Source organism: Anomaloglossus baeobatrachus, chromosome 12 (genome assembly GCF_048569485.1).
Source record: "Anomaloglossus baeobatrachus isolate aAnoBae1 chromosome 12, aAnoBae1.hap1, whole genome shotgun sequence".
NCBI lineage: Eukaryota > Metazoa > Chordata > Amphibia > Anura > Aromobatidae > Anomaloglossus > Anomaloglossus baeobatrachus.
The window spans coordinates 109,199,760-109,271,848 of NC_134364.1; the positions used below are offsets into that span (position 1 = coordinate 109,199,760).

Consider the following 72,089-nt stretch of genomic DNA (forward strand, 5'->3'; position numbering starts at 1 on the left):
AAGAACAACTTTTTACATACTTCTCTAGCAACTTTCTAGGCCACACATGGCTAACTAGCAATAGCTATAAATGTGTTTGCGTAATTTTCAGCAGGCAATTAAAATTGGAAGAACCACTTTTTAGATACTTCCCTAGCAAGTTTTTAAGCCACGCATGGCTAACTAGTAGAACCTATAACTGTGTTTGCAGAATTTTTGCAGGCAATTAAAATGGGCAAGAACCACTTTTTACATACTTTCCTAGCACTTTTTAGGCCAGCCACTGCTAACTACCAATACCAATAAATGTGTTTGCATACCTTTGAGCAGGCAGGAATATTTACATGCTTCACTGGAAACTCTTTAGAGGCACAACAAGTACCAATCCCTATTTTAATCATGAAATGTGCTGATTTGTGGCACACACACATCGTTCTCTACACTGCACGTCCCTATTCTAAACTATCGCTCTCCTATCTATATCAACTACCTAGCATTAAACCCCTAACTAAGCTCACTGTCTAGCAGCCCTAGCGGCAGCACTGTAGGCAGCACCTTCCTTAACGTTTCATATTCACAGAATGACACTGACTCAACATATCCACAATTTATATGCACACAGACATGTGACAGGTAGCCAATCACAGAAGTCCTTCTGTCTGTACCTAGTGGATGTTTGCTGCACTGTGATTGGCTGCAGTGTCATCCACAAATAAAGTTAGGAAAAAAAAAGGCTTCTCCTGGCTAAGAGTTCCCGCCTGCTCCACTGATTTTACACATCCCCACATCAGAGAGCACCACAATCGTGGTACGTCATGGATCATGTCACTATGATCGCCGCTGGCTGCCGTGGGCAGTCCGCAGTGATCCGCGCACATAGCTGATTTCAACAGCTGACATGTGTGCCTGTTAGTTGTGAGTGGAATCTCATTCCACCCGCGACTATTAACCCCTTACATCTCGCTGCCAAAATCTGTCAGCAAGATGTATATGCGCACAGCCATAACTTTGACTTACCCAGTCCCCAACGGAAGTCACGTGCGTGATCACACGGGATGTCCGGTGGTTGCCATGGTAGCACAGGTCATGTGCTGATGCCTGTAGCTAACATGAGTCACTTTCTCTCAGTGCCGACGTAATGCCAACATTGAAAGTAAAGCAGCATATCTGCAGATCTCAGCTCTGTAGTTGGGTTCTGAAGATATGGAAGAGCGATCAAATTGCTGATTATTATAGTCCCCTAAGGGACCTAGTAAAATAAAAAAAAAAAGTTAAAAAAAAGTTTTTAAAAATAAAAAAAAATAAAAAAAAGTTAAAGTTTAAATTACCTCCGTTTCGCCCAATTGAAAATTAAAGGCTAAAAAAATTTAAAATATACACATATTTGGCATCGCCGCGTTCAGAAACGCCCATTCTATCAAAATATAAAATCAATTAATCTGATCGGTAAACGACGTGGTGGCAAAAAAAATTCCAAACGTCAAAATTATGTTTTTTGGTCGCTGCAAAGTTTGCGCAAAATCCAATAACAGGCGATCAAAACATTGCATCTGCGCAAATATGGCCCCATTAAAAACGTCAGCTCGAGACGCAAAAAATAAGCCATCACTAAGCCATAGATCCCGAAAAATGAGTACGCTATGGGTTTCGGAAAATGGTGCAAAATAAGCGCCACTTTTTTGGACAACCTTGTGAATTTTTTTATCCCCTTAGATACAAGTAAACCTATTCATGTTTGGTGTCAATAAACTCACAACGACCTCATGCATCACAGCGACACATCAGTTTTACCATATATTGAACATGGTGAATAAAATATCCCAATAACTATTGTGCAATCACACTTTTTTTGCAGTTTTCCAGTACACTATATGATAAAACTTATGGTTTCATTTAAAACTACAACTCTTCCCACAAAAATCATGCCCTTATAGAAGAGGCTAATTATTTTGAGTGTAAAGGCCCCGTCACACTAAGCAACATCGCTAGCAACATCGCTGCTAACGAACAACTTTTGTGACGTAGCAGCGATGTTGCTAGTGATGTTGCTGTGTGTGACATCCAGCAACAACCTGGCCCCTGCTGTGAGGTCGTTGGTTGTTGCTGAATGTCCTGGGCCATTTTTTAGTTGTTGCTTTCCCGCTGTGCAGCACACATCGCTGTGTGTGACAGCGAGACAGCAACAACTAAATGTGCAGGCAGCAGGAGCCGGCTTCTGCGGAGGCTGGTAACCACGGTAAACATCGGGTAACCAAGAAGCCCTGTCCTTGGTTACCCGATATTTACCTTTATTACCAGCCTCCTCCGCTCTCACTGTCAGTGCCGGCTCCTGCTCTGTGCACATGTAGCTGCAGGACACATCGGGTAATTAACCCGATGTGTGCTGTAACTAGGAGAGCAGGGAGCCAGCGCTAAGCATTGTGCGCTGCTCCCTGCTCTGTGCACATTTAGCTGCAGCACACATCGGGTAATTAACCCGATGTGTGCTGTAACTAGGAGAGCAGGGAGCCAGCGCTAAGCATTGTGCGCTGCTCCCTGCTCTGTGCACATTTAGCTGCAGCACACATCGGGTAATTTACCCGATGTGTGCTGTAACTAGGAGAGCAGGGAGCCAGCGCTCAGTGTGCGCTGCTCCCTGCACGTGTAGCTGCGTGCACTGGTAACCAAGGTAAATATCGGGTTGGTTACCCGATATTTACCTTAGTTACCAAGCGCAGCATCTTCCACGCGGCGCTGGGGGCTGGTCAGTGGTTGCTGGTGAGCTCACCTGCAACTCGTGTAGCCACGCTCCAGCGATCCCTGCCAGGTCAGGTTGCTGGTGGGATCGCTGGAGCGTCGCAGTGTGACATCTCACCAGCAACCTCCTAGCAACTTACCAGCGATCCCTATCGTTGTTGGGATCGCTGGTAAGTTGCTTAGTGTGACTGGACCTTAAGGCTCGTATCTAATTTGAAATTGGCAAACCTTTAACAAAGAGGACACCTCATCTCAAGTTACATCTAGAGGTTCCATGATTCCCAGCTGTTAATCTCATTGAACATATTGTATGCCCAGCCCTTACATTTCCTGATTGATCTCAGTTGTTATTTCATACCAGTTTTTCAGTACTTAAAAATAAAAAAGTCATGTCATGGTACCTGTTTGAAGCTCACGTTATATCAGATGTTCAGTGACGTTTCATCCTGAGCCAACCTCCAAAACAAAAACCTGTACTTGCAAACCACTCTGATAGGGTTCTTGCCCCTCATAGCTGGAGAAAAGGTCTTGGATGGACAAAGAAGTAAAGTTTTTCCATGCCGTCTCCTACATGTCGAAGTCCCCGGCGACTCATCTCATTTTTAACCTGATGAGACATCAACATTGAAACGTGATGCTTGAATGATGTCAGGCCATGTCTACTAATCATAAGGATTATGGAGGGCAGGAGTTGGGTTTGCAAGGTTCCTGTACAGTTGCCCATTGACCTGGCCGTTGGACTAGGCTCCTGTGAATGAATTGTTTCATCTCTGGTGTAAACACTTTCATGTCCTCTCTAGCACACAAGGAGCCACTAATAATTTAAACGTGGTAGTGTCAGACCTCACGTCTGATTAGTGGAGGCTACAGCACATGGATCTCCACAACCAGTGGTGGGCAGATATAGATGGCCTGCAGTGTTTCTGATTAATTGAAGAATTTCCAGTGCCTTAAGACAGAGATGTAATTGAAAAAAGCTATAATGAAAAAAAACAGGTTGTACTCCATGCCTTACCCCTTAGCGTTTCTCGGTAATGTTGGATTTTATGTCATTTACCAGCTTAGCAACTGGACAAAGGCCATGTGTAAGGTGTGTATTTTATTCAGGGCCACAAAGGTGGCTTTATATAAATATAAAACACAGTGAAAACGAAAATAAGAAGAGCATTCATGGGAATGTAAGTTTATTATAGTGAAGATGCACTTCCATAAGTCGTATTGCTTGCTTCTTCACTCCACTTCAAGACCTTGAGTTCAGTAGTGCAGCTTACTTTAAGGCTCTCCTTCTTGTGTCTACAAGCCAAAAACAATAGAGTATTACAATTAGTACTAGATATGATGTTCTGAAATCACATTCTTTTTGTGGTTTTCAAGACTGTTTTCACACCCCTACTCTTCTCCATCTATGTCTTTGGCCTGACACAACTCAAAATTGTATGGTTTCCAGCACCATCTATACGCTGATGACACCTGTCTGGTGCAAAGGTCAATTCTCTGCTATCCAGAATCCTACAGTGTCTCTGAGCCATATCCTCAATCTTCTCTTGAGTCTTTCTAAAATGCATTATGGACAAAACCGAACTCATCATCTTCCATCCATCTCACTCAAACCTCTATGTAATGCTCCCAGGGAATGCGAGTGGAAGTGGACCCACTAGACCACAGGAGGGACCTAGTCTTTCCCTGACATGGAAGGGGCTTAACTAAGTGCCAATTGGGTATTCACCAGAGCCTCAGATTGTGAGGATGGGCTTTGCTGCCGGTAGACACCAGGTCCCACTCCCACAGCAGAGTTGGCTGACAACAAAACATGGATATGGTCATGGACAGGAAGAGCAATGATGCCATTAGGCTAGGACATGAAGGATAGGACATCGGACCAGGTGCAGAATTCAGGCTGTTACCAGGCAGGACGGGTCCAAAAAAAACCATGAACAGGTTACTCACAGGAATTAAGGCTGAACAGGACCAAGACATTAGGGAGGTTAGCTTCAAAACACATTCTGGTCACATCCAGTAGATGCATTCTGGGCCAGTACTGGAATACAAGGCTGGACACTTCCAGGAACATGGAAAGGACCAACTCAGGAAAACGAACATGACTGACACTGGATCACAGACTGGATGTGTTCAGGAACTTCAGCACACACAGTACTGGTCCCAGGCAGGACTGGGGCTGGATACTGGCAGCAGGGCCGCCATCAGGGCGTTACTAGTGAGACTGGTGTAGGGGGCCCGGTGAAGAGAGGGGGCCCGGCTGAGCCACGGACAATTACTTTGCTTTATTAGGCCCCGGGCCAGCCGAGCCCTCACCCCTCTTCACCGGGCCCCCTCTAGTCACAGCCGCAGCAGAGGAACCGGCAGTGTTCTTTTGCCACTATACACGTGGCTAATTTGCATCACATGCAAATTAGCCATGTGTGATGGAGATACCAGGTATGCCGCTGCATACCCGGAATCTAGGGGGAGGGGGTGCTGGCACTGTATCTACTCCGGGCGCAACTGTGAGGGGGGCGCTGTAGCGCTGCCTAATGCGTCAGTGTAAAGTCTCCCCGGGGGCTGTGTTTGCCACCCTGTAGTGGGAGCCGGTTATTCTCTGAGCACGGCTGCAGATTCTATGTGTGTGCGCTGACAGCCGCTTTCATAGAATCTGCAGCGAGCGGCTCCCACTGCTCAATTGTCCTTGTGTCTGTCAGTCAGACGCGAGGACAATTGATTAACACTGGCACTGACTTCTGGGTCAGAGTGATGGCTGTCATGTGACCAGGTTAGCTGATCACACTGCTGACCCGGATGTTAGGGCCACAGCGCGGAGGCGGCAGAGGATGCTGAAAAGTGCTCCAGTGGAGCTGAAGACACGGAAGAGAAACAGTATGGGGTGAGAAGGAGGTATCTATGGAAACAGGTCCCTCCCCCACCCTCTCTCCGCCATACTATCTGTAGATAGAGTATGGTCGGAAGAGAGGATGGGGAGGGAGAAATTTCTTTGGACACAGTATGGGGAGAGAGAGGATAAGAGGTCCTGCATGGTGAAAGAAGGTTAAGGGTGGTGCATGAGGGGGGAGAGGATGAGGGGTGATGCATGGAGGGACAGAGGATGAGGGGTGATGTATGGGGAGAGAGAGGATGTGGAGAGAACTGGAAATAAATTTTGAGGACACAGAATAAAGAGTGACATAGTATGAGGAGCAAGTGGGCAAGATGGGGAGTGAGGGGAAAAGTATATGGATACACAGAAGGTAGTGCGGAGACAGGAAGGGATGAGAAGAATGTGAGAGGCACAGAATAGAGACTGGGTAGTGAAGGGGGGTAATATGGAGAAGGGACAGAATAGAAGGACAGTGTGAGGTTATAGCAAGGAGGGGGAGTGTTATAAGGGCACAGTATAAAGACTGGACAGTATAAGGGGACACAGTGTAAAGGACAGTGTGAACAGTAGGCTCAGTATAGAAAGCAGTGTGGAGTTCATGTACCATAAGAGGGACAGTGTGGGGTCATATTTTGTGCAGAGAACACAATAAGAGAGGCCATTATTTATTCTCAGGCACAGTATTGGGCAGATATTTTTAAATAGGTGTATTATAATCATTCTGCTATTTTTAGGGGCATCGTGTCGGGATGTGCTGCAGAAGACCAGAGAAGATGGAAATCTGCAGAGACGAGACGTGAATGTGAAAAGTCATCATTGCATCAGGACAAGATTAAGAATAGAAAGAAATTACTAGAAACAACGTCATCTATAAGGTACCTGAATGTAAATGTGTATTTGTGATAATGACTGTGTGTCATCATTAGGCCTTGGTCCCACTTGTGCATTGCTTCTTATGAGAACGCATAGTAACTGATCAGCTGCTCTTTCTTCAGGTGCCAAGACAAATGATATGTGCACACACAGAATGTGGTGAGCCTTCCTCATAAAGATGGCTGCAGCCGAGGTGCAAGATGCTGATGTCACAGCCACTCAACCTCCACATTAGGGGGGAGGGGCGGCTGCTTAGCATAAGACATGCACACTAATAAGGCTTGCACTGGGAGCCCATCATATAATGAGTGAAATGCACAGTGTCTGAACTGTGACCTATAAATGACGCCAGATGTAGTTTTTTGTGGTTTTTCTAACTAATTCAGTGTAGGGACTCGCAAGTGTGAGAATCCTTGACGAACGAATTGCGAGCTTACATATTTTGGGCCAAAATATAAACTAATATCTCACTATTTGAGGTATGGCACATTTTATCCATTTTTGCAGGATGTGTGTGGACCTTTTGAATTCAGGTGGTTAAATGGTGAGCCTGTCATGTGTTATGTACTCATAGTGCTAACTGACCCGCCTGGACCTGGTGTTGTGCGTCATTTATAGGCCATTATTCAGACACTGTGCGTCTCGTGTATCCGTGCGAGATGCACTTATATAGTGCTGTTTTGCCCGCCTGACCTGGGTTTCTGGCGTCATTTATAGGTCACAGTTCAGACACTGTGCATTTCACTCATTATATGATGGGCTCCCAGTGCAAGCCTTATTAGTGTGCATGTCTTATGCTAAGCAGCCACCCCTCCCCCCTAATGTGGAGGTTGAGTGGCTGTGACATCAGCATCTTGCACCTCGGCTGCAGCCATCTTTATGAGGAAGGCTCACCACATTCTGTGTGTGCACATATCATTTGTCTTGGCTCCTTTTTGGTGTTTTTTTGATGTAGTTTTTTGTGGTTTTTCTTTCTTCAGGTGGCCAGAAATGCTTATTTCTGGATTTGCTCCGTCCTCTGATGGTGTTCGCGGCCGGGTACTGCACATCCGCCTCATTGATTTTAATAGTAGGCTGCTGCCACTATCAGAAGACGGAGCAGATCTGGAACTGAGCACTTCTGGCCACCACTGGCACGGCACTAAGAACAGGCAATTGGCTGGGGTGCCAGACCCTGACCAATCAGACATTGGTGATCTATCCTAAGGAGACAGATAATCGCTCTGTGAGCCGAAGACAGGAGCGGGACGATCGCCGGGGGTGGTGGAGGGGCGTTATGGAGCGGGGCGGTGTAGAAGGTGTTATGGAGCGGGGCGGTGTAGAGGGTGTATTATGAAGAGAGGCGGTGTAGAGTGTGTATTATTGAGCAGGGAGGTGTAGAGCGTGTATTATGGAAAGAGGCGGTGTAGGTGATGTGTTATGGTGTTATGGAGAGGGGCGATGTAGAAGGTGCATTATGGAGAGGGGCAGGCGATGTAGATGGTGTATTATTACTTTTCTGAGGGAAATACTTCATTTTCTTGAACAACTTCAAGGGTGCTAAGACTTTTGGCCATGACTGTGTGTGTGTGTAATATATATATATATATATATATATATATATAAATAATACATATATATGTGTTTTTCCAAGAGTGGTGGCGGACTGTGGAAGGTTTGCGAGGTGGAGGCAGAGCCGGGGTGGAGCCTGGGTGGAGTCTCAGGGGGGCCCCATAAATTTGCCAGTATGGGGCCCTGAAATTCCTAGTGGCAGCCCTGACTGGCAGACCAGAGCAATAGGATGGACAAACAAATGGGTAGTAAGAAACCTAATGAGCTTCTCAGGCCCCTCCAATCAGGGGAGGGAGCGTTAAATACCTGGTGCTTCCCAGCAATATCCTGGGGACACCTTTGCAAGGTACTTACGCTTCCCCTTAAAGAGGCAGCAATCTTGCACACTCTACCTGACTAATTTATCAATGTCTGTCAAGGAGACAGACTGAGACAGCCCAAGAGATTATGCAGATATCCCACATTGCCACAATTTTTCAAGAAATACGCTGAAATGGCATAGAAGGAGTTTATCCGCTCTGCCATGAAATGAAGAAGCAATGATTCCAGGATCCTAGGTCAGTGATTTAATGACAGCATGTTTCGGAGTTAATGGCACTCCTGCATCAGGACAATTCACAATAGACTATTTTCAGTTGTGATTTGTCCTGATGGAGTTCTATTAACTCTGAAATGTATTGATATTAAATCACTCATCCAGGATCTTGGTTTCTTTGTTTCTTCATTTCATAGCAGTGTGAATTAACCCCTTCTCCTCCATTTTAGTATTTTCTTCCACATGGGACTGCTGTAGCTGTTTTCATGCAATTACAGCGGTTGTGACTCAGGCAACTACGCAAGGGATGCACATTTACCTTGGTCTTAATGCCGGTCATCCGGATAAGACCAAATTTGCGCATTTATTGTCTCTCCAATTTGTCAAAGAAAAAGCCGGGGGTCACACAGTTATTTCACCTCAGCTACCAATTTTTCAAGGAAAGCACTCCACTGCCTTTAGTCGTCAGGACAGTATGCATTTGACTGACGATTAATGAAAGAGATGACGGCTGCTTTTGCCAGCAGGCTGATTATTGGTGAACTGACAGTGAGCGTATTGTATATATACCTGATTTCAATGCATGGAAATATATATATATATTATATATATATATATATATATATATATATATATATATATATATATATACAGTCAGGGCCAGAAATATTTGGACAGTGACACAAGTTTTGTTATTTTAGCTGTTTACAAAAACATGTTCAGAAATACAATTATATATATAATATGGGCTGAAAGTGCACACTCCCAGCTGCAATATGAGAGTTTTCACATCCAAATCGGAGAAAGGGTTTAGGAATCATAGCTCTGTAATGCATAGCCTCCTCTTTTTCAAGGGACCAAAAGTAATTGGACAAGGGACTCTAAGGGCTGCAATTAACTCTGAAGGCATCTCCCTCGTTAACCTGTAATCAATGAAGTAGTTAAAAGGTCTGGGGTTGATTACAGGTGTGTGGTTTTGCATTTGGAAGCTGTTGCTGTGACCAGACAACATGCGGTCTAAGGAACTCTCAATTGAGGTGAAGCAGAACATCCTGAGGCTGAAAAAAAAGAAAAAATCCATCAGAGAGATAGCAGACATGCTTGGAGTAGCAAAATCAACAGTCGGGTACATTCTGAGAAAAAAGGAATTGACTGGTGAGCTTGGGAACTCAAAAAGGCCTGGGCGTCCACGGATGACAACAGTGGTGGATGATCGCCGCATACTTTCTTTGGTGAAGAAGAACCCGTTCACAACATCAACTGAAGTCCAGAACACTCTCAGTGAAGTAGGTGTATCTGTCTCTAAGTCAACAGTAAAGAGAAGACTCCATGAAAGTAAATACAAAGGGTTCACATCTAGATGCAAACCATTCATCAATTCCAAAAATAGACAGGCCAGAGTTACATTTGCTGAAAAACACCTCATGAAGCCAGCTCAGTTCTGGAAAAGTATTCTATGGACAGATGGGACAAAGATCAACCTGTGCCAGAATGATGGGAAGAAAAAAGTTTGGAGAAGAAAGGGAACGGCACATGATCCAAGGCACACCACATCCTCTGTAAAACATGATGGAGGCAACGTGATGGCATGGGCATGCATGGCTTTCAATGGCACTGGGTCACTTGTGTTTATTGATGACATAACAGCAGACAAGAGTAGCCGGATGAATTCTGAAGTGTACCGGGATATACTTTCAGCCCAGATTCAGCCAAATGCCGCAAAGTTGATCGGACGGCGCTTCATAGTACAGATGGACAATGACCCCAAGCATACAGCCAAAGCTACCCAGGAGTTCATGAGTGCAAAAAAGTGGAACATTCTGCAATGGCCAAGTCAATCGCCAGATCTTAACCCAATTGAGCATGCATTTCACTTGCTCAAATCCAGACTTAAGACGGAAAGACGCACAAACAAGCAAGACCTGAAGGCTGCGGCTGTAAAGGCCTGGCAAAGCATTAAGAAGGAGGAACCCCAGCATTTGGTGATGTCCATGGGTTCCAGACTTAAGGCAGTGATTGCCTCCAAAGGATTCGCACCAAAATATTGAAAATAAAAATATTTTGTTTGGGTTTGGTTTATTTGTCCAATTACTTTTGACCTCCTAAAATGTGTAGTGTTTGTAAAGAAATGTGACAATTCCTACAATTTCTATCAGATATTTTTGTTCAAACCTTCAAATTAAACGTTACAATCTGCACTTGAATTCTGTTGTAGAGGTTTCATTTCAAATCCAATGTGGTGGCATGCAGAGCCCAACTCGTGAAAATTGTGTCACTGTCCAAATATTTCTGGACCTAACTGTATATATATATAAATAAAAACTTTGGTACAGTCACTACCAACTCCACAGTAGAGGTGAGTGAACCTAAGCAAGTCAAATTTAAAAATCAAGTTTCGGGTTTGGGAATCGGATACTTTACGTGGGAACAAAACTCGCATGAGCAAAGCTGTGCTCAGGTACACTTGGTGCTCAGCCCTTGCAGTCTTTGAACGGCTCCCACTGGGGGTAACATCAGCACGATTACATGTAGTGTGCAACACAAAAAATTGTTTGAAAATCAACACCCACCCTCCCTTGGAAGTATTGTGCTTATGGCTGGCTGTATGTGGGTGGGAATCAAATTGCCAATCAGTGACTTGATCCAGGGTTCAGATCAAGCTCGAGCCTGTGGAGACTCGGCTTGTTTGCTGCCAGCGAACCAAGCCTCCATGGAACTCTACAATAACCCAACAAAAAAATCGATTTCTATTGGCTGTCACCACCAATCACTTATGAAGTCCAATTGGGCCTCCATTACAGATAATGTATGGTTTTGGGGATGCAGTTTATAGAGCAAGAGGAATAAAGCTATTATTTTTTAATTATATAATTAATTTAACTTAATTTAATTATATAATAATTATAATCCAAAAATAGGCAGTGTTTATAAAAATATACAAAATATTTTACAAAACAATACAGTATACAATTGCAGAAAATAAAAAGTAATAAAGAAAGAAAATTACTAAACCTGATGTCACTTCAATAGCTTCAGAGTTTAGAGGAGGGAGATACTGGTTAGAAAAGACTGAGAGGACCCATAGCAAGGACTGATCAATTTGCCTTTATTAGAGCAAAGTTACGCCCACAAACCTCCACTTGATAAGCTTATGTGGGGGCTGTTTGTAGGATGTGTTTAACCCTTCAGAATTTTATGAGCTCCCCAACTTGCAGGATGTTTTTGAGCCTGGAGGTCAAAGATATTGTGATCATATTTATTATCATGATTTTACCTTTCTATAAATATGAAACATGTTATGTGTATTGTCATCCATCTGCTTGATATTATTTTGGCACTCATAGGCATGCCCCACAAATATGAAAATATATACATGTTCTTCCTCTCATGTTCATGATGCTAATAATATACCATATTTTTCGGACTATAAGACGCATCGGACCATAAGACGCACCCTGGTTTTAGAGGAGGAAAATAGGAAAATACATTTTTTTAAGCAAAAAATGTGGTCATGACACACTGTTATGGGGCGAGGATCTGCTGCTGATACTCTATGGGGGTAAGTTAAAAAAACAAACAAAAAAAAAATGGCATGCAGTTCCCCCAATTTTGATAACCAGCAAGATATAGTCTCACAGCTGGAGGCTGGTGTTCTCAGGCTGGGGAGACTCACGTTATTGAGAGCCCCCAAGCCTAAAAATATCAGCCAGCAGCTGCCCAGAATTGCCGCATCCATTAGATGTGACAGTCCTGGGGCTTTTCCCAGCTCATCCCGATTGCCCTGATGCAGTGGCAATCGGGGTAATAAGGAGTTAATAGCAGCAGCCCATAGCTGCCACTAAGTCCTAGCTTAGTGATGGCAGGCGTCTATGAGACACCCGCTCATCACTAAACTGTAAGTGAAAGTAAATAAACACAAACACATAAAAATCCTTTATTTGAAATAAAAGACAAAAAAACACCCTCTTTCACCACTTTATTAACCCTTAGAACACCCAGGTCCGATGTAATCCATACAATGTCTCACAACGCATCCAGCTCTGCTACATCTGACATTTAGAGAGAGCAGCCATAGAACACGATCGCTCTCTGTGAGGATCAGGCCGCAAGTGAAATGAGCCGCAGACATCAGCGGTAACTCCAGCTGTCACCGCACGTCACCTGACTGAAGTCACCACGGATCTCGCCATCACCAGCCGCGGCCGGATTTGCGGTAACAGCTGGAGGACTCCTGTGATGCCCTGGCCGGGCCAAGTAGTCACAGATAGGGCCCTGCACTACGCCAGTCCCCTAACAAGGTGACAGCAACCAAAGATTTAAACCCTAGTCACCCCCCTCAGTGCTTGATGGACACACCAAGGGGCGGAGCCAGGCGGTTGGACATGCCCACCGAGGAGTCAGGATGGCCTGGGGCGGGAAAAGTAGTCAGATGAGTTTAGGAGTTGAAGTAAAGTGGAGGTAGGCCTGTGTGTCAGGTCTGCAACTAACTGACAGGTGCCAGGGTTGGAGCCCGGGCACCTTTAACTAGGAGGCATACGGAGGCCTCTGTCTGCAGGAGCCAGGAAGACGGGTTGGTGGAACCATGGTGGACCGGGACAGGGTAGTGGCCCGCCGGTACCGTCCCGGGGAACCGACTCGGAAACCGGAGCACAAAGGGGGGTACTCAGATCCTGAAGCCAGGTCCAGAGCTACTGGGGGCTAGCTAATTAACTGATTGCGGCCAGGACTATAGGTTCTGTCCCACCCAAAGTCCCGACTGAAGACAACAGCCCAATGAGGGGGATAGAAAGCCACCGCCACGGCAGAGAGATCCCACGGGCCAGCGTCAGCGGGCAAAGGGCTCCTTAGGCGACCACAAGCCGGGGAGCGGACTCCTGACGCTGCAAGCGCAAGTAGTCCACCATCACACAAACGGTGCAGGAGAAAGGCAGAGACCACCAACCGGATGGGGGACCAGACTGCAGCCGGCTGCGGGCACCGACCACCTTCACCTTGGTTTACCAGAGACTTGTGTGTGTCACTAATCGTGAGTGCATCAGTGCCCTCTGGCTGCCCATCTCCCTGCACTGCCCAATTCTCCCCAACGCCATCTTTTGGTGTGAAGATTCCCGCCAGAGTCTTCTTCCCCGCGAAAAGAGCGCGAAAGCTGAAGCTCCGCCCCCTGAGAATACGGCCGTGCAGCAAAGCCGAAAGTCGCAAAACAAAACTTACCGGAGTGCCACAAAAAGACCAAGGGGGGGAGAAGCGGGTGAAAATCAGCGGCATGTAACTAACGCTGGGAAGTGCAGGGACGCCAGGACTCTGCAGAAACCCATTCCTGGATACCAACGCGGCAGGATGTGTCGGAGTACGCAGGCCCAAGCCCACTTCATGCTGGCGAAGTGGGCGTCGGAGATTAAGGGCCTGGCTTACCGGAGACTTGTGTGTGTTACTAATCATGAGTACATCAGTGCCCTCCGTCTGCCCATCTCCCTGCACCACCGAACTCTCCCCAATGGGTCACAGGGCCACTATCCCTACCCATGGAGGGGTTAACAACTTGCTGCGCAACAGCTCCCCCGGGTGCCCCGTAACTGCAGCGGTGGTGTCCACCTTAACCCGTGGGTAGCGTCACAAACTCAAACACGGCTCCGGACGTACACCTACGCCCCACCCCAAACTGCCAACCCCTTTTAAATCGGAGTGACCGTGGGCCCCCGGGTCCGGAGACCCTCGAGCCACCCACTGAAGGTCCGGACCCGAGCGGTTCGGCTGCCGCCGAGCACGGGGCGGCACACTCCCACTGCATACTCACCTCTCCTCACTCCACGCAGCATCACTCGCTTCCTGTCTGTGTGCCAGCTGACCTGTGTGGAGCCGTGTGTACAGCGATGACATCATCCCTGTGCTTATCGCTCTCCACACACTGTGGGCCGGTAGACAGGAGGACACCGCAATGTTGCAGGGGAACAATGAGTATACCGTACTTATTCACTGCCCCCCACGCTGAAGATGGTGCACGGGGGGCAATGAATACAGCTGCACATGATCCTTCAAGGCTGTAGTTGCCTGGGGTGATCACGCGGACCGGCTCTTTAGTATGCGCGCATCCCCCGCCCATGATGGTCAAGCATATCAAATGAGCGGGCCTACGTGGTCAGGGTAACACTGCTACAGCCTGCTCCTGCCTCTGATGACCCGCTTCACCACCACCGCACCCGCCTTCACCCGCTCCACCACCACCACACCGCAGCCATCGGACTATAAGACACCCCCCCCACTTTCACCCAAAATTTGGGGGGGAAAAAGTGCGCCTTATAGTACGAAAAATACAGTAGCTAAAAACCCCATTATTCATATCTAGACACCAGAGACAAAATGTCTTCCAAGATGGTTTGATAAGAGCACATTGATGCATTTGGAAAGGCAGTTCTCCTACTCTTGTTCTCTCCAGAAACCAGAGAGATGTCATAAATTTTACAATTTCTCTATGACAATTTCATCATGTTTCCCCCTTTATCACATGTCTGCTGTCTCGTAGTAACCTTTGACTTTAATTTATCTTTTAAAACCACATGCTCAAGCCCTTATCACTTCCTTCTGACTCCAACTGAAATATTGTTCCAGAATTTGGTTTTTCCTCAGCTCCAAATCAAGAAAATTTTAGTATTTGACCTCATTTTTTCCCTCCTCTACTATTGCAATATCCTCCTTTGTGGCTTCCCAACTAACACTCTTACATTCTTCCAATCCATCCTTAACTTCGCTGCCTGTTGAATCCTCCTCTCTCCTTGCTACTGTTTTGCCTCTCTCCACTGCCAAACAAATCTCTTCACTTGTTACACTCTACCAGACCAGTATATATGACTTACAAGGGCATCTCTGAACTAATTTTCCAATAGAGCCCTAAAAAAGTAATCTGAGGTCTTCACAAGATCTCATGCACTCCTCCACTCTTGTGAGTGCCTCACCCAACCATCGCCAAGACTTCTCCAGAACACCTCCCTTCCTCTAGAATTCAGCGCCTTTGCATGACGGATTGTAAATTTCATCACAGACTAAGTAAAATAAAAGCTTTTTATATGATATCCCTTTCATTAACAAACCCAAAAACAAAGAGTCCACTATTTGGGATTTTTTAAGACACCTGCCGGGTGTGACCAGCCAGAGAGGCGGGTCTATCTATGAGTCTCCCAACTTTTATCAGAAGACTTGATGGCTAAGGTGGGCTTTGCACACTACGACATCGCAGGTGCGATGTCGGTGGGGTCAAATTGAAAATGACGCACTTCCGGCATCGCATGCGACATCGTAGTGTGTAAAGGCTCGATGATACGATAAACGAGCGCAAAAGCGTTGTAATCGTATCATCGGTGCAGCGTCGGCATAATCCATGATTACGCTGACGCGACAGTCCGATGTTGTTCCTCGCTCCTGCGGCAGCACACATCGCTGTGTGAGAAGCCGCAGGAGCGAGGAACATCTCCTACCGGCGTCACTGCGGCTTCCGTAGGATGTGCGGAAGGAAGGAGGTGGGCGGGATGTTTACATCCCGCTCATCTCCGCCCCTCCGCTCCTATTGGCCGCCTGCCGTGTGACGTCGCAGTGACGCCGCACGACCCTCCCCCTTAATAAGGAGGTGGGTCGCCGGCCAGAGCGACGGTCGCAGGACAGGTGAGTCCATGTGAAGCTGCCGTAGCGATAATGTTCGCTACGGCAGCTATCACAAGGATATCGCAGTTGCAACGGGGGCGGGCACTATTGCGCTCGGCATCGCAGCATCGGCCTGCGATGTCGCAGCGTGCAAAGTGCCCCTTACACATGGCTACCAATATCATCTACTTGATATGGCAAAAGATAAGATTAGCTATTAAATAACAAATTAATTATTTTTTTTAATAAGTAAAATACTTTTTCACTCACCATTTTTTCCACTAGTTTGGGGTAAAAAGAATTCCAGAATTGACATTTTTGACTGTTCCATTTTTGCTTGACTTCAATGTGATCCGCTTTCAGAATGGCGTATTTTTGTTCTTCAGGTAAATACTGTGGCCAGTTAAATTTATCATCGCTTGGGTTTCTACAATATATAATCATAGCAAACAACATAAGTTAATTGGATCATGACTAGAAATCGCTGAAAGAGCTTCCTCACACTGATTTTCCATTTGTCTAGTTTACAAAATATACTATTAGCAAATTCTGAGAAAATAGAGGAGTGTCCTATTCTCATGATCTTTGACCCCGATTTATCAAAGCGATTACACCAGAATTCTGGCACAATATGCTGAGAAAAATGCAACATTTTTGTACAATGCAGACTTTTAGCGTTTTCAGTTTTGCTCAGCTCGGAAAATATTGGCATTGCTGGCGCAAGCTAGGGAGATTCAGTGGCATGATGCGAGAGATCATCTAATATTTGACCTCGGAAATCTCCAACTGGAGTAAGATTTATGGGGAGGTGCAAGGAGACTCAAGCCACTTGCCGATCACTCATGATTCATTAACAGGCATAGCGTCTGACTCCATCACGGCCTCTCATCAAGACCAGCGAGAACATTGCTTGTCTTGACGAATCAAGGACTTCATGTTTTGACCATAATGAACATTTCTTTCTCTAGAGGACCTATCCTTTTCTGCATTATACCATCAGTCCACTGACTGTAATGAGTATTGTCCAGTGCTTAAATTTCCCTGTAGTAGCGCTACTGAGAATTGTAACATATCCAGCCGTGTTTCCATACAAGAAACAGCTGATTACTGGGTTTCCTAGTTTATATAAGGGGTTAAAAAAATCGGAAGTTTGTCCGACAAAAATTGGCGCACTTTTTACGCCACATTCCGTGACCCATAGCGTTCTCATTTTTCGGGATCTATGGCTCAGTGATGGCTTTTTTTTTGCGTCTCGAGCTGAAGTTTTTAACTGTATCATTTTTGCCCAGATGCTACATTTTGATCGGTTATTATTGCATTTTGCGCAAAAGTTATGGTGACAAAAAAAGTCGTTTTGGCGTTTGGAATTGTTTTTCCACTACGTCGTTTACTGATCAGATTAATTGATTTTATTTTTTGATAGATCGGGCGTTTCTGAACGCGGCAATACCAAATGTATGTATATTTTTTATTTTTTTAACCCTTTTCATTTTCAATGGGGCGAAAGGGAGGTGATTTGAACTTTTAGGTTTTTTGTTTTTTTTTTAAATTTTTTAAAACTTTTTTTTATTTTACTAGTTCCCCTAGTGGGCTATAGCGATCAGTAATCCGATTGCTCTGCCTTATCTGTTGATCACAGCTACACAGCTGTAAACAACACATACGCTCACTTTCTGGTTCACTCGGCTGTGAAACTGAAAGTAGTTCATGTGTAGTACATGAGTCATCACATGACCCTGTGCTACCATGACAACTACCAGAAGTCACGTGATCACGTCACGTGTCTTCCGGTATCGGGCGGTAAGTAAAAGTTTACCGCCGATGTCGTTATAATGGCGCTGTCACATATTGACAGCGCCATTTAACAGGTTAAACGGCACGAGCAGATGACAATTCTGCTCATGCCTAGCAGGCACACATCTCAGCTGTGAAAATCAGCTGAGATGTACGTCGATTGCGGAATGGTGCAGTAACATTATGACCGCTAGGACGTAATATTACTGCCCGCGGTCATTAAGGGGTTAAAGGAAGAAGTGAAATGTGCTGCTTCTCTTTGGCCTTTTCCAAATGTCAGTTACAAGTGAAGGAAATGAGAATGAAGCAGTCGCTGATTGGCTGGAGGGCTCATGGGATGAAACAATGTTACACAAGTCTCAAGAGACCCAGTCCCATCATTGTTGGAACATTGACATCAAGATGAAATATAGCTATTGAGAAGGGATTGTCTGAGTGGTGGACAACCCTTTCGATTTGACAGGGCCCCTCTTTTCTAGGTTCATGGACTGTTTAGTAAAAAAAAAACAAAATAAAAAAAACAACCCACTCAATTCATAGTTTATGTGGAAAAAATGTGAGTGCCCTAGAATGAAAAGGAATTAGACCATAAAGACTTTGTCCTACTATGTAACCCTTCCCCAAATGTTGAGCTACTGATTTGCCCCTGACAACTGAGAAAATTTCTCAGCAGCAGCTTATAGCTTCTTTTTCACTCCATAGGCTTAGTCTTGGGTGTTTAAATAGTACATTTGTTACGAAAGATATATCAAATATACTGTATTATCCTGTCCTTTCTTCTAAAAACTAACCCTAGTTATAACCTCAGGCTCGGCGTGTCTTTAGAGCGTGCCTCCAAAGCCAAACTTAATATAATCCTCAAATCCTTTGTGTGTCCCTGGAGTCTGGGATTAGAGATAAACAAAAACATATTTGAGTGAAATTTGATTCTACTCAAATATTACAAAACTCCACATTCGGAAAAATGAATACACGAGGCAGCAAATTACAAAAAAAAATTTTCAACAACTGGTTGCCAATTTTGCTGAACCATAAAAGGTCCATTAAAAGGTTAAAAATAAAAATAATACTCATCTTACTGCTCAGTTTTTCAGACCCTCAATTTCTTATTGTCACCGAACCGGTTCTCAGCAGATCATCTTATATCCACCACTCGGGCCTCTTCACACAGTGACTAAGCTGAGACTTCTGGCTCTCATGAGGTCTGGCATATTTCTAAATGCAAGATTACGATGAACGTTGTGACATCATTACATCTGGATTTTACCAGATTTTACAGAACTACCTTGAGCCTCTTCCGAGCTGATGTCTCCAAACCAATCGTGAAGAGTCCTGAGATTAGAGCATGAGCAGTGGTGATATATACAACTAGGAGAGGATGGGTGACAGTGAGGAGCTGTGAGGCTGAAATGGAGAGCAATAACTTGAATATGTCTATTATCTTCTACATATAACTTTACATATGGAGTCTGGAGAGATCATAGAGCATAATAAGGGATTTACAATTTGAGAAAAATATCTTCTTGATGAATCAAATTTCCAAGGAAAATCTGCGTGAACATGCAAATTTCGAATTTTGTATGGTCCACCTATCTTGACGGGATACACATATATGACAGATGTTTCCCTTTGAGTATATCTAGTTAACCATTTCCTTAATTTTTTTGTTCAAGTATTGGGCGACTGTCAACCAGTATGGTCAACATTACAGCTCATAGCGGGGCACTCACCTCTATTCCGCAACATACTCACAATAAAAGTCTTCTTACCCTTCTCTTGCAAAGTTGGCCCACATTTTCATAACCCTTCTGCTAAACACTTGCTCCTTATTTGAGAATTTTTCAGGGAAACTCAATGGCTGACCAAATAGTACTGGCAATTCGGATGCATGTACCACCCCCATCCACTCTGGATACGTTTCAATTGATGGACGATGATCGTATTCATAGACAAATATTTTATTTTGATCCTTTGCAGCAGAGTTTGCAAAATACTTTGAAGGACACGTAAAATGAATGTCTTTTAATATCCGCTCCAAGGCATCACGATTCTTCTCCATGTTTTGTTCATCATCCCAGTCTTTATACAGTAACATCATAGATTCTAAATGGAGATCATTTGTGGTTGGGAAGAAAAATTTCAAGCCTTTTTTAAGTTGCTGTGTAGTGATTAAACTTAAGTTTTTTGCATTAAATCCTGGGGCACCAAACAGTGGAAATGGGTTACCATCATTTTTTGTTACCCCTATTAAGACGTCAATATTGCTAATTGAATGTTTTACTAAGTTTTTTGGGATATCAGATACAAAATCATTGTCTACAACTGGAACAAAGAGCGTCAGGGCAAATTTTGAATCAATTAAAATTTGTTTTTCGACTAATTCTTTGGCATCTACTTTCTGTAGACAGGCTATCGCGGCATCATCATCTTCTGTAGGACAATTAACCATCTTGGCTAATTCTAAGGACAACTTCCTTGACCTTTCATAGGAATTAATAGCCCAGAAAGCTGTTGGTGATCCACTTTGCAGTATAGCTCTTTTGAAAAAAGGCTGGCTTCCAGAACTTATCACATGATACCCTACACTGCCAGCACCAGCACTTTCTCCAAAAATTGTAATACTCTCTGGGTTCCCACCGAAAGCTGCAATATTTTCATGAACCCATTGAAGAGCCAGTCTTTGATCAAACATAGCGGCATTTCCGGGAGCATTTACATTTTTTGGAAAAGCTAAGAAACCAAGTGCTCCGAGCCTATAATTCATTGATACTACAATCATACTCTCAGAAGCTGCCAGCACACTTCCATCATAGATTTCAAAAGCAGAGGTGCCGGAAATAAATCCTCCTCCATGAATATACGTCATGACATGTGCAGGTTTAGATATTGATTGAGGAACCCATATGTTTAGAGTAAGGCAATCCTCACTTATTTTATTTTTTACAAGATACACATCGCTTCCAGAAATCTGAGTGTAGTACTCTCCTTTATCCTGGGAACAAGAGCTTCCTAAGGTAGTGGCTTCGTAGATTCCTTGCCATGGGGCCCGAGGTTCTGGTTTTTTGAACCTTTTTTCTCCGGTTGGTGCCTCTGCATATGGAATTCCAAGATAGGCTTTGACAGTTTTAGATACCACTGACTTTTTTACTCCACTCACTTTCCCTTGCTTTGTATCTACAATGGTGTCATCTTCTGCCGTACAACATACAGCAAATATAGTTAGTATTGCGAAACAGACTTTATGGCAGCAGAACCACATATTTTTGTGCTCCGTGCCCTTTTCTGCAATTTTAAAAACAGGATAAATTGATTTACATCACATACTTTTTTCGTTGAATAATATTACACATTAATTTATCAATTCTTAAAGAGCAATCTAAATGTTTGCTTTAATTTTAAATTTTGCAGACACTCTACATTTCTGAAGTGGTGGTCTGGGTACCCCCCAATCTCTCAAAAGACAGAAGAGAAGTGTGCAACCTAGGAGGCAGGAGTGGAGTACGAATGCAATAGTAAGTCATGGGGGTTGACTCTTGAAGAGTGACATAGCGCATGCTCTCGCTAAACTAGTCTTGCTAGAGTAGAAGGTGCCCAATTAAACAAGAGGTGTATGCCACTTAATGAATTTGGTGTGTCTTCTGAGTGGTGTCGAGAAATGAGTAACACTCCTGTTAATAAAACTTTGTCATTTTTGACCAATTTGTTGGGGAGAATAGGGGCCTGGACATGCCCTAGTTCGGAGATGTCTCCACTTCATCTCTAACCACGTTGGCATTTTTGACAACTCTCCATTGCGCAAAAAATCTTGTGACTTTTTAAAGCAGTCTTATAGACTTCCTACTGCATATGTACTCCACTTACCTCCCAAGCTATGTACTTTTCTGCCATCTTTTGAGTAGTCAACATGACTTTGGCAATCATGCTCCATCAACAGATCAGCCTGGAAAAGGAAGAGATACTTTGTTGGCGTGAAGCCACAGAATAGCCGGCAGGAGCCGTCCATGACCACTATGAGCCAGCAGCGGGCAGAACAGGTAGGTAGGTAGACAGACTACCTGTCTGTCATATCTACAATAAAATAGTCCTGGATAATGTCTTTTATAGCATTATCGGACCTGACAAGTTTCTTTAAGGAAACCAATTGTTTATGGAGTCTTTTTAACAAAGCTCCATGGTAAAAAAAAATAATCTACACAAGCTCAGTCAAAGACGGAAGAAAACTATTTTACTAGAAATACCTATTGTAAGCAGCTTACCTTCATGTCAATGTCCGATGCTTTGTAAGCCTTGTACCATTGGATACAAGGAAACATTTAAGTATAAATGGCACCAACCCATGAGTGAAGGAGACAAATTTTAGGGATATTCCGAATATTGAGATTAAGGAAGCATTTATTGATACAAGTGGTCAACGTGTTTTGAAACCATTCTGCTTTTTTCAGATCATACACACAAGTACATTCAGAGGCAGACATTTCATTGGTGGAATCTGTGCAATTACACAGGGGACCAAGAAGTAAGGTGGCCAATTTCTACCTTGAAAGCAAGTGTAATTGTGAATGATGATAAGTTAATGGACTGCAAAAGGCCCATATATCATTCTTGCACAGTGGCCATCTGTTGACTGTGTCTGCTAGGAGTATATTTCTGTCCTCCTTAAAATACTTTGAGGGATGATATTCTTATACCACCTAGGGCTATTAGCAAAGATCAACACCCATTTGTAGAGAGCTGTTTTGGGGTACTTATTCTTTATCAGTAAATTTTGATTGGGTCACATTCTTCAGCCATTCTTGACTGTGTACTAAATTGGAACAGATTACTGCAGATTTGTTTTCATTGCTCGTAAAAGTCACATTCCAGCATTTTTTTTCTATTTTAATATTTCTTAGCTACCAGTATTGTATGCTCAGTGGGTGCATTAAAATGCTTGTCGGTGACTTCAGCTGTTTCCAGCCCTGTTCTGGACTCGCTCTTGCATCATGTGACCTCAACGCTTTCTTAATGGCCATTAGTCCTTCTCCTGATGTAAGTCTATGAGAACCTTGTCCTGGGTCTCATGGACTTTAGTTTGAGAAAGCGACTTCTAACCCACACATAAATCCTGTGTGTTTGGGCTTGTCACAACTGTGATCACTTGATGCAGGAGAATAGAGCAGCGCTGCAAACGGCAGAAGATGGCGACCAGTAATTATTTTCATGTGTACACTGTACACACATTACTGATAGCTAAGAACTGCTGGTGTGGTGCATTGAACATTGACTTATAGGGTACAATAGGTGAAACTAGCAAGATATTTAACTATCCTATGTGAAAGTGCTAGGTTGCATATTGGGACAATCACAATAATTTACAATGTCTGTGGCAATAGAATAATCTCTTACCATTTGTAAGGAGTCGATTTGGGCGCCCATAGGCCCCCACGTGACACGATTCCGGTCATTCTTGTTATCCTATGAAGTCTAGCCACAGACTTCATAAAATTACAAAAATGGCAGCAATTGTGCCAAGATTATTAATTTCACTAGGTACTGACATATTGCAGTGTAAAATACAAGCGATTAAACAATCATAGAATCAAGTCCCCTAAGGGCTCTAAAATTTTATAATAAAAAAATGTAAAGAAAAAGCAGAAAACTTTGAATAACCCTCATTTTGTAATACAAACAAAAATAGCATAAAATAAACATTTGTTATTGCAACATGTGCAAAAGTTTGATTAATTAAAGTATAAAATGATTTAACCTTTAGAAAAAAATCCACAAAAAAAAAAAAATAAAATAAAAAAAAATAGATGAAGCATCCTTTCACCCCAAAAATATGTGACAATGTCATGTAAACATCCTACATAGACCAAAATAATACCAATGAAAACAATTTGTTGCTTAAAGCCCTCACACACCTCCATCGATGGAAAAATAGAAAAGGCACGGTTCCCAGAATTTGGCGATAGAAAACAGATTGTATTGTACCGACTTTTACATTTTTTAAATACTAAAATAATTATTTTTTACAAGTTTGGAATTGAAAAAATTATACAAAGCTTAAAAATCCTAAAAATAAAAGTAAAAAAAAAAATATTAAAATAGCCAAGATCAGTATAGATCTGCATAAATTACATATACGATTCAAGAAGAAAATTGAAACGTTTGACAAGACATTTCCAAAATAAACATCCTGACTCCTGGAAAGGGTTGAGAATCCAAGGATTTGATCGTGTTCACTTGGGGATGAGAGGAGGTGACATAAAGACTCGATTACTACGAAAAGAAGGCCGATGGATTACTGTTTTGAGGACGATTTCACCACATGGTCTTAATGAACAATGGGGATTTAATAGCTTTCTTTAGTACAAATAATTGTCCGTAGGATTAATATAAAAGGGACATTGATATATGGTCAAGTGGGTATATGATCTGCAGGGTCTATTTAGGATTGTATATATATATATATATATATATATAATGCTGAGTGTATGTATGTATGTATGTCTGTATGTATGTATGCATATATGTATGTATGTGTGTGTGTCCGCTAAAGGAATTCGCACTGTAGCATGTACAATCACGAAATCTTGCACAGACACTCCATTTGACTCAGGGAACATCATAGACTATGTTGTGAGGGAAACCTATAACCCTGCGCTTTACAGTTATTCGCCAAAAAACCTGCCCCCATTGAAGTCAAGGGAGCTGGGAGCCACAGTGCAGCCAGAACTTCAGAAGAATGCGCAGCCACACCCTTATATGGAATGTTGGTGTGTCAGAATGCAGACAGGGAAAGAGACAGACAGGGAAAGAGACAGACAAACAGGGAGAGAGACAGGAAAAGAGACAGACAGGGAAAGAGACAGACAGACAGACAGGGAGAGACAGACAGGGAAAGAGACAGACAGGGAAAGAGACAGAGAGACAGGGAAAGAGACAGACAGTTTAAGAGACAGACAGACAGGGAGAGAGAGACAGGGAAAGAGACAGACAGGGAGAGAGAGACAGGGAAAGAGACAAACAAAGAGACTTGGAAAGAGACAGACAAAGAGACAGGGAAAGAGACAGACAGACAAGGAAAGCGACAGACAGGGACAGAGACAGACAGGGAAAGAGACAGACAGACAGACAGAGAAATAGACAGAGGGGGAGACAGACAGAGACTGGGAGACAGTTACTATCCTGGGCAACGCCGGGTGCTACAGCTAGGATACATATATATATTATATATATATATATATATATATATATATATATATATATATATATATAAATATTTTTTGTGGGGGGTTAGAGGGTTGTTTTTGTGTTTTAAATGTTGTATGAGAGTTGTTTCCCAGGTTCGAATAAAACACAGAGAGCATTATGGATGTCTGGTGCAATATTAGGATGACTGTATGTGTGTCAGGGAATTGTTGGGGTCATGGTCGTATTTGTGTAATTAAATGTATGCATATGTGAGGGGTTTTGTATGATGGTGATGAAATTAATTATTTATTAATTAGTCGTTATTTTTTCCACTTTTTTTGCCTACACTTACACGTTTACACAAACACACACATATATAATTATTTATTTATTTATAAAAGAGTTATTTTTCTATATATAAGGGAGATTCTTGTGTGTATATATAGACACTTGTGTATATATACAGTATATATATTTTTTTAGATATATTCTTGTATATTAAATATTTGCACATATATAGATATATTTACATGTACAATATGGATGTTTTACACATTATACATACATAAAATATTTTTTGTATATTAATGATTTACATATAAGTATAAATATTTTTAATATTTTTACACTTGGTTTGCCACATAATATACAATGATTTAATCACATTTATTTATTTCATATATTTTTTTATGTGTTGTCCTATTCACACCTGGTACTCATATCGTAATTCTATTTTTTATATATTTTTAATATTTATTTATTTTTTACATATTTTTACATGTTATATATATATATATATATATATATATATATATATATATATATATCCTTTTACACGTAGTGGATTGTACATAATATATAAATGAATATAGATATTTTTTCATATACTATTTGTTATTTTTATTTTTATGGGCATTCACGTATACACTTTGCATTTAATTGTCTCACACAGTCACTTATCAAGACTTCAATGAAGGTAATATTTTTTAATATATATATATATATATATATCTACAGTATATATATATATATATATATATATATATATATATATATATATAAAATATACAGTGGAACCTTGGATTAAGAGGAGCCTGGTTTGAGGGAGTTTTGCAAGACCACCAAAGCTTTTTAAAAATTTGTATCTTGGTTTAAGAGCAATACTTTGCAATAAGAGCAAATACTGACCGTGCATGCTTCCTGTTCTATCCTTTCACCGCGTTCTGGCTCGCTCTGGAGGTAACTTTCTGTACATATTTACTGTATACTGTATACCATGTACAGTACAGTATATACTATATAGCATTTCTATCAATTTGTATTTATGGATACAGTACTGTAATTTCTTATTGATAACCAGTGCAGCACATTGCTTGTATTGTACCTCCCGCACCAACAATTCTATTGTAAGCTAATGTACAGTTTAATTTGCTTTATATGCTTTTACTGTACTGCACAGGTTTTGTATTAGTGTACTAATATGAATATAGTATTATATGTATTATATATTATATATAATATTGTATTATATGAATAAAGGTCATTCATTTTCCTTTACTGTAATAAATTTGTATAAATATAGTAAATATTTGGGCTGTGGAACAAATTGTCTGTTTCAATTATTTCCTATGTCAAAGTTCACCTTGATATAAGAATAACTTGGCTCGTAATCCAAGGTTCCAATATATATATATATATATATATATATATATATATAAATATATATATATATATATATATATATATTTTTATTAATTTTTCATGTTATTAGTAATTATTTTTTATAATATATTTTTTCATCCCATTATAGAATGTAACTGTGAGATGCTTATGTGCATATCTATTGTATTTTATGGTTGTAATGATGGTTAGTGTAATAATGCAACTAGTTCTGTCTGACGATTCATGCAGAGTGCAACCAGCTTCCCCTGTGTGTTTTCTAAGTGCACGGTCCCAGTACTGTGCACCGCTGTCTTGTGCCCGCGCTCTTTGCAGGGTGCGTGCATCCTTGCATGACGTCGCCAGGTGCGCAATGCGCATGTCTGGTGACGCGTCCGACGATGTCGCCTCCTGTACTTGCGGTAAGGTGCTCAATCATGGTGGCGCCCAATAGTAAGGGACGGGACAATTTGTGATTGGCGGCAGTAAAGGGGAAATTTAGGATAAATGGGGACCCTCAGCTCTCTGACGTCTCTCCCCAAGGAAGTGTTAGTGAAACGTGCGTTGGTGTGGGGAACAGCATCACACTCTGCCCTTCTACCTTGCAGCAATAATAATTAGGTAATATTAGCAGTGATTTTTGAGCTGATGATGGTATTTCGGTTACTTGCCTGAGGAGATTTAAGTATATTTAATTATTTTGACCTAATTGTTTTTTCCCCTAATACCTTAATATATATACATAGATATTTATTGGGGTCATGAGTGTGACCTGCTCCCTTGCCATACGTTTTTATGGATTTAACTATGTCTGATGTGTAATTGATTTTAATTTGGTTCTGTTGCTATCAATAAAGATGTAATTTATATTGTTATTGCTTGTGTGTTTTTCTGGGACATTTTTTTATTTTATTATTATTATCATTATTTATTATTATAGCACCATCAATTCCATAGCGCTTTACATGTGAAAGGGGTGTACATAATAGGGCAAGTACAATAAACGTTCATAAACAATACAAGACACAGACTGGTACAGGAGGACAGAGGTCCCTGCCCGCGAGGGCTCACCGTCTACAAGGGATGAGTGAGATACAGTAGGTAAGGTTGAGTTCATTGTGCGGCGCTGCATCAGACTGAGGGTTATGGCAGGTTGTTGATCTAAATCTACATAAATTACATATAGAATCAGTTTAAAAAAATGTAATTCAATATTTTTCCTGTGGGGGCACTGCAGGGAAATTAACTCTTCATTCCAGGTTTCTTCACAAAGTATATCTGACTTTTGGGAGCTACGTATATACCATGTTATTAATTTATGAATTAGGGATCCATTAATAAAAAAAAAAATATATATATATTGTCCAAAATAGAAACTTTTTCGGCAAACTCTAGAAATTTTTACAACTTTTTTAAAAAATATGTTAATATTTTAAATTCTTCCAATATCCTATAATACTCACCACCGTCTTGTCAGGGTATGATTTCTATATTAAATAACATTGTCGTTAACTTTATAAAAAAGGTTTAGTCTCCGCCCTTCACAAAGTTAATCTTAACTTGACAAATAATTTGAAGCTAACTTTCCCAGTTTAGAGTCTAAGGCCGCGTGATAGATCAAATATTAACAGATAAAAATCAACAAAGCCATAGGTTACCGAAAATTTACCTTCAAATTAAAATGTCAAAACAGACAGAACGTTTAGGTTGTTTTTTATATATATCTTTAATACCATTTTTTTTTTATTTCTGCAACATAGTTAGGACCATTTTGTCTTATCATTACTAGAATTAGGTAATTTAAAGCCTATGTAACCACAGAGAAGTGAAACTGTACAATACTATTAAAGGGAACCTGTTAGAAACTTCTCCCCCCAAAAAATTAAGACGCAAGTTAATCCCCCTTTATAGCTTCAAACTAATGAAAAGAGATCATGTTTTGATGCTATACAGGTACATCTCAATAAATTAGAATATCATCAAAAAGTTAATTTATTTCAGTAATTCAATACAAAAAGGGAAACGCATATATTAAATAGAGTCATCACACATAGAGGGATCTATTCCTATATATTATATAGAGTCATTACACACTGAGGGATCTATTCCTATATATTATATAGAGTCATCACACACAGAGGGATCTATTTCTATATATTACATAGTCATCACACACAGAGGGATCTATTCCTATATACAGTTAGGTCCAGAAATATTTGGACAGTGACACAATTTTCGCGAGTTGGGCTCTGCATGCCACCACATTGGATTTGAAATGAAACGTCTACAACAGAATTCAAGTGCAGATTGTAACGTTTAATTTGAAGGTTTGAACAAAAATATCTGATAGAAATTGTAGGAATTGTACACATTTCTTTACAAACACTCCACATTTTAGGAGGTCAAAAGTAATTGGACAAATAAACCAAACTCAAACAAAATATTTTTATTTTCAATATTTTGTTGCGAATCCTTTGGAGGCAATCACTGCCTTAAGTCTGGAACCCATGGACATCACCAAACGCTGGGTTTCCTCCTTCTTAATGCTTTGCCAGGCCTTTACAGCCGCAGCCTTCAGGTCTTGCTTGTTTGTGGGTCTTTCCGTCTTAAGTCTGGATTTGAGCAAGTGAAATGCATGCTCAATTGGGTTAAGATCTGGTGATTGACTTGGCCATTGCAGAATGTTCCACTTTTTTTGCACTCATGAACTCCTGGGTAGCTTTGGCTGTATGCTTGGGGTCATTGTCCATGCAATGAAGCGCCGTCCAATCAACTTTGCGGCATTTAGCTGAATCTGGGCTGAAAGTATATCCCGGTACACTTCAGTATTCATCCGGCTACTCTTGTCTGCTGTTATGTCATCAATAAACACAAGTGACCCAGTGCTATTGAAAGCCATGCATGCCCATGCAATCACGTTGCCTCCACCATGTTTTACAGAGGATGTGGTGTGCCTTGGATCATGTGCCGTTCCCTTTCTTCTCCAAACTTTTTTCTTCCCATCATTCTGGTACAGGTTGATCTTTGTCTCATCTGTCCATAGAATACTTTTCCAGAACTGAGCTGGCTTCATGAGGTGTTTTTCAGCAAATTTAACTCTGGCCTGTCTATTTTTGGAATTGATGAATGGTTTGCATCTAGATGTGAACCCTTTGTATTTACTTTCATGGAGTCTTCTCATTACTGTTGACTTAGAGACAGATACACCTACTTCACTGAGAGTGTTCTGGACTTCAGTTGATGTTGTGAACGGGTTCTTTTTCACCAAAGAAAGTATGCGGCGATCATCCACCACTGTTGTCATCCGTAGACGCCCAGGCCTTTTTGAGTTCCCAAGCTCACCAGTCAATTCATTTTTTCTCAGAATGTACCCGACTGTTGATTTTGCTACTCCAAGCATGTCTGCTATCTCTCTGATGGATTTTTTCTTTTTTTTCAGCTTCAGGACGTTCTCCTTTACCTCAATTGAGAGTTCCTTAGACCGCATGTTGTCTGGTCACAGCAACAACTTCCAAATGCAAAACCACACACCTGTAATCAACCCCAGACCTTTTAACTACTTCATTGATTACAGGTTAATGAGGAAAACGCCTTCAGAATTAATTGCAGCCCTTAGAGTCCCTTGTCCAATTACTTTTGGTCCCTTGAAAAAGAGGAGGCTATGCATTACAGAGCTATGATTCCTAAACACTTTCTCCGATTTGGATGTGAAAACTCTCATATTGCAGCTGGGAGTGTGCACTTTCAGCCCATATTATATATATATCATTGTATTTCTGAACATGTTTTTGTAAACAGCTAAAATAACAAAACTTGTGTCACTGTCCAAATATTTCTGGACCTAACTGTATTATATAGTCATTACACACAGAGGGATCTATTCCTATATATTATAGAGTCATCACACAGAGGGATCTATTCCTATATATTATATAGTCATTACACACAGAGGGATCTATTCCTATATATTATATAGTCATTACACACAGAGGTATCTATTCCTATATATTATAGTCATCACACAAAGGGATCTATTTTTATATATTATATAGAGTCATTACACACAGAGGGATCTATTGGTACATATTATATACTGTAGAGTCATTACACACAGAGGGATCTATTCCTATATATTATATACAGTAGAATCATTACACACAGAGGGATCTATTCCTGTATATTATATAAAGTAGAGTCATTACACACAGAGGGATCTGTTCCTATATATTATATAGAGTCATTACACACAGAGTGATCTATTTCCAGTGTTTATTTCTGTTAATGTTGATGATTATGGCTTACAGCCAATGAAAACCCAAAAGTCATTATCTAAAAAAAATAGAATATTATATAAGACCACCTGAAAAAATGATGTTACACTCAGAAATGTTGACCTGCAGGAGCCGGGAAGATGGCCAGGTGGAACCGTAAGGGACTGGGACAGGGTAGTGGCCCGCCGGGACCGAACCGGGGAACCGACTGGAAACCGGAGCACTAGGGGGGTACTCAGACCCGGAACGAGGCCCAGAAGCCACTGGACCACGTCGAATTTACTGATTGAGGTCTGGACTTTAGGTCCATTCCCATCCCAAGTCCCGACTGAAGACAACAGCCCAGGGGGATAGAAAGCCACCGCACAGGCAGAGAGATCCCACGGGCCAGCGTCTGCAGGCAAACGGACTCCACGACACATACATAGTCGGGGAGCGGACTCCCGTTGCTGAAGCATAGGCAGTCTACACCAACACAACACGGTAAAGGAGAAAGACCAAGACCACCAACCCGGGTGGGGGACCCGACGCAGCCGGCTGCGGGCACCGACCACCATCAACTTTGTTTACCAGAGACTTGTGTGTGTCAATAATCGTAAGTACAACAGTGCCATCCGGCCGTGCGCTGTCCTGCACCGCCCAGCCACTACTGTCCCCAAACGTGTCCCGGGAGCACCACCCCTGCCCACGGAGGGGTTAACATCTTGCTGCCCGACCATCTCCCCCGGGTGCCCCGTAATTGCAGCGGTGGTGTCTACACTTTTACCACGTCCCATGGGTGGTGTCACGAACTCAAGCACGGCTCCGGCTGTACACCTACCTAACCACCCCCCATCGAGATCGCCAGCAACCCCCCTTGCAGAGCGACGTGACCCGCGGGTCCGGAGGCGCTCGAGCCACCCACCAAACGAGCCCGAATCCGAGCGGCTCGGCTGCGGCCGAGCGCGGGGCGGTACACGTGCAGCCTACGGGCATTCACAGGAGGCCTATGCAGCATGCACAGGCCCTGGGCAACAGCAGCATGGGCAGAGGATTGGGCAGCTACTGGATGGCTTGGAAGGTGAGAGTGCTGGCGTCCCCGCTGGGGGAGGGGGACAAAACAGCATAGGGATACCGCTATGTGCTTTATACCAGGGTATTTAGATGGAGTGCATTTCTTACAATATTTTTTTAAATGTATATTATTTGTAAATTAAATAATTGATGTAAAAAATAAAAAAAAAAACAAAAGGAATTTTAAAAGGGCTTAAACTAGTTGAAAAATTAGAAGATACAATACTCACCCTCATCGATCTATAGGAGCGCCCTTTATCGGCACTATTAAGATATGGAAACTCAGCCAATCACTAGTTGAGGGCATTCGTTGATGAGGTCAGTGATTGGCTGAATAAGGATTTCTGTCCATTTGCGCTGAGTTGAGACTAGACCAAGAAATACCAACCAGCAATTACCAGGTAAATGTTTGTTTAGAAGAAATAGGGTATCAGTGAGGGTAAGAGTATTACTTTATTATTACTTTATTACCAGTTTGAGCTCTATAAGAATAACTTTCATCCACTGGGCATTCTCATTATTGCAATGTAGATAAAGGAACGTGGGTGGAGATGACAAAAGTGGAATTGGATTCTGACCAAATTTAAAAAAAATCAATTTTTGACAAAATGCAGATTTGTAATTTGCTTCCGTGTGGACACAGCAAAATGGCAACCACTGGCCACCATTGTTAGGAACTGTGAGAGGATATGAAAATACTTACATTGACCTTACCGCTCACCTATCCAGCCTCTTCACTCCTCACCGTTACCATCAACCACTTCATCCTCACTACAACTTCAGATTGCCACCGCTCGGGCTTAAATATTAGATTAAGGGTCCGATGAGATAGAGGTGGCTTTTGTTGTGGTTGGTGAGCACACATGAATTGCCAAACTTGGGCGTTTAGAACCTTCCTTTTAAAACTGTACTCTATATAGCAGTAATGCAGTTAAATGTTATATACTTAATGTTTGCATACATCTTAGCTACAGAGCGTTGCTGTATGCTTTTTTATGCAATACCGTCTTTCCCCAAAAATAAGACATACCCCGAATATAAGCCCTAGCAGGATTTTTCAGCGTTTTCGGAGTAAGGCTTAAATATAACCTCTACCCCCAAAATAGGCCCTAGTCACGGTTTATTAATGAAGGGTCCATGCAGCTAAAAAGTTAAAGAATACTGTAGGACACTTCATTATACAAAGCAGACACCCCCTAAGGAGAGAAGAAAGAAGACAGAACTCAGATGCCTAACGGGAGGAGCTGCAGGGGAACACATCAAGGACAAGCGGTGGAATGCACACTCACACACATCAAATCGTACACCCACACACATCAGATCACACACCCACACACATCAGATCACACACCCACACACATCAGATCGCAAACACAGACTCATCACATCCGGCAATACCGATTGTTTCTGGCTGGCAGAGGAACCTGGGATAGTGCAGTGGAGCACAAGGACCTGCAGTGGAATGCATGGCAGACCTGTGGTGGAATGCATTGATGCGTTCCACCACAGGTCCTCGCACTGCACTACACTACATCCGAAGTTCCTCTGCTAGTTGGAAGCAATTTCTATTGCCGGATGTGGTGAGTGTGTACATTATGTTTGTGATCTGATGTGTGTGTGCAATCTGATGTGTGTGTACGAGTGTATGTGTGCACAATCTGATGTATTTGCGTGTTGACCAGAATCAGGGGAGGACCATGTGAAGCATAGCTGCTGGGAGCACCCACCGAAGATTGCAGGAGGACCTAGGAGTGATGCAGATGCCCAGGTTCTGGTAAGTGTGATTCTTCTGAAAAGGGATCTGAATTTTTTGGGGGTAAACTGACAATAAGCCCTACCCCGAAAATAAGCCCTTGTGTATTTGTAGGGGCAAAAAAAAATACAAGACAGTGTCTTATTTTCAGGGAAACATTGCATGCAGACATAGCAGCTGGCATCTGTTCACATTGGATTTATTCAGTTAGGCGGTGCTGGTTAGCTTTTCTTGTTTTATACTTTGAGAGGTCACACCTATGAACACAATCTAAAATGGTACATTCTATTATTTTCGAACAAACCATAATAAAAATTAAAAGGGCATAAAAGTATCCATTTCAGACAGGCAAGTCTTATATATTATTATATAAAATATTGTGTGAGAGGGATATTCACATGATCACATTCTAAATGTGAATGTGATTGGCTCTCTGTGATACATTGCGGATAGGCGCAGGAGTTGCCTACCTTTGCTTTGGCTGTTTTGGTGTGTAGAACTGATTAGAATAATGCGTACTGTACTTTGTGTCAAAAATCACCCATGTGAATAGGCAAAGGGACTTTAATGGGTCCATGACCTATTCAGATGAGTATATATTTGGCCCATGTGCACAAGTGGACCCAATAGAAGTAATCCTAATGTACATACAGAGTTTTTCAAAGTGTTTTTACAGCAAATATTGAATGGAAATGTTTCCCCCTCCAATTTCAAAACGCATCAACACTTTGAGTTTTGATCTGATAACTAGTCAAAAAGACTCCATTTGCATAAAGCTTGATAGATTATTTACCCTTATAACTCTAGATAATTGACAACTTCTAGTGTGTTGTCATGGGGTGTGATGAGGTAACTTGGAGCAGGGGCACCTACACTGGACCTAGGTCTAGTGTGGCCCAAGCTGTCACTGTTCCCAAAGATACGTCTAATGGTGATGATGTTTGGGCCACCTTCCTCACCCTAGTTCTGGAATAGCCCTGGTCTATACCCCCTCTCCCTCACCCCCGGGGAGGGCTGTGACAAAAGTGGTTTATCCCAGATAAATAGATAGACGGGGAAAAACAAAACTCACTGTGCACACACACACAGTTAAAACTATACGTGCTCAGGAGGAAATAAAGGGAGAAGGAGAATATTTCCAAAACACACCAAATAACACCCAGGAGATCACCAGAACAAGAACACCACAACACAAGGACTGGTATCGCAAATGAAGCTATAGTTGGCATGGCTGAACAGGCTTTACTATCTTTTAAAAGGCAGAGGCGGCTGTGAGAGGTCTCCTGTAACCTGTGACCCAGGAAGCAATCCACAGGCTGTCAGAAATTACTGAATTTTTCGCTTTATAAGACGCACCTGATTATAAGACACACCCCGAAATTTGGTGAAGGAAAAGAGAATTATTTATTTGTAATGTTAAATGGGGTCCGTCTTATGATGCCAGTGTCTGTCTAACAAATCATATAGGGTATATGTCCCTCATAGCCCCCCATCCTAAAATTAGCCCCCTTAATCTGGATATGGCCCCTTATATTGAATATAGCCCCCTTTAGCTGGCACGCATCCCCCAGTGATGCCATATGTCCCCCATTGATGGCACATGTCCCCTATTGCTGGCAAACGTCCCCTATTTATGGCACATGTCCCCCTGTGCTGGCACAAGTCTCCTATTGCTGGCACGCATCCCCTATAGCTGGCACATGTCCTCTACAGCTGGCACAGGTCTCCTATAGATGGCACACGCCTCCTACAGCTGGCACAGGTCTCCTATGGATGGCACATGTCCCCCTGTGCTGCCCATGGCCCCCTATGGATGGCACACATCCCCCTGTGCTGCCCATGGTCCCCTATGGATTGCACACATTCCCCTGTGCTGCCCATGGCCCCCTATGGATGGCACACGTCCCCCTGTGCTGCCCATGGCCCCCTATGGATGGCACACGTTTCCCTGTGCTGTCCATAGCCCCCTATGGATAGAACACATCCCCCTGTGCTGCCCCTGTCCTCCTATGGATGGATTGCACACAATCCCCTGTGCTGCCCCTGTCCCCCTATGGATTGCACATGTTCCCCTGTGCTGCCCATGGCCCCCTATGGATGGATTGCACACAATCCCCTGTGCTGCCCATGGCCCCCTATGGATTGCACACATCCCCCTGTGCTGCTCATGACCCCTATAGATGGCACACCTCTCCTGTGTTAGATATAGTCCCCATGCTGCTGCGCATAGTAAAAAAAAACACTCTTTCCTTACCTTCTCCAGCGCTGTCCTCCCTCGTGTCTCCCTCCGTGCTTGTGAGCTCCTCCACTTCCTGGTTCTCGGTGCCGGTCATGTGATCGGTACAGCAGAGTGATATTATCTCTGCGTGCCTGATCACAGCGGCAGCAAAAGACCGGGGAGAAACGCTGGAGGGGGTAAGTAAAGCTTTTTTATTTTAGGATGAGCAGCAGCATGGGGGCCATATCTAACACAGGGGGGGCATGTGCCATCAAAGGGGAGCACAGGCACATATAATATGCGCTGCTCCCCAGCCCATCACCGCGGTGCGGTTTCAGCACCACGGTGATGGACAGCGGCAGTGCATATTATATGAGCGGGAGCAGGAGATCTGCCGCTGGCTTCTATATCCATCACCAGCCCTAGCAGCGCTCCAGAGCTGCTCCCATCTCCCCTGGACTCTAGTCTATATATATATAAACACCCCCCGTATATTCGGATTATAAGAAGCACCCCCTACTTTCCCCCAAAATTTGGGGGAACAAAAGTGCGTCTTATAAAGCGAAAAATACGGTAACTCCTTCTAGACTGATCAGTAAAAAGCACACAAATAGTCGACGCCCTAGTCTGACCGAGCAACATATAAGCACCATGGAAACTATAATATACTGTGTCAGACTCTGCAGTATGAACAGGGTCAGAAGTCGCCATGACACTCAGTGAGTTTAGAGCTGAACACCGTGTGACGTGTGTTAAGAGGCAAGTAAACATTTTTCAAAATTGTTGCGATTCTTCAAATTTATTGAATTTTTATGTTTTTGGTGGGTTTTCACTCTAGAAACTTCACAATTCTACTAAACAATACAACTTCAATTCAAACTTGATTGGCAAGGATCCACTGAATGTGCATCTCTTGGGCACTCTTGTTCAGCCTTCACAGTAGTACTCCATAGATTTACATCAAAGACTTTACCTACAAGAAATGAGACAATTGAGTTATCAGTATTACTAAGTGCGCAATTTCTAATTTGTATTGGTGTAAACCACTCTTTGCTTTTCCTTTTAAGCCATGGCTTATCGTACTATGTTTTTTTCTATATGTCCCTTTATCCCTTCTAGGAATGGGTTATTTTTCAAAATTTCGTTTTACTTTTTCCTTGTCTCCTTCCAAGGACTATGGGGCCAATTCATCAAGACTTGCGAAGCCCAAACTCACACGACTCCATTCTTAAATTCACTAATAGACTGTCACACATGTGACTAGCAGGGATTACTTAGTACCTGGTAAAGCTCCAGAAGATGTTACAACACACAGGGAACACAAATGTCACAATAGAATGGAGGTCCCTGCTGCTAGGCAGAGGGTTGAGGGAACACCTCCTAAACTCACCTCAAGCTGACTCCTGAGCTCCCTAGTGTTCCTATGCCAAGCCGATATCTTAGGCCCTCAGCTAACCCTCCACTTGCCCTGGCTAGTGCGCAGGCCAACAAGATCACTAGACTCGCCACCACAATACACAAACATAAGGGAAGGAATACAAACAGGGGAAATATCATGCAAGGAAAAGACATTCCGGGTGGCTTTAGTGCAGCAAACACCACTGCTGCACACAAGACGACAGACATAACACTTCTTACAGAGCAGGCTCCTTCCAAAGATGACCACATAGAATTGAGGATTCACTTTCTATCACGGGCATCATGGGATCAGATCACATTACTTAACTAGGGAAGGGGAGTGATTCCAAAGAGACACACCTGAGATTGGCAGCTCCAGCCCGCAGCCAGGTTGGAATAGGTGTTTATCCCTTACAGCACCACAAGCAAGGAGATTTTATCAAATAACAGTAGTGAACCTGCCAGTTGTGAGGCGCTGTGACCTTCTGACACCAGATTCACTCAGGGTCTTCTCCGAGTGAGATTCACTCATGATATAGAAACACACCACTTAATTAATATACTCTTCAAAGTAGCATACACCTCCATGCACTGCTCCAAAAGTTGTACTCCAGTCTGAAATGCCACTTTCCCACCTTAGGTCTTCCTCAGACTAGCCCATTTTGGCAGAGCTGATCCAACGTGGCGTGAGGTACAAAAAACCCCACAAAACCTTTGCCCAAATCTCTTTCGCAACTTTTTAAAGCTTTTTCACCAGTATATTTGCTTAAAAGCTTTGATGAATTGGCACCATATACCTTCTAGCGCATATATATTATGTGCGTGTGTGCTCAGATGGGTGCTGCTTCCCAAACTGCAGAATTCTTTGCCATCTTGTGAACTAATTGACTTGATTTTTCAACACGGTGTAGATTTGTACTACAAGAGATCCTTAGACAAACTTGCTCACTTGAATTTGGAATTTCTATACAGGCTACCTCCAATCCTAAAGAGGCAGGTGTACTTTATTCTGTGCACTCAATGCTGTTCAATCAGTCCCCTACATGTGCCTGGAATCTGCATCTTTTATTTTAGCCATGCACTAATTGGAAGCTTCCATCCATTTTCTCCAGCAGCTTTCCCCAAGTGACCATCAACATCTTGTCCTAGTCCTTACAGATTTCAAGTAGACTAATTCATTACCCACCACTTTACTTCTACAGTTCCTTACCGACTTGTCCTACAAGTTTGGGAAGGAGGAAATTCCAAAACTGGCATCGTTTAGAATATAAATTTCTTTGAACTTCCCACTTGCCAGTCTTCATCACAACGTGGTTTTGTTCTTGAGAAGTGTACGGAGGCCATAGGAATGCATTGTCGTCATCGTAAGGGATTCTGAAAGAAAATGATTTTTTTATTCCTAAAAATAATCTAATATTCTTCTACCCGGATCTAAATGGGAAAATGCTGTCTGAATCAGATTTAACAAAAATTAAATAACACTTGCTATAGGACTACTGCCTAAAATAAAAAATGATCTTGAGTTATCTGTCATCTCTCTCAAAGTCTCCTTCTCACAATCTCTGCTTTACCTAAATCTTAGGTCATTTGGAGACCATTGAACATCATCAATCAATATTAGTAGGAAATCCAAGCTCGTTCAATAATCATCAGAATAAATATGTAGTGCTACTCGTAGAAATGCTATAGCAAATTCTTCAGTTGCAATCGGGCCTTAATTCTGCTGAATATTGGGTTGCAATGCTCAGCACAATTGCTGCCCTTATGTTCTGCAGATTAGGCCAGAGTCACACTTGTGCGTGACTTGCGCGATTCTCACATCGCATCACACGGCACGACCTGACGGTCTCCGGACAGGAGCATCTCAGCTGCATAGCAATACATGCAGCTAACCCGCTCCTGTTAGGAGAGTGTGTGGCCGTGCCGGGTTATGCGATGTAAGTCTCTCACAAGTTTGATTCTGGCCTAATAAGGGACTTAGAGATGGTAACTCACTATCATACAATTTTAGGATAGGCCATCATTGTAATATCCTCCAAGATTTGTAGTTAGAGACTTTTAGGAAACATAATCATAATCAATCATTTGGCACCATTTATGAAGAGGCGGAGTGTCCAATGAAGAAAGGTGAGTATGCTGAGAATAGTTAAATACCTTTATTGCAAGTCCTTCATCAAATCGCTTTTTGGCTCCAGACTGAAGCCTTCATCAGATGTTTGTCACCTGACGAAGGTTCCAGTGCAGAGCCACAAAGTGGCTACTATTATCAGCATACTTGCGCTTCTTCATCGGGCAATGCACCGGTTCTCCAATGCTTCATAGTTATTATAACTGAACCCACTCAATTCTCAAATGGGTATATCTTCAGTGCTGTTTCCCACATTCATAGGTGAAGTGGGCTCACCACCCTTACCACCATTGTTCTACCACCGCAGGCAACTCTTCTTTGGCACCATTTCACACACATTTAATGCACTAGCCTAACTGGGATAGCACTGGCACTGCAGCTGTGCCTAAATGATCAGCGAGGGGTCTGCAATAGCTGACATCTGTAAAAATGCTGGTCCCAAATTTTTAACCCCATACATGCCACTTTTCATATTAAAGGGTAATTCCAAACCCTAGGAGTTATCACATATCCAAAGAATAAGTGATTCATTACTGTTCCATAAGGGATTGTGTATTGTAACCCTCCAGCGATTCTGAAAATGGGGTACTTTAGAGCCCTGGTTAATTGAGCCAGTGGTACAGCATGTACTCAACTATCTCCTGCAACCCCTTAGTGAATGATTGGAGTGATGTGTTTCATATCTGGCCACCACTGCCTTCATAATGGTGCATTTAAGAACCCAGTTCTCGGGATCGAAAGGGCTTGAAATGTTTGTACTCTTACCGATGAGCAAGTTATTAATTATTCTATAGATGAGAATAAGCATTTAACCTTGGCATATAATTGTCTATCCATGACAATAAATTGTGGAGCTATTGATACCTTTGTTGGGAACGGGTGATGTTAACAAAGGCGCTCAATTTTGTTATATAGGTCAGTATTTTAAAGATGACCAACCACCAGGATTTTCCTATATAAACTAAAGCCAGTGCTATACTGGCACTATCATGCTGATTCTAAACATACCATTAGTTGTGAGATCGGATGTATACTTTTTGAAATATAGGCAAGTAAAGTTTGTGAAATGTGCTGTTATTTCATTGATACTAGCTACAGAATATCTAATAGGTAGGGTGGGTTTTCCAGTTATTCCCGCCCATGTCTGCTTGCCTGTCCTTCCTCCCTCCTTCCTCCCCCTGTAATAGCAGAGACAGGGAAAGAAAGGACAGGCAGCAGACAGAGGCAGGAATAACTAGCAAAACCCAACCCACCTATTAGATATTCTGTAGCTGCTATCAGTCAAACAACAGTGCATTTAACAAACTTTTCTTGCTTGTATTTCAGAAAGTAGACATTCGATCTCACAACTGAAGGTCTGTATAGAATCAGCATGATAGTGCCAGTATAGCACTGGCTTTAGTTTATATATGAAAATCCTGGTGGTTGGTCCTCTTTAAGCCTTGGGAGATACAAGACCATATGAAAATTAAAAAAGAAATGTGCCATAAAGGTGTCATAATTATTTTAGGTAAGACATCTACACATCCTTAGTTGTTACTTTTAAGTAGACCGTTATATCATACCGTACCCAGTTCTCGCAAAATTGCCCCAGACTTTCAGAATTCTTTTGCTGAGCAACTGTTCTTCTTCTGTGAAATTACTTCCTTTACTCAAAGGCTTTCCAAACATAAATGGCAAGATAGCACCGTGAAGGACTCCCATCCATTCAGGCCAAACTTCTTGTGAGGATCGATGGTTAAATTCATAAAAATATACGTTTGTTTTACGTTTTGCCATTTCATCGGCAAAATGTTTCATTGGACAAATCATGTAATAATCTCGTAATATAAGCTCCATGGCTTCTCTGTTTTTCTCCAAGTTGTCTTCATCCTCCCAATCTTTGTATTCAAATAATATGGATTCAATTCCAATATCTCCAGCTATTGGGAAGAACCTGGTAATTCCCTGTATTAGCTGTTCGGTGGTTATTAGACTGTCATGTTCTCTGCTAAAACCAGGTGTCCCTGACACGGTAAAAGGATTTCCATCATCTTTGGTGCCTCCTATTAAAATTTCTGTTTTCTTAGACATCTGTTTTATAATATTGTTTGGCATATCACTAATAAAGTCAAAGTCAATAATTGGTATAATGCGCGTGAGAGCAAATGGGTATTTTGTTTCAACCAAAAATTGCTTATCGACTATTTTTGTAGGATCTGTATTTTGAAGACATGTTACCAATGCATCATCATTATCAACCGGACATTTTAAAAGTTCGGCTAATTTTATAGTCAGCCTTTTGGCTCTTTTATGGGTATTTATTGCCCATCCCGCACTAGCAGAACCACTTTGCACAATCACCCTATTAAAATAATTTTGGCTTCCTGGAGAAAGTAAATGTAAGCCAACACATGCTGCTCCACAACTATGTCCAAACAAGGTAATACTGTCAGGATTTCCCCCAAAAGATGCAATGTTTTCGTGAACCCACCGAAGTGCTAACTGTTGGTCAAACATGCCAGCATTTCCCGGAATTTCCTTATTTCCTGGTAATGCCAAAAAACCTAAAGCTCCAACCCGATAGTTCATTGATACCACAATCACGTCCTCCGAAAACGCGAGAAGGCTTGGGTCATATAACTCCATGGAAGAAGTGCCGGACAGGAAAGCTCCACCAAAGATAAATATCATTACTTGCGTTGCCGACTTTGGATTAGATGATGGAACCCAAACATTCAAATATAGACAGTCCTCACTCATTTCATTGTTGACTTGCCACATATTTGCACCAGGAAAACTAGCTTGTGCTTCATTTCTTTTTTGATAACAGGATTTGCTAAATTTTGAAGCATCATAGACACCTTGCCATGGTTTTCGAGGTTCTGGCTTTTTGAATCTTTGTGTTCCCGTTGGTGGTTCTCCGTAAGGTATTCCTAGATAGGCAATCACTGATCCAGAATTTGTAGGTATATGGAAACCTCTGACTTTCCCTTGTTTCGTTTCCACAATTGTTCCATGCTCAGCATAGACATTTACAGTTAAGGCAAGTATCAAAATGGCATATGCCACAAAAAAGGGGATTAATTTAGGACTTTCTTGTTCCATTATTCCTGAAAGAAAAATGATATACAAATAAAATGCAACTGATTACTTTAAGGCTCCACAGCCTCAATGAAATATTGCTGGAGTAAGAGCATTTACCGAGCAATCTTAACTTTTGAAGATTAGGAGAAGTGGATAAAGCTAGCAACCATCTTGGAAAAAGGGTCTACGCATTTTGGGCCTAAACATAGAACTGGCCCTTAATCATGACAACAGGTTTTCATGATTAAGGGCCAGTTCTATGTTTAGGCCCGAAATGCATAGACCCGTCTACACGCTGAGCTTTTATTCACTGCACATTTTTTATGGATTTTTCACAATAAAGCTTCAGAGTTTTTCCAAGATGGTTGCTGGCTTTCTCCACTTCTCCTGATCTTCATTGTTACACCAGCATCCGGCCTGATGTGCCTGGCATCATCCACTATTTGGGGATATATATATAGGTCTAGGTGAGCTGTGATAACATTTTTTTTAATCTTAAGTTTTCACTAAACCTGCATTTACACTGTCCAATTACCACCGATAAACCACCCCAAACAACTACATGTAAGCCGATTGGAAGTCATTTATTGGCCTGGATTACCACACATCCATGTGCACTGAACTATTGTTAATATGATTGTTTTGTGCCTACAGAATATCAGTACTCTAATCATCGTTTGGGCTAGGAATAGGGTCAAAGGACAATATGCTTCGTAGAGCGATGATTTTTAAGTTAGGATAAAAAAAATATTTCTACAATAAATGAGTATTTTGCTAGTTTGTTGGGTGATTGACAGATGAGCATTCCTAGGAGTCCATGTTTGGAATTATTGACCAATGTAAAGGCACGCTAAAAACGTCAACATGGAAAGGAAACATTGAGGTTGTTGTTGCCAAGCTCAATGACATTAGCAGGCTCCACAGACAGTCAGTATATAGGGACTTCATCCTGACTTTTCCCAGACATATGATGTGGAGGAAAATAAGGAATTAAGATGTTTGATTTTAGCTACTCGCACAAATAATACGGCATATGGGTTACTCGTTACATTGCGAGTTTTTCCCAATGACTTGCATTGCACATCCTATTTGGAATGAATATGCGAGTATTAGACAGTATCGTTATGAGTATAGCGAATGCAAATAGTTAGGTACGCGCTCAACTCTACCAATGAGCCTTTTGATATTGGCAAGACAAGCCAACACCAGACTAGTCTGCCTGTGGTTCACTTGAAGAGAACACAGGAGCACTGTCGCGGGTGTGTAATGGGTGGCAGACAGTCCTGTGGTGTCCGGCAATAGAAATTCAAGGCGCTTGGCTGCATAAAGTGCTCCCTGTCTATTATTCCTGCTGTTAGTATTCAGTGTACTAGGTAGCTCCCCTGCTGGGTTTTCATCCTTTTCCCTTTACGACCCTGAGGAACTCCTCTTCCCTTCAGCTGCTAATCATCTGTATTTCCCTTTTGGTATAAATACTCTCAATTTCCCTGAACTTGTACTGGTGATATTATTCAGTTCATTCAAGCTCTAAATGAAAATATCTACCTTAGTCATCTGTGGTTAAGTAGTTTATTAACTTTTCCCCTGTGTTTCCTCCTTGTGTTTTCTATAGTATTTAGTCGACGAAGAGTTTATCCCACCATTCCCTATGTGAGGTCCAGCACTAGGAATACCTAGGGTCAGGTATCCAGCTTGGCACATAGATGCGGACCCTATCTAGGGTGGTGAGAAACCCCAGGGACCAGCGGGAGGTTTGGTCAGGGGTCACCATCTCACACTTCCCTAGAAGCAGGGTTCCCCTTCCCTTCGCTTTGGCCATTTGCTTGGTACTCCCCGTTATTTATGTGTATATTTAATATATATTATATATTTGTGGCAAGCACAAGGCAGATTGAGCGGTCCTATATGTGGAAGAGCCCGGAAAGATAGCTGGGGGTCAAACTATAGAGTCAATTATCATACAGCCAATAGCTAACTATTTTTTATGAGACCCTTTGAACTTCTTCTTGTTAGTGCTCTTAAAATGACATCCTTTGGACTAGAGATGAGCACATAATCCAAAATTTGAAATTTGGGACATCCAGCTCTGATGAGTCCCAAGAGGGCTCTACACATTATGGCATGTACCGTAACCTTGTGTGTGCAGATGCTGAACTGCCCAGACCCGCAAGTCCTGGCATACTGGGAGAAGACATGGAATTTAATCGGGAGTGGCGGGAATCAGAAGATATGTTGAGGACCAGATTGCTGACAGTGAGGAGTGGTGAGGCCAGAAAGCTGAGCGGTAACATGAGTATAATGGGTTTTTTTAAATTTTTCGTAACCTTTTGATGGTCCCTCACATTTTGGCAAATGTGGATTTGTGTAAAATTCAAGTACAATTAAATTCTGCTTTAGATAGTTTATAGGACCAAGTATGTCAAACGTTACTGTATATGAGCAATAGGTGAGCAATTGACTACAGGCATTCGGAAGAATGGGTACTGAGCAAAAACATTTCTAAACAGTTTACTACTTTTATAACTCTTTGGACCAGCAGAGTACATTTGTTTGGAGGTCATTGACCTCAGTTCATCTCATCTTTATTTGCCCTTGTAAAAAAAGAAGGTACTCATTGCTGAATTGTGATTCTTGGATAGTGATGATAGTTACAAAACTGGAACCTTGGACTTTAAGCTTCAATATCGAATCAAAGGGGATAATATTTTTACTGCTGTTCACATATTTTTATTTGTCACTAACCAATCAACTGGACCTGCACGCCCTATGAGTCCTGATTCTACCTTGTATAAATCCTAAAATGATTAACAGTGGTGTAGTATTTACACACATTAACTGACCAAATTAATATGATGTATTAACCCTTATCCACATATTATGTACTGTACTGGTGAGTCCTATGTGTCACTCGGAGATTTTCACAAACTTCCCCGACTGTCATGGCGGCATCGAGTTCTGTTCAGCCTACAGATTCTGACACTTTGCCTGATAACTCCTCTGGTGTCTGTGATCTACGCAGGCAGACTCGGGCATTTACCAGCTCAGTGCTAATTCAGAGGCAGGCTTGCAAGTGTTAATCTCTGCTAGTCTGCTTGTTAGGCTCCTTTGATCACCTGCTGTGGGGGAACCAATCACATATGCTCTTCTTCTATATATTCTGGACAAATCCTTTCACCTATGCCATCTATATTTTATCTTAGCTGATCTGGTGAGATGTGGTGAACCAGACTATCTGATGTGATGCATGTTGCTGTAAGCAGTTGAGGTGTTAACCCTTGTTGACTTTTTGTTGCTGCCTTCGTTCTCTTGCTTTTTTCCTGAGTCTCTAATTGTTTGTTCCTGTGAGTTTACAGTGTGTCAGAGTTTTGGTTTTCCCGTCTTTGTTCTTATCGGTTTACCATCTCGCTCATGCCCTATCCTATACTGGGGGATATTGGAGCAGTATTTTTCAGGAGTATAGATAGGCACAGGACTCCAGCGTCTCCACCATTAGGAGTAATCTGGAGGTGAGCAATAGCCTAGTGTAATTGACAGCATAGGAGCCACCCATCCCTCGCTATCCCAAAGTACCTTCGCGACACTATACCGGCTCCCTGACTTTGATGCAGGCTCACAAGGTAAGCACACATAAATCCTGGCAGAAGATGGCTGTATTATTTAGCCATCATCTGCCTTTAACAGGGTTGGATTTTTTTCCTCACTTTCTAGTACATCACATAAGAAAATGAATGGTGACATTCAAAATATAACTCGTCCAACAAAAAAAAAATTCTCATATGGCTATTTTGATGGAAAGGTAAAAAAGTTTTGGCTCTTGGAAGAAAAAAAGGAAAATCCGAAAACGCAAAAACGGAAAGGTGCCCAGTTGGGAAGGGGTTAATCAGACATTATCACTATTGATGGAATTTCATTGGTGATAGTCTATTGTTCAATATAGTAAGAAATTGCAAGACATTAAAAGCTGGTTTGTAACAAATCAATTTACCTCCATTTCAAATTAGTCCAAAGCCGCCAATGACTCTGTTATGTCTCCTAGAACTGTATCTGAGTTCTTTAACACAAACACAGCCGTAGTAATCTCAACAAACAGTGTATCACAAAAGTGAGTACATCCCTCACAATTTTGCAAATATTTACTATATCTTTTCATGGGACAACACTACAGATCTGACCCTGTGATACAATGTACAGTGTCAGTGTGCAGCTTGTATAACAGTGTAAATTTAGTGTCCTCTAAATAACTCAACATAGCCAGTTTGATACAGGTAAAATATATCTTTGTACCGATTTATCTCAACACAGCCATTCATTTTTAAACCACTGGCCACAAAAGTGAGTGAATGTGGCCACATTTTACCAGATTAGCCATTATCCCTTCATGGTGTCATGTGACTCATTAGTGTTACAAGGTCTCAGGTGTGAATGGGGGGGGCAGGGGTGTTACATTTGGTGTTCTCTCTCACACACTCTCTCATACTGGTCACTAGAAGTTCAGCATGGCTCCTCATGGCAAAGAATTCTCTGAGGAGCTTGAAAAAGAATTGTTGTTCTACATAAAGATGGCCGAGGTTATAAGAAGATTGCTACACCCTGACACTGAGCTGCAGCACTGTGGCCAAGACCATACAGTCATTAAACATGACAGGTTCCACTTAGAACAGTCATCGCCAAGATCGACTAAAGAAGTTGAGTGCACGTGCTCAGCATCATAACAAGAGCTTGTCATAACATTTATCTGCATAGCTGTCATCCCAGAAGGAAGCCCGAAAACAGTTTGCTGTTTGCAGACTAAGGACATGGATTACTGGAACCATATTTTGTGGTCTGATGAGACCAAGATAATTTTATTTGGTTCAGATTGCATGGGTGCACAGAAAGCAGGGGTGCACAGCATGGGTGCACAGAAAGCATGGGTGCACAGAAACCAGGTAAGGAGTACAAGTGTGCCCTGCCTACAATAAGGCATGGAGGTGGGAGTGTCATGGTTTCGGTCTATATGAGTGCTGCTGTCTTGCAGGGAGCAATAATTCATTGAGGAAACCATGAATGCCACATATACTATGACATACTGTACTTAAGCAGAGCATGATCCCTCCATTCATATTTCAATATGATAACGACCCCAAGCACACTTCCAAAACATCCACTGCCTTGCTATAGAAACTGAGAATAAAGGTGCTGCACTGGCCAAGCATGTCTCCAGACCTAAACCCTATTGAGCATCTGTGGGGCCTCCTGAAATGGAGGATGGAGGAGCGCAAGGTCTCTAACATCCGCCAGCTCCGTGATGTCGACATGACGGATGGAAAAGGATCCAGTCAACTCCATGCCTAAAACAGCTAAAGCAGTGCTTGGAAATAATGGGATCACAATATATTCATACTTTGTGCACACTTTGGCCATTTTCACTTAGGGGTGTACTCACGATTTTTGCCAGTGTTTAGATATTAATGGCTGTGTGCTGACTTATTTAGAGAACACCAAATTTACACTGCGATACAAGCTGCGCACTGACTACTCCATATTGTATCAAACTGTCATATCTTCAGTGTTGTCCCATGAAAAGAAATAAAATATTTACAAAAATGCTAGGAGTGTACTGACTTTTGTGATATTCTGTATATCCACTGTGTGTACTGTATATATACAGTGGAAACCAGAAGTTTACATACATTCTCTATACAGAAACATCTGCAGGTTTTTCCGTCCGCTCTCTATACAGACACATCTGCAGGTTTTTCCCTTCGTTCTTAATACAGACACATCTGCAGGTTTTTCCCTCCTCTCTCTATACAGACACATCTGCAATTTTTCCCCTCCGTTCTCTATACAGACACATCTGCAGGTTTTTCTCTCCACTCTCTATACAGACACATCCGCAGGTTTTTCCTTTTGTTCTCAATGCAGACACATCTGCAGGTTTTTCCCTCCTCACTTTAGAAAGACACATCTGCAGGTTTTTACCACCGCTCTCTATACAGACACATCTACAGGTTATTCCCTCCGCTCTCTATAAAGACATATCTGCAGTTTTTTTTCCTCAACTCTCTATAAAGACACATCTGCAGGTTTTTCCCTCCGCTCTCTATGAAGACACATCTGCAGGTTTTATCCTCCGCTCTCTATAAAGACACATCTGTAGGTTTTACCCTCCGTTCTATATAAAGACACATCTGCTGGTGTTTTCCTCCGCTCTCTATAAAGACACATTTGCAGGTTTTATCCTGCGCTCTCTATAAAGACACATCTGCAGGTTTTTCTCACTATCTGACATGAAATCAGAATAAACCTTTCCTGTTTTAGATCAATTAGTAGCAACAATTATTTATATTTGCCAAATGCCAGAATACTGAGAGAGAATTTTTTTTTAGTTTTTTTTTTACTATTTTCTGCAAAGTCAAAAGTTTAATAACCAAACCACAGAGGAAAATCAAAAACAAAAAGTAAAATTAATAATCTTTATTGTGACAAAAATTAAAACATGGAGTGTAATAACAAAGAAAGTGCACAAGATGGCGTACCAGCGCAGCAGAGAGAGAAAGTGACGGGTTAAAAAAAAACAGATGTAATATCAGCAATAGGGAATACCTAGTCACAGGTTACAAGTTACAATATATCAATCCCCTCAGTGACAAGTGTATGACAGCACCTGTGATACTGAAGTATACTATAATGGCATGCAAGAAACAATAAATAACCTTAAAACACGTACTCACTGCTGGAATGGCGCCAGGTCCCAACCAACGCACGTTTCGGTGATAGCCTTCGTCAGGGTGATGAATGTTTTGGAGTGGCCATCACAAAACCCCGATCTCAATCCTATTGAAATTTTATGGGCAAAGCTGAAAAGACTGGTGGCAAGAAGATCTACAAACATGGCTCAGGTACACCAGTTCTGTCAGGAGGAATGGTCCCCAATTCCACCAACTATTGTGAGAAGCTTCTGGAAGGAGATCCAAAATGATTCACTCAAGTCATACAGTGTAAGGGCAATGGCACCAAATACTAATGACATGGAGGAAATGTCACTGTGCAGAAAGTAATAAAAATGCCTGAAAACATTCTCTCTCATTATTCTGGGATTTGGAACATAGAAATAATTTTGGTTCCTAACTGACCTAAAACGGGAAAGGTTTACTCTGATTTCATTTCAGATAGTGAGAAAAACCTGCAGATGTGTCTTTATAGAGAGCGGAGGGAAAAACCTGCAGATGTGTCTTTATAGAGAGCAGAGGGAAAAACCTGCAGATGTGTCTTTAGAGAGTGGAAGGAATCTTCTGGTTTCAACTATATGATTTGCCCTCCTGGGTATAAGCACTAGAATACAGCCTTGTTCACTTTAATAGAAATACAATGCAATAAATTACACAGTCTGAGGCTGAAAGCGCCTCTGTATAGGTATTAAAACAAAACGAAATATGTTTACTTATCACAATCGGCTAAAATCTTAGTAGTACCGTAATTCCCCTAGTGATCATAGTGATATGGCATACCCTAGTGACATCCAATAACATTATTAGATGATAGCACTCCTCTGAGTGGATAATGATGATAACTTGCCGGCAGAAACCAGTGCTCTTCACTTGTGCATTAGTGATGAGCGAGCATGCTTGTCACTACTCGGTACTCGCACGAGTATCGCTGTACTCGGGCTGCTCGGCGGGGACCGAGTAATCTTGCGATACTCGTGCTGTACTCGTGGTCTTCATTTCTGCATGTTGGCGCTCTTTTGAGAGCCAGCCCTCATGCAGGGATTGGCTGGCAGACCACTGCAATGCCACAGCCCTGTTAGTTGTGGAATTGCAGTGATTGGCCGGCCTGCACAGCGTGACCGAGCCTTTATATCGGCCGGCGCGCTGTGCTCTGCTCACAGCTATTCAGACAGTCAGTGTAGGGAGAGTGTCGCTGATTCAGGGAAAGCTTTGCGGCCCTTTATAGCTTTTTCAGTTGCAGGGCTGCAAACAGTGTGACCAAAAGTCCTTCTCAGGACTATTCTAGTTGTATACAGGCAGGCAGGGTATAGCCAGGTCGGAGTACAGTAGCAGAGTCCTTCTCAGGACTATTGTTGCTATATACAGGCAGGGTATAGCCAGGTCTGAATACAGGCTAGTGACCAAAAGAGTCCTTGTCAGGACTATTGTACCAGTATACAGGCAGGCAGGCAGGCAGGGTAGTGGTGACCGTATACCAGCCTTCATCATATCTGGGGCTGGTGTACACAGTGTAAAACAGTCCAGATAGTGTCTGACTTGTCTGTAATTGTCGCTCCCCAAAAAAACCTGTTAGGTTATTATTGCGTCCGTGCTTGGTTTTTAAAACCGCACGTGTGTGCCTGTTGGTGGCAGCGTACAGGTGCACTTGTGTGCAATTTCCACACACTTTGATATAACGCACAAGTAGTGAATATACACGTCAGCAGTGCACAGCATTGCAAAATGCGCAAGGGCATTGGCAAGGAACAAGGAAGTGGACGTGATGGTGGTGCAGGCAGAGGCCGAGGTCGTGGGCAAGCTCTAATTTCGCCACAACAAAGGGCCACATCTAGTCGCTCGCACGTCCTGTCCCAAATTCTTGGGGACCGCAGCAGTACACCGCTCTTGAACCAAGACCAGTGTCAACAGGTTGTTAGTTGGATAGCAGATAATGCTTCCAGTCAGATTGGCACCACCACAAACACTCTGTCTTCCACACGGTCAAGTGTCAGTAGCCGTGATACTGCACCGCACATTTCTGAACCTGATCCTCCTTCCTACCACCAGGCTGAGTACACGTCCTCCTCGGACATTAATGATCCCACACTTGGACACTCGGAAGAGCTGTTCACGTTTCCATTCACACATTCTGGCCTCTCGCCAGCTCATATTGAAGTGGGTCACGAGGAGATCGTCTGTACAGATGGCCAAATATTTGAGCAGCCACGTTCTCACGAAGTTGGCAACGTGTCTCAACAAGTGGTGGACGATGATGAGACACAATTGTCAGCAAGTCAGGAGGAGGAGCAGGGTGCGGAAGAGGAAGACGACGTGGTGGATGATCCAGTAACTGACCCAACCTGGCAGGAGGATATGCAGAGCGAGGACAGCAGTGCACAGGGGGAGGGAGGCGTAGCATCACAACAGGCAGTAAGAAGCAGGGTGGTGGCCCCAGGCAGAAGTCAGGCAACCGTTCCCCGGAACAACACGACGACACAAGGTGCCTGTACAAATGTTAGGTCTTCCCGAGTCTGGCAGTTTTTTAAGTTGGATCCAGATGATTCAAAAAAGGCCATTTGCAACACCTGCCGTGCCAGCATCAGCAGGGGTACCAAAACTAGCAGCCTGACCACCACCAGCATGATCAGGCACATGTCAGCCAAGCACCCGACTTTGTGGGAAGTACAACAGAGTCGAGGAGCAGTGCTTGCTGATGTCACTGCTACGTCTTCGCTGGTTGTGCATGCGAGCCAATCCTCTGTCCATGCTGCCTGCGAACAAGCCTCCTCCACTCCTGCACCTGCAGTTGCCTACGCAGAAAGAACACCATCATCAAGCACGTCCTTGTCCCAGCGCAGCGTTCAGTTATCCATTCAGCAAACCTTTGAACGCAGGCGCAAATACACTGCCAACACCCCACATGCCACAGTTCTAAATGCTAACATTTCGCGACTGCTTGCGCTGGAAATGTTGCCTTTTAGGCTGGTGGAGACTGAAGCATTCCGTGACCTGATGGCGGCAGCTGTCCCACGTTACTCGGTCCCCAGCCGCCACTATTTCTCCCGGTGTGCCGTCCCCGCGTTGCATAACCACGTGTCACAAAACATCACACGTGCCCTGAACAACGCTGTTTCACCCAAGGTCCACCTAACCACAGACACGTGGACAAGTGCTTGTGGGCAAGGCCGCTACATCTCGTTGACGGCACACTGGGTTAATATTGTGGAAGCTGGGACCCAGTCTGAGCGAGGGACGGAACACGTCCTTCCCACACCAAGGTTTGCAGGCCCTACCTCAGTCAGTGTTTCACCCACACTCTACAGCTCCGGAATGTCATGCTCTTCAGCCTCCTCCTCCTCCTGCGCATCCTCATCCACTGTGCCCTCCACACCAGTCACAAGCTGGAAGCACTGCAGCACTGCCTCGGCGAAGCGGCAACAGGCTGTGCTGAAGCTAATCTGCATAGGTGACAAACCCCACAATGCAGAAGAGCTGTGGACAGCTCTGAAACAGCAGGCAGATCACTGGCTCACACCTCTGAACCTAAAGCCAGGAAAGGTCGTGTGTGACAATGGCCGGAACCTGGTGGCGGCTTTGAGGCGAGGCCAGCTGACACATGTTCCATGCGTGGCCCATGTGCTCAACCTCGTGGTTCAGCGGTTTATAAAGTCATACCCAGAGCTGTCTGATCTACTGGTAAAAGTTCGCCGCCTGTCTGCACATTTTCGAAAGTCACCTACTGCTTCAGCCGGCCTTGCCGGCTTTCAGCGCCGTTTGCATCTTCCGGCTCACAGACTGGTGTGTGATGTCCCCACGCGTTGGAATTCAACTCTGCACATGTTGGTCAGGATATGTGAGCAGAAGAGGGCAGTTGTTGAGTACCTGCATCACCTAAGCCGTCGGGAAATGGGTCAAACTCCACACATAACACCTGAGGAGTGGAGATGGATGTCAGACCTATGTACCATCCTCCAAAACTTTGAGGACTCCACCAAGATGGTGAGTGGTGATGACGCCATTATTAGCGTCACCATACCGCTACTCTGCCTTCTAAAACGGTCTCTGCTGAAAAACAAACATGATGCATTGCAGGCGGAGCGCGATGAGTTGCAGCAAGAAACAGTAGTGGGTGTGGGTGATAACACACAGCCCAGCCTCGTCTCATCACAACGTGCAGTGGAGGACTATGACGAGGAGGAGGATGAAGACATGGAGCAACTCTCCGGCCAAATTGAGGATATGACATGCACACCAGTCATATCCTCGGTTCAGCGTGGCTGGCCAGAGGACAGGGTAGATGAGGAGGAGGAGGAGGAGGAGGAGGACAGCATGTTCAGTCATCTTGTTGGTCAGGCTACTGAAGTCCTGGCTGTTAAGAGTCTGGCGCACATGGCTGACTTTATGGTAAGCTGCCTGTCTCGTGACCCTCGCGTTAAGAACATCTTGGCCGACAATCATTACTGGTTGGTAACACTGTTAGACCCACGCTACAAGGAGAACTTTTTGTCTCTTATTCCCGTGGAGGAGAGGTCAACCAAAATGCAGCAGTTTCGGAAGGCCATACTCACGGAAGTAGGCAAAGCATTCCCCTCACAAAACGCTAGCGGCATAGGTCATGAATCAGTGGACAACCGAGGCGTACAGCCGAGAGAGGCACAAGTCCAATCCGCCAGAGGTAGGGGAACAGTCTTTAAGATGTGGGACAGTTTTCTCAGCCCCTCACGTACCACAGCCCCTGAGGTGCGGGGTAGTGCCACAAGAAATCCTAAGTTTGCCCAGATGCTGAAGGAGTACCTTGCAGATCGAACAACAGTACTCCGACATTCCTCTGTGCCTTACAATTATTGGGTATCCAAGCTGGACACGTGGCATGAATTGGCTCTCTACGCCTTGGAAGTCCTGGCCTGCCCTGCTGCTAGCGTTTTGTCAGAGCGTGTTTTTAGTGCCGCAGGTGGAATCATTACAGATAAACGCACCCGCCTGTCAACTGAAAATGCTGACAGGCTGACTCTGATCAAGATGAACAAGGGTTGGATTGGGCCAGACTTCACCACACCACCAGCAAATGAGAGCGGAATTTAAAGTTTGCCATGTACCTCCACTCACCCATGGGTACACACTTCTGGACTTTGGATAATCGCTGGACTCCTCCTCCTTCTCCTCATGCGCCACCATGATGATGACCGTTACAAATTGCAATACTTAGGCCTTTGTTTCAGGTATACCCCCAGTGGTAAATTTTTTCGCCCATTCTTTGCAGAATGGACATTACAACGACAGGAGACCCGCTCCTTTGCAATGGGAACAATGTTTTGAGGCCCTCATGCACGTTTCTACCCAGGGACAACGTGGAGCCTCCCAATTTTTGGCTGCCCTGCCTAAGGGCTATACTATAATACACCCACTTCCTTAAAATGGACACTTAAGGTTTTGAGGCCCTCATGCACGTCTCTACCCAGGGACAACGTGGAGCCTCCCAATTTTTGGCTGCCCTGCCTAAGGGCTATACTATAATACACCCACTTCCTTAAAATGGACACTTAAGGTTTTGAGGCCCTCATGCACGTCTCTACCCAGGGACAACGTGGAGCCTCCCAATTTTTGGCTGCCCTGCCTAAGGGCTATACTATAATACACCCACTTCCTTAAAATGGACACTTAATGTTTTGAGGCCCTCATGCACGTCTCTACCCAGGGACAATGTGGAGCCTCCCAATTTTTGGCTGCCCTGGCAAAGGGCTATACTGAAATAGACCCACTTCCTTACAATGGGCACTTCAGGTTTACAGGCCATCATGCACGTCTCTACCCAGGGACAACGTGGAGCCTCCCAATTTTTGGCTGCCCTGCCTAAGGGCTATACTATAATACACCCACTTCCTTAAAATGGACACTTAATGTTTTGAGGCCCTCATGCACGTCTCTACCCAGGGACAATGTGGAGCCTCCCAATTTTTGGCTGCCCTGGCAAAGGGCTATACTGAAATAGACCCACTTCCTTACAATGGGCACTTCAGGTTTACAGGCCATCATGCACGTCTCTATCCAGGGACAATGTGGAGCCTCCCAATTTTTGGCTGCCCTGGCAAAGGGCTATACTGAAATAGACCCACTTCCTTACAATGGGCACTTCAGGTTTAAAGGCCATCATGCACGTCTCTATCCAGGGACAATGTGGAGCCTCCCAATTTTTGGCTGCCCTGGCAAAGGGCTATACTGAAATAGACCCACTTCCTTACAATGGGCACTTCAGGTTTAAAGGCCATCATGCACGTCTCTATCCAGGGACAATGTGGAGCCTCCCAATTTTTGGCTGCCCTGGCAAAGGGCTATACTGAAATAGACCCACTTCCTTACAATGGGCACTTCAGGTTTACAGGCCATCATGCACGTCTCTATCCAGGGACAATGTGGAGCCTCCCAATTTTTGGCTGCCCTGGCAAAGGGCTATACTGAAATAGACCCACTTCCTTACAATGGGCACTTCAGGTTTAAAGGCCATCATGCACGTCTCTATCCAGGGACAATGTGGAGCCTCCCAATTTTTGGCTGCCCTGGCAAAGGGCTATACTGAAATAGACCCACTTCCTTACAATGGGCACTTCAGGTTTACAGGCCATCATGCACGTCTCTATCCAGGGACAATGTGGAGCCTCCCAATTTTTGGCTGCCCTGGCAAAGGGCTATACTGAAATAGACCCACTTCCTTACAATGGGCACTTCAGGTTTAAAGGCCATCATGCACGTCTCTATCCAGGGACAATGTGGAGCCTCCCAATTTTTGGCTGCCCTGGCAAAGGGCTATACTGAAATAGACCCACTTCCTTACAATGGGCACTTCAGGTTTACAGGCCATCATGCACGTCTCTATCCAGGGACAATGTGGAGCCTCCCAATTTTTGGCTGCCCTGGCAAAGGGCTATACTGAAATAGACCCACTTCCTTACAATGGGCACTTCAGGTTTAAAGGCCATCATGCACGTCTCTATCCAGGGACAATGTGGAGCCTCCCAATTTTTGGCTGCCCTGGCAAAGGGCTATACTGAAATAGACCCACTTCCTTACAATGGGCACTTCAGGTTTAAAGGCCATCATGCACGTCTCTATCCAGGGACAATGTGGAGCCTCCCAATTTTTGGCTGCCCTGGCAAAGGGCTATACTGAAATAGACCCACTTCCTTACAATGGGCACTTCAGGTTTAAAGGCCCTCATGCACGTCTCTACCCAGGGACAACGTGGAGCCTCCCAATTTTTGGCTGCCCTGCCTAAGGGCTATACTACAATAGACCCACTTCCTTCCAATGGGCACTTCAGGTTTACAGGCCCTCATGCACGTCTGTATGCAGGGGCATTGGTGAACCTCACAATTTTGGACTGCCCTGGCAAAGGAAAATACTACAAAGACTCACTTCCTCAAAATGGGCACATTAGACTCAAGAGGCCTTCATGTACGTCTCTTCTCAGGGACATCGGAGTGCCACACAATGTTTTCACGTAAAATCTTTCATGTATTAATCTCAAAAAGTAACATACACCAGCTCTATCTCACTATTGGGTATGTGCCCTTAACATTTCCGCCATGAAAAATCATTTTGGGGTCATTTTGGAAGGTTTTCTGGTGAGTCCGTAAAAATGGCGTAAAACGCGGACAAAATTGTTCACAGCTGTGACTTTTCAGTGATAAATGCTTCAAGGGGTCTTCCCCATGCTGTTGCCATGTCATTTGAGCACTCTTCTGAGACTTTTGTGACATTTTTAGGGTTTCTCCATGCTGCCGGGGGGTCATTTCACAAAAATACTCGGGTCTCCCATAGGATAACATTGGGCTCGGTGCTCGGGCCGAGTACACGAGTATCTTGGGAGGCTCGGCCCGAGCTTCGAGCACCCGAGCTTTTTAGTACTCGCTCATCACTATTGTGCATTTCTATTCACAAGATTGTAAATGATATAATATTCCAAGTACTCACCAATATGTCTTCCATTAACGTTTCTGTCACCGGTGCTGTCTAAACTGTGCTGCTATCATAATTCCTTAGAGGCTGACACTTTTCCACTAATACGAAACAAAGGTCAGTAAAGACTTTACTTCCTCAGTAATAAACTGTTACTCAATAGCAATGTAACTAGCCTTATCCAATCAAAAGAAAGCACATACAACATATTACCGTAAGACAATCTTATAATGAAAAAATGTTCATGTACAGTAAATGTTGTAAGATCTCTGCTGTGAATATCTAATATACTTAAAGGGAACCTGTCAGGTGCAACATGCACCCAAAACTACAAGCAGTTCTGTGCATATTGCTAATCCCTGCCTAACCGTCCCTGTATACACTAGCATAGATAAAGAGATCTGTAGAAAAGGTATTTCTAAAGATACTTTATGATATGCTAATGAGGTCAGCGACTAGTCATAAGGGCGTTAGTTCCTGCGCTCATTCCGCCCTCTTAGCATGTTAATACATACACAGGGGCATACTAACTGATAGTCAATGCCCATTGCATAGCATCATCAGCGGTGATGTGCATACCTGTGTCTGTTGTCACCGCAACTTCCCACACTTCCAGTCAAGCGCACTATGAAGCCAGGTGCACGAGTCCCTGCTTCAGAGAGGTCTAGGGAGCATGATTGGAGTCCCGAGACTTGTGATCATGCACACTGCCCGGAGTCTGATGCGGTGACAATGCATGCAGGTACACGCATCACCGCTGATGACGCAGGGCATTGGGTACTTAATAGTATGTTAGTATGCCCCTGTGGGCGTGCTAACATGCTAAGAGGGCAGAATGAGTGCAGGAACTAACGTCCTTACGACTAGCACCTGCGCTCATTAGCATATCATAAAGGATCTTTAGAAATACTTTTTCTAAAGATTTCTTTTCTTTATCTATGCTACTAGATACAAGCACAGTTAGGCAGGGATTATCAATATGCACCCAGAACTGCTCGTGTTTCTAGGTGCATATTGCGCTTGACAGGTTCACTTTCAGTTACAATCGTTTGCTCAACTGATGACATTTCCCAAAATCTATTGGCATTTTGAATCTTATTTCTTATTACTTTGCATGTAATGCATGTAAAAGATTTTGCTTTTAATTAGAAACGTTTAACAGCTTTGCTTCTGCAATATATTGCAAACTGCATGAAGCTTCTGCAATACATTGCAAGCTGCTCGATGCTGTTCAGTGCCAGCCCTACTAGTCTACTAGTCTTGCTCCCTTCCTGTCTGCTCCTGAAGAAGAATGTACACTTAAATTCGATTTGATATGGAAATAATTGAGCTTAATTCTACATTCAAGAGAAGACTTAAGAGCTTGGAGACCACTTGAGAGAGGCTGGAGACACTGAATGGCTGTTAGCAGCTTGTCATGTATTGTATGAGTAATGCAAAAAATAAAAGCTGTGTAATGTTTAATATGTGCTTCACCTGTAACTGCCAAAGACGCTGATCAAATTAGTCTTTTCTAATTTGCTAACTGCTGCCTACACCCTTACGAAGTGGTGATGCTGAATGCACACGACCAACATTGGTCCAAATTTGGTGGCTAATAACCAAATGTGGTTGTCATTTAGCTGCATTTGTTCAGCCGCATTGTCTGATGTCACTCTGTTGAAATAATAAGATGTACTTCTCTTTCCCATGACTGTAAACACCGCGTGCAGAATTATTAGGCAAGTTGTATTTTAGAGGATTTTTTTTATTATTGATCAACAACTATGTTCTCAATCAACCCAAAATACTCATAAATATCAAAGCTTAATATTTCTGGAAGTTGGAGTGGAGTTTTTTTTTTTTAGATTTGGCTATCTTAGGAGGATCTGATTGTGCAGGTAACTATTACTGTGCAGAATTATTAGGCAACTTAATAAAAACCAAATCTATTCCCACCTCACTTGTTTATTTTCACCAGGTAAACCAATATAACTGCACAAAATTTAGAAATAAACATTTCTGACATGCAAAAACAAAACCCCCAAAAATTAGTGACCAATATAGCCACCTTTCTTTATGACAGTCAACAGCCTACCATCCATAGATTTTGTCAGTTGCTTGATCTGTTTACCATAAACATTGCGTGCAGCAGCCACCACAGCCTCCAGACACTGCTCCCAGAGGTGGACTGTTTTCCTCCCTGTAGATCTCACATTTTATGAGGGACCACAGGTTCTCTATGGGGTTCAGATCAGGTGAATAAGGGGGCCATGTCATTATTGTTTCATCTTTTAGACCTTTACTGGCCAGCCATGCTGTGGAGTAGTTGGATGCATGTGATGGAGCATTGTCCTGCATGAAAATCATGTTTTTCTTGAATGATACAGACTTCTTCCTGTACCACTGCTTGAAGAAATTGTCTTCCAGAAACTGGCAGTAGGTCTGGGAGTTGAGCTTCCCTCCATCCTCAACCCGAAAAGGTCCCACAAGTTGATCTTTGATGATACCAGCCCATACCAGTACCCCACCTCCACCTTGCTGGTGTCTGAGTCGGAGTGGAGCTCTCTGCCCTTTACTGATCCAGCCTCTGGCCCATCCATCTGGCCCATGAAGAGTCACTCTCATTTCATCAGTCCATAAAACCTTTGAAAAATCAGTCTTAAGGTATTTCTTGGCCCAGTCTTGACGATTTATCTTAGGTTTCTTGTTCAGATGTGATGGTTTTTCAGCCTTCCTTACCTTGGCTATGTCCCTGAGTATGGCACACCTTGTGCTTTTTGATACTCCAGTAACGTTGCAGCTCTGAAATATGGCCAAACTGGTGGCAAATGGCATCTTGGCAGCTTCACGCTGGATTTTCCTCAATTTATGGGCAGTTATTTTGTGCCTTTTTTGCCCAACACGCTTCTTGCGACCCAGTTGGCTATTTGCCATGAAACGCTTGATTATTCAGTGATCACACTTCAAAAGTTTGGCAATTTCAAGACTGCTGCATCCCTCTGCAAGACATCTCACAATTTTGGACTTTTCAGAGCCCGTCAAATCTTTCTTCTGACCCATTTTGGCAAAGAAAAGGAAGTTGACTAATAGGCACACCTTATATAGGGTGTTGATGTCATTACACCGCACCCCTACTCATTACAGAGATGCACATCACCTGATTTACATAATTGGTAGTTGTCTCTCAGCCTATACAGCTTGGAGTAGGACAACATGTATGAAAAGTATCATGTGATCAAAATACTCATTTGTCTAATGATTCTGCACACAGTATAAATTGGAATACAATTTTTGTACGTTGACAACAGGTAAATGTGCACTTACTACACACATCAACATAAAAGTAGATAAGGGTCATTTATTTTTTCTCTCTTATCTAGTTTTATTGCTTACAGTCTGCTCATAAAGGAGAAAGAATCCATGTGGGTGAATAACCTAGAGATTTTTCAAGAAGAAACTCTGCTAAACTCTGGGATAAGAGGATCATTGCAAAATGTAGGCCAGTCAATTCCATAAACCATGGTTTTTACTGGCTCCATGTTCTCTTCTGTATGATTGTATATTATTTAATTTATTACAGAGCATGCTTGATGGGTAAAAAAGATCAGGGGTGAATAGTTGCTATATCTTTAATAACGACAGGTCTTTGTTTCACAAAAATCCCCAAGTTGGTCATCCTAAGAAAAGTCAAGAATTCGTGGCAACCGTACTGATGAAATGGAGGCATTGTTGTCAACAGGAGATGAATCAGAATGCGGCAGACCAAGGAATGAACCAGGAACATAGTCAAGAAAAGTCAGGGCTCAAAACTAGGAGAAGAACAACAAATGTCAGGAAGACATTGGAGAAAGACAAGGCAGATGCATAGTCAAAAACGATGTCCAAGGTCATAATTGGGGGGAAGATTTAGTAGTTCATAAAATCATCAATACATGGTCACCAAGCAGTACGATAATATCACACCGTACTACTGGATGTCCTGAAGCAGTGCAATGCAAACTCCACTAGATGGCAACACAGTGGTGATAAGACCACGTACCCTGCACCAATAGTAGACCAGGAGTAGTACAGGGAAGTAACCACAAGGTGGCAGTAGAATAGTCAGAGAGCTAGGTCTGTCACCAGAGGTCAAAGTATAAGGGGGAAAACTAAACTCAGCGTCAGAAGCAAGCCACTGGGTCAGGAGCTGGTCGGTCACAGAGATATCAGGGGAGAGAGACAGAACCAAGTCAGGGACGGAGCGTAAGTCAAAGACCGGGAAGTCAAAATACATAAGGGAATAATGTACAAGGGACAGGGCCAGGAGCGGACTGACAGACATGGATAGGAAGTCAGGGGAATGCGGTAGGTCGGATAAGGGAACTCACCAGAGCCAGCTACGCACGCTGTAAGCATAGACTATAACTGGCGCTGCACAAGAGATGCAGCATCAAGATATAGTGAGCCGGAAGCAACAACGAGGTAGAGAGAGGTTAAACCCTGACATGATCAGGCCAGGGCAGGAACACTGCCCTGCCAAGGCAGATTCTGGCCTAGATCATGACAAATAAAGTTGAAGTCTCTTATATATAGGTCACAACGACCTAATATTTTCTTTGGGCACTGTTTGTCTTGGCAACTTTATTTCTTAATGTGTAATCATTTGGGGTGTGCAAATAACATCATGCTGCACAAATGCACTGTGTGAACCCAGCCTAAGACGTTATACGGATGACTCTTCTTTAGGGTTTCCATTCAACTTTATAAATGTGCATCATTAGAAGGATTCTAAAAACCCTAAAAATTTCAACCAAAGTTTTATCTTAGTATAAAGTGATAAAATTAATAAAACTTTACCTATCTATGGTGCTATTTCAGTTAGTGCCAAAACGTCTTTGCTAGAAGCAAAGATAAAGAGACTTGCAGTGAACTTGAAGAATGGGAGATTTGTAAGAGATTTGGGAGATTGGGAGATTTCAGGTATTCCCTCACCCTTTATTCCCAGTGCCATTTAGTGACCTGGTGAGCTGTCATCCGTGCACACTTTAGTTGTTACGGGGGGACCGGCAGATTAGGACCAGGGGGTATATATCCTAATCGCCAGTCGGGGCCCACCGTGCTCCAGATGACAAAGGAGCTGCTGGCACCTGAGGGTTAGGCGGAGACTATAGAGCTGGATGGCTCTGAGATAACCCAGGAACTCTGGGAACCGGTCACGTGTGTTGGGACATGTCAGACCGGACGACAACCCGATTAGCGTTTTGGTGCACCTAGCGCTACACCAACCACGTGTGCAGGAAACACGTCAGGCCAGGTGGTAACCAGGTAGCGTTGACCGGAAGACCGCCACGAAAGCACCCTGTCGGCCACGTGTGTAGGACACGTCAGGCCGAGCGGTCCTCTGATTAGCGTTTCTGGCCACCTCTCGACTGGCCACGTGTGTGTAGGACACGTCAGGCCAGATGGGTACACCAGTAGCGTTGACCGGGAAGCCGAGGAGGATAAGGAACACCCTGTTAACTCCACAGGGGTCCTGGGGTACACTGTCTGTGCGCGTAGGGGGCACAACCGGACAGGTGGCGCAGCAGGTGCGTTGTCCGTGTGCGTAGGTGGTACAATCGGACAGGTGGCGCAGCAGGTGCGTTGTCCGTGTGCGTAGGGGGCACAATCGGACAGGAAGCACAGCAGCCGCAGCCCAGTTAACGCCACTGGGCTGCTATAGCAAGACTGGAACGGCAGGAGGGAAGCACGGCGCCTGACCCTGATGTGCCAAGCCACGAATCTTGGCATGACAGGCACCGTTCGCCTAACCCTACCTACCACTTCCCAACATAGGCTTATGCCGCAATGAGGCTCTAACATGGAGGTGTGCTCTGACTGAGCAAAAGTGAAGACTGCGCACCTCCATGTTGTCTCCAGCCCCTTTTATTACCTGGGTCCGCCCCAAACCCAGGGTGGAACCACCAAGATCCAATAGCAGAGTGCCATGTCATCAGTGACGTCACATGCGACCTATCCGGAACCGCCACGTCATTGATGACCTCATGGCAGCCACGCCCCAAACACTTCACCAGTCATCGTCTGACGACCAATACTGAGGTGCCAGATCATAGGGGCGGGCCTCTGCGAGCCAGTCCGGAGTTGCCACGTCATCAGGACACCTGACACCCTCTGCCCTATCAGGGCCTGCCACCTCACGGACATGCTCAGTGAGGTCCTTACCGGACCTAGCCGCTGATGCACTAAGTGCCTGAGCATGCTCAGTAGCCTGAGCAACAGGCTCAGAAAGCAGACTATCAGTTTGAGCATGCTCAGTAGGCACATCCCAGCACTTAGACACAGCACGAAGTCCAAGTACATGTGCAAAGAGGCTGTTAGGGTTAATTGTGGGAGCATGCTCAGTAGCCTGAACTGAGGACTTAAGCTCAGACATAACACAATCAGGCTGAGCATGCTCACTAGGCAAAACACCGGGCTTAAACTCTGGCTGGGGTAAATCGGCGCACGCATGCGCACTAGCCGCCTCTCCACACTTAGACGTGGTGGAAGGAGCAGCCAACTGGACGACCCGAGGCACGGCCAAGAACGGCAGCCGGCGCCTGGGCGCAACAGGAACCGCAGCAGGCTGCTTGCGGCTATGGCGGCGCCGGTTCGTAACATTAGTAGTCAGTGGGTCCCTGTGGCCTAAAGCTTCCTGGGATCCCCTCCGTTTCACAGTTTTTATCCATATAGCAGGCAGCCTGGACAATGTAATGGGCTGGACTCCTGTTCCTGTCCCCAGGTCCCCTCTTTGCTGCTTTGCCCCGGACACTCAGGTTGGTGAGGGACCCTGATGATCCCCTCACCTAGCAGATTTAACAGGTAGCTTGAAGCATACGCCCGTTCAAGGGTTCTGCTCCTCGCCTGTGCTGGATTCTGTGAGTCCTGGTCCCGCACTCCTCTGTCAAACCTAGGTTCCTTGAGCATTGGTTACTTACTTCACATCAACCCTTCTCCTTTTTTTAGCTCCAGTTCTTTCTTCAGGTTTTAACATCTTTCTCCTCACTTTTTCTCATGTCCTCCTCATTCCTAATGGACGTCCTCTTCACTCTTCACTGACGTCCTCATCCCTCTTAACTGACTCAGTTCCCGCTCTCTGTTTAAGTCCAGCCCCTCTCCTTTCCGGATTTCTAGCTTACCGATTGGATGAGCCCCCTTCCAAAAGGAGGCTTTCATCAGGCTTGTCTCTAAGCTGTCTCCAGGCAGGGAAAAGGGGTTGTGTGTTGGTGTGTTGTGTTATCACCGGCACTGGTATTCCAGGGTTTGGTTTGTCCATAGGTTACATATTTTGTGGCACCTGTTACCTCAGGGGTGCTACATTTATATCATTCTGTAGCCACCAGTGACAGGCCACAGTTATGTACCATGCTTATACATGGTGTAATATTTTTGCTTCGGTGCCATTTTTTTTCTCTGGTGCCCTTGGTATTTCTTACAACATTGCCCTTGCCTTTATTATTATTATTATTATTATTATTATTATTATTACTTATCACTATTGTTCCATACTCTAATCGCCTTTTGGTCCCTTTATTTATTTTTCCCTCAGGTCAGTTTTGTCTGGATTTGCCCTATCATTTTACGGTGCACCTTATATGCATTCCTATTTTGTGCTTCCGCACGCCTGCTCTATTTTGTTGCCATTGACAATACCTTCAGCTCTCCCCTAGTGCGCCTGCGCTACCCTACAATGTAAAACCACTCTCCTGCTTCTACAGCTTCTGTGCGTGCCTCTACTTGCCGCTCATTGTATTATGCCATTGATGGCACCACTGCCCATTTCTTTAAGCGCATGCACTAGCGCTCGTGCTCATATGCTTCCTTTATGGGGATGGGCTCATTGCTGGCCGTATTTTTGCGCTCATGCGCTTGCGCCCGCGTTCCATATGGTCAAGACCACACCAGCTACACACCACCACAGGTGATTATCATTTTCTTAATATTAAATGTATAATTACCTTTGTTAGTGCTTCTTCCTCACCTTCCCCTGATGAAGCATCTGTGGTGGCGATACGTGTGGGCATCGCTATGTGACTTATTTCTGCCCACAGGATTCGCCCCGCTGGTGCGTAATTGTGCATCGTCCCTGTATGGACCACCAATTGTTCACCTTATACTCATTTTGACTTGTTATACAGCCATTATTGAACCAGGCTTGTTTTTATCAATCATTCTTGGCTGGCTTTCTGGGACCCTGTGTATACTATTGGGTGAGATTACTGTATGTTGTGCAATTGTTTTCCAAAGCCTATATTTTTATTCATTCTACTTATATAGCACTGTATATTTCACTATAGGTTTTAGTTTTCCATATTATGGGGTTGTTTAATCTTGTCCTATGTGTTACATGGTTTTAATTGTTTTTACATGGGATATGCAATAGAGGTCATGTTTTATCGTATTCTATAGGATGTGCTCTCTTACCCATGTGCAGTGTCTTTTTCTTCTGTTTTGTATTCTGTTTACTTCTGTACCAGAGAGCACCCATCATGTTGGGATTGTTTATTCAAGCAGTGCACTCCTCCTTTTTGATGTTCACTGTGGATATTGACACAATCTTACCAGCTTCCGCCAGCATCTTCACAAGGTCTTTTGCTTTTGTTCTTGGGTTGATAGGCACAGGTCTGACCAAAGCACGTTCATCTCTGGTACACAGAACCCATCTCCTTCCTAAGCGGTAAGATGGCTGGACATTCCCATCTTGTTTGTACTTGCATATAATAGTTGTACAGATGAACGAGGCACTTTCATGTTTCTGAAATTGCACTCAAGGATGAACCAGACTCTGCAACTCCACAATTCTCTTACTGAGATCTTGGCTGATTTCTTCTGACTTTCCCATGATGCTACACAAAGAAGCAGTGTGTTTCAGGTGTGCATTACAATACATCCACAGATGTGTCCCTAATTAACTGAGGTGATACCAATAAACCTATCAGAAGCTTCCAAAGACATGACATCATCATATGGGCTGTCCCACATTGTTTAAAGGCATAGTACTTTTAGTGTATGGAAACTTTTGACTTTATAGAAAGTAACTTAAAAGTTTTAAAACATTCTCTCTCTCAGTATTCTGGCATTTGACAAATATAAATAATTTTGGTTCCTAATTGACCTAAAACGCTAAAGGTTTATTGTGATTTCATGTCAGATAGTGAGAAAAACCTGCAGATATGTCATTTTAGACAGTGGATGGAAACTTCTGGTTACAACTGTAGATGACTAGTTTGGTACTGCCCCAGGTGGCTCTGTAGGTGATTGACAGGTCTCTCACTATGGGCTTAGGATGGGGTTGAAATCTTTTTCACAGAATTTCCTTAAAGGGAACCTGTCACCAGTTTTATGGCCTATAAGCTGCGGTCACCACCACCAGGCTCTTATATACAGCATTCTAACATGCTGTATATAAGAGCGCAGGCCACTGTGAGAACATAAAAAACACTTTATAATACTCACCTAAACTGGTCGCTGCAATGCTGGTTGGCCCAGTGGGCGGCTCTGTTCTCCGGGACCGGCGCCTCCTCTCTCGGCCATCTTGCTTCCTCGTCTTCTGAAGCCTGTGTGCATGTCGCATCCACGTCATACACACTCACCGGTACTGAGGTCCTGAGGTTATGTTTATGTTATACTCCTGGCCTGGGCTCTTATACACAGCATGTTAGAATGCTGTTTATAAGAGACCGGTAGTAGTGGCCGCAGCTTATAGGCCAAAAAAATGGTGACAGGTTCCCTTTAAAACACTTTATAGTTAGCTGAGTTAAACAAAATTAACTTTTAACAAACATAATTAAAAATAGAGCCCACAAAAACAGACATACATATTGTTAAAAATATATTACGTACCTAGATAGGTCAGGGGGACGTCACGTCTCATATTCCAAAAAAAGACTACAACAAGGGAAGGACACTAAATATGTGAGTCCGTCCCTGTGATGTCACTGGAAAGAAATCACCAAAAACCTACTAAAGAGTTTTCAAAATTAAGGGATAGTACCACTTTCAAAAGATAGGCAATCTTATTTCAGAAATCCTCAACAGCTGACCCTGATAGGCCCTAAAAATCTCTACCTATCAATGGAGGGTATCATACCATAACTGTTTTGGGCTCCCCCACTCACCTTCGGGAAGCCCTAGAGCAACCCTACGATGTCCCTACTCAAAGTATAGCACCAAACACCACACACAAATTGATTTCAGGTACTTATCTAATTGGTTGCATCCAAGATGTCACTGGGCAACCAGTCAGTCATAAAAGTAAATTTTTCAAGGAAAAGACAAAATTGTGTGGGTGACCCCAAACATTTGAACTGTAGTGTATACAGTTGTGCTCAAAAGTTTACATACCCCAGCAGATTATTTTCTATCTTGGCCTTTTTACAGAGAATATGAATGATACCACAAAATCTTTTTTCCTCATGGTTAGTGGTTGGGTGAAGCCATTTATTGTCACACTGTTTTTTCTCTTTTTAATTCATAATGATAACCAAAGACATCCAAATGACCCTGATCAAAAGTTACCATCCCCCAGTTCTTAATACCATGTATTGCCCCTCTAACATCAATGACAGCTTGAAGTCTTTGTGGTAGTTGCGGATGAGGATCTTTATTTTCTCAGATGGTAAAGCTGCTCATTCTTCTTGGCAAAAATCCTCCAGTTCCTGTAAATTCCTGGGCTTTCTTGCATGAAATGCGTGCTTGAGTTCTCCCCAGAGTGGCTCAATGATTTTGCGGTCAGGAGACTGAGATGGTTACTCCAGAACCTTCACTTTGTTCTGCTGTAGCCAATGCTGTGTCCTTGTGTTTTGGATCGTTGTCATGTTGGAACTTCGAAGTACGTCCCATGCGCAGCTTCTAGGCTGATGAGTGCAAATTTGCCTCCAGTATTTGCTCATAACTTGCTGCATTCATCTTTCCTTCAACTTTGACCAAGTTTTGTGTGTTTTTGTAACTCACACATCCCCACATCATCAGCGATCCACCGCCATGCTTTACAGTAAGAATGGTGTTCCTTTCCTCATAGGCCTTGTTGACACCTCCCCAAATGTAACGTTTATGGCTATGGCCAAAAAGTTTGATTTTGGTCTCATCACTCCAAATTACTTTGTTCCAAAAGTTTGGAGGCTTGTCAAGGTTCTGTTTGGCGTATTGTAGGCAAGATGCTTTGTTGCATTTGTGCAGTAATGGCTTTCTTCTGGCGACTCAACCATGCAGCCCATTTTTCTTCAAGTGCCTCTTTATTGTGTATCTTGAAACAGCCATACTGCTAGTTTTCAGTGAGTCCTGTATTTCAGCTGATGGTATTTTTGGGTTTTTCTTTGCATCCTGAACAATTTTCCTTGCAGATGTAGCCGAAATTTTTGTTGGGCTACCTGATCATAGTTTAGTTTTTACAAAGCTCCTAATTTTCCATTTGTTAATCACAGTTTGAACACTGCTGACTGGCATTATCAATTCCTTGGACATCTTTTTGTATCCCTTTCCTGTTTTAGACAGTTCAACTATCTTTTCCCATAGATCAGTTGACAATTCTTTTGCTTTCTTCATGACTCACAATCCAGAAACATCAGTGGCTGGTTGAAAGATGCAAGAGTCTCAGACTCAGCTTTTATGCACACACTAATTACAAGGAAACAGGTCACAGGTGAGGATGCTACCTTTATTCAAACTCATTTGTGTTGACTTCTGTGCATGTTGTCAGGTCAAAATCACCAGGGTGTGTTAACTTTTGATCAGAGTCATTTGGATTTTTTGGTTGTCATTATGATGTGAAACACAGTATGTAGTTTATTAATCAAAAAACTCCAAAATAGTCACCAAATGAAACATGGCAATCGAACATTTCCTAACCAGTGCAGGCAAATAACATCAAGGAAGGAAATTGTGACCAAAACCAAATAAATAATAACATCATAAATCTTTATTATAAATATTGCAATGAAATAAAAAACCAATGCAAAATAAAATAGTGACAGGGTTGTGCCCAGAAAGTAACCACAACTACAAAAGTGACAGTGCTAGCAAGACATGGTTTTCCATTCCTTGAAAAAACATACAATGCAAAACATAGCTGCAATGTGAAAAAAGTGGTTACAAACAAATTTGTATGCAAGGGGTTGTGATATAAATGCCTAGTGGAATCCCCAGCAAGTGAATGTTATATAACTGGCTATCCTGCTGTGATACAGTTAAAGTGAGACAATTAAACGGATGATCAATATGTAATAATGAAATGCTTTTACCTCTGTGGATGAGCGCTGCTGTAATGTGCTGCCTACCAACGCGTTTCGTCTGCCAAAGACTTCCTCAGGGGGCGCTGGTGTAATGTGGGGAAAAAGGGCACCCTTTATAAACCTATAAAATGCCGTTCAGCTGTGAATGTCAGGAGAACCGGATGTAACGGTGCATGTATCACATGACCGCTACTGCGTCATGTGACTCCAGATTTATGATTTTATTATTTATCTGGTTTTGGTCACTATTTCCTTCCTTGGTGTTTTTACCTGCATTAGTTATTACTTACAGCAAAGATGGAACTGCAGCTGTATATTGCCCAGGCCAAAAGACTACTACTACTCCAAGAGGATACAGCTAAGCTTCCACTGGGTGGAGGCATCACAGCGGCAGGAGGAGCAAATCACACACACACTTCCAAACATGGAGGAGGCGATTCCTGGATGGTAAAACTGTACAATGATGGCTTTCATAGAGCACTGTTCACACTAGCAGAAGCACAGTAACAAACCTGCAGCCTATTAGGCGACGCCCATACTATTAGATCAGGCAGGCTGCCAAGCCGTACCCCATCTGCGCACTACATAGGGGCAGAAACTCTAATAACAAGGCCTAACAAAATGGGGCCTGGCTGTATCTTGTACAAAAAAATATGAGGTTTTTTTTGTTGTTATGGCCATAAGACGGAAGCCTACAACCCTCGTCACTGGAACCTCATGCTTGTAGGTCCCTACACTATATATAATATAAAAAAGCAAAAAAGAGGAATACATATCATTACTTACAGCAGAACTGCAGCTGTATATTGCCCAGGCCAAAAGACTGCTACTCCAGCAGGATACAGCTAAGCCCCCACTAAATGGAGGCATCACAGGTGCAGGATTTGCTCCTCCTGCACCTGTGATGCCTCCACCTAGTGGGGGTTTAGCTGTATCCTGCTGGAGTAGTAGTAGTCTTTTGGCCTGGGCAATATACAGCTGCAGTTCCATCTTTGCTGTAAGTAATGATATTTATTCCTCTTTTTTGCTTTTTTATATGCCTGCAGTAGTTAGGACATTTTCGATTGGCATATATCATTTGGAGACTATTTTGGAGTTTGTTTGATTATTAATTCCTTTTCATCTGTTTATATAGCAGTATATCTCTGCCTCCACAATGTGGAAAATGGATATGAAAACTTGAAAATTAAATTGGAAAATGAAGGCAACAGATATGTTTGGACAGGGATCATCCCATGCTTTTAATGATACTTCTACATCTAATAAAATAATGGTTAGAACATATAAAAATGCACTTTACAGTGCTCTGTCTGCAATAAACTTTCCTACATCCATGATCTTTTCATCACTAATAAACTTTCTTTCCTTGGCATAAAAGAAACCTGGCTCACCCCCTCTGACACTGCCTCTCCTGGCTCACCCCCTCTGACACTGCCTCTCCTGGCTCACCCCCTCTGACGCTGCCTCTCCCGGCTCACCCCCTCTGACACGGCCTCTCCTGGCTCACCCCCTCTGACACCACCTCTCCTGGCTCACCCCCTCTGACACCGCCTCTCCTGGCTCACCCCCTCTGACGCTGCCTCTCCCGGCTCACCCCCTCTGACACTGCCTCTCCTGGCTCACCCCCTCTGACACGGCCTCTACTGGCTCACCCCCTCTGATACCACCTCTCCTGGATCACCCCCTCTGACACAGCCTCTCCTGGCTCACCCTCTCTGACACTGCCTCTTCTGCTGCACTTTCTTATGGTGGTCTCCATCTGTCTCACACCCCCCGCCCCAGTAACTAGCATGGTGGAGGAGTTGGTTTCCTCCTGTCCGACCATTGCTCCTTTACACCAATTCCACTGCCACCCTCTGTTACTCTCCCCTCTTTTGAGGTGCACTCTGTCCGCATCTACTCCCCCTCCAACCTCCAACTTGCTGTCATTTATCACCCTCCAGGGCCAGCCACTGCCTTTTTTAACTATTTCACCACCTGGCTACAACATATCCTTTCCACTGACATCCCCACCATCATCATGGGTGACTTCAACATCCCCATTGACACTTCTCACTCATCTGTCTCTAAACTTCAAACACTCGCTTCCTCCTTCGGCCTCACTCAATTGTCTTCTGCAGCTACTCATAAAGATGGTTACACGCTGGACCTCATCTTTACTCGCCTCTGTTCCCTTTCTAATCTCTCTAATGCGTCTCTCCCCGTCTGACCACAACCTACTCACATTCTCTTCCCTTTCTTTTCCAAATACACAACCCCCCTCCATAAACTTTCACACCCACGCATAAATCTCAATCACCTTGATTTACACTCACTTTCTCAGTCGCTTTTCCCTCTTGCAGACATTGCTTCTTTACATGATGCAAAAAAAGCAAAAAAGCTGTACAACGGAAATTTATGAAAATAGAAAATGAGTTTATTTAATCAATCCAGAAAAGACATACATAAAAAGGATTAAAAGAGAACTTTGGTGAGAGGACCAGCAGGTGGAGTACTCATCCACGGCTCAGTAAGGTATTAAAA

The 72,089-nt window shown here is 43.4% G+C and overlaps 2 protein-coding genes across 2 annotated transcripts; both read right to left on the bottom strand.

Annotated features, from left to right (window-relative positions):
• Positions 1-3,882: 3,882 nt before the first annotated feature.
• On the bottom strand, positions 3,883-28,284 carry LOC142257513 (cholinesterase-like). Its single transcript, XM_075329657.1, has 4 exons — positions 28,268-28,284; positions 19,739-21,251; positions 16,446-16,602; positions 3,883-4,008 (listed from the first exon to the last, which is right to left on the bottom strand). The coding sequence occupies exons 2-4, from the start codon at positions 21,226-21,228 to the stop codon at positions 3,988-3,990; spliced, it is 1,668 nt and encodes a 555-aa protein (XP_075185772.1). The 5' UTR covers positions 21,229-21,251; positions 28,268-28,284; the 3' UTR covers positions 3,883-3,987.
• Positions 28,285-36,887: 8,603 nt separating this feature from the next.
• On the bottom strand, positions 36,888-57,430 carry LOC142257495 (cholinesterase-like). The gene is made up of 4 exons (XM_075329632.1): positions 57,352-57,430; positions 41,196-42,717; positions 38,708-38,871; positions 36,888-37,072 (listed from the first exon to the last, which is right to left on the bottom strand). Exons 2-4 carry the CDS (start codon positions 42,710-42,712, stop codon positions 36,969-36,971), a joined length of 1,785 nt encoding a protein of 594 aa, XP_075185747.1. The 5' UTR covers positions 42,713-42,717; positions 57,352-57,430; the 3' UTR covers positions 36,888-36,968.
• Between the last annotated feature and the right edge of the window lie 14,659 nt (positions 57,431-72,089).

What these genes read in the sequence shown, in the direction of transcription:
- LOC142257513 (XM_075329657.1), bottom strand. Translation starts at nt 21,228, where the DNA reads ATGTGGTTCTGCTGCCATAAAGTCTGTTTCGCAATACTAACTATATTT. An exon ending in GCCAACTTTGCAAGAGAAGG is followed by an intron (nt 16,603 to 19,738) that starts GTAAGAAGACTT and finishes TATATATTGTAG; the next exon opens with AAACCCAAGCGATGATAAAT. An exon ending in CCAAACTAGTGGAAAAAATG is followed by an intron (nt 4,009 to 16,445) that starts GTGAGTGAAAAA and finishes TTTGGCTTGTAG; the next exon opens with ACACAAGAAGGAGAGCCTTA.
- LOC142257495 (XM_075329632.1), bottom strand. Translation starts at nt 42,712, where the DNA reads ATGGAACAAGAAAGTCCTAAATTAATCCCCTTTTTTGTGGCATATGCC. An exon ending in GGCAATTTTGCGAGAACTGG is followed by an intron (nt 38,872 to 41,195) that starts GTACGGTATGAT and finishes ATTTTCTTTCAG; the next exon opens with AATCCCTTACGATGACGACA. An exon ending in CAAACTTGTAGGACAAGTCG is followed by an intron (nt 37,073 to 38,707) that starts GTAAGGAACTGT and finishes CATTTCTTGTAG; the next exon opens with GTAAAGTCTTTGATGTAAAT.